This window comes from Papio anubis, chromosome 5 (assembly GCF_008728515.1).
Source record: "Papio anubis isolate 15944 chromosome 5, Panubis1.0, whole genome shotgun sequence".
Taxonomy (NCBI): Eukaryota; Metazoa; Chordata; class Mammalia; order Primates; family Cercopithecidae; genus Papio; species Papio anubis.
Genome location: NC_044980.1, coordinates 63,711,680 through 63,782,538, shown reverse-complemented (window position 1 = coordinate 63,782,538; position 70,859 = coordinate 63,711,680). Strand labels below are relative to the sequence as shown.

The 70,859-nt window shown below is 41.5% G+C and overlaps 1 long non-coding RNA gene and 2 pseudogenes across 3 annotated transcripts; all 3 read left to right on the top strand.

Moving 5' to 3' along the window:
* The first annotated feature begins 4,511 nt into the window (after nt 1–4,511).
* On the top strand, nt 4,512–5,249 carry LOC101007200 (annotated as a pseudogene).
* A 6,772-nt stretch (nt 5,250–12,021) lies between these two features.
* On the top strand, nt 12,022–12,566 carry LOC101006871 (annotated as a pseudogene).
* Nucleotides 12,567–30,389: 17,823 nt separating this feature from the next.
* Nucleotides 30,390–58,336, top strand: LOC103885156. 3 transcript variants are annotated; one of them, XR_002522581.2, is made up of 6 exons: nt 30,405–31,355; nt 35,711–35,768; nt 40,330–40,454; nt 44,002–44,380; nt 56,789–56,973; nt 58,018–58,336. It is a non-coding gene; the product is annotated as an uncharacterized LOC103885156 (long non-coding RNA). The 3 variants fall into 3 exon arrangements; XR_648076.4 differs by lacking the exons at nt 56,789–56,973; nt 58,018–58,336 and adding an exon at nt 37,949–38,070 and having other exon boundaries at nt 30,390–31,355; nt 44,002–44,843; XR_648075.4 differs by lacking the exons at nt 56,789–56,973; nt 58,018–58,336 and having other exon boundaries at nt 30,400–31,355; nt 44,002–44,843.
* The last annotated feature ends 12,523 nt before the right edge of the window (nt 58,337–70,859 follow it).

Genomic DNA, 70,859 nt, shown 5'->3' with positions numbered 1-70,859 from the left:
TTTTTTTTTTTTTTTTTTTTTTTTTTGAGACTGAGTCTGGCTCTGTCCCACAGGCTGGAGTGCGGTGGCCGGATCTCAGCTCACTGCAAGCTCCGCCTTCCGGGTTCACGCCATTCTCCTGCCTCAGCCTCCCGAGTAGCTGGGACCACAGGCGCCCGCCACTTCGCCCGGCTAGTTTTTTGTATTTTTTAGTAGAGACGGGGTTTCACCTTGTTAGCCAGGATGGTCTCGATCTCCTGACCTCGTGATCCGCCCGTCTCGGCCTCCCAAAGTGCTGGGATTACAGGCTTGAGCCACCGCGCCCGGCCTCTTATTTATCTTTATAAGTTCTCTTTGTGCCTGACTTATTTCTCATTACCGTCATGTTCTTATTTTATTCTGATCTTGAATTAAAGAGATGCCAGGGATTTACAAAATAGAGTTATAGGAAATATTTTTCAGCTATTAAAGTGCACATAATTAAAAACCTTAAGACAGTTTCAAGAATGCTGCAGAGAACTCCTGTGTTCCCTTCACCTGATTCCCTAATCGTTAGTAACTTACCATATCTGCCTTATTATTATTTTTCTCTCTGTGTAGATACAGATTCTTTTTCCAGAACTATCTGAGAATAAGTTACAGACATGCTGCCAATCACCCCTAAATACTTTAGTGTCTGTTTCATAAAAATAAGGGTACTCTTCTATGTAATCATAGAATGCCCATGAAAATCGGGAAATTAACATTGAATCCAAAGCATCTTATTTTTTTTTTTTTGAGATGGAGTTTCACTCTTGTTGCCCAGGCTGGAGTGCAATGGCACAATCTCGGCTCACTTCAACCTCCTTCTCCAGGGTTCAAGCAATTCTCCTGCCTCAGCCTCCTGAGTAGCTGGAATTACAGGCACCTGCCATCATGCCTGGCTAATTTTTTATATTTTTAGTAGAGACAGGTTTCACCATGTTGGCCGTTGGCCTGGCTGGTCTCAAACTCCTGACCTCAGGTGATCCACCTGCCTCGGCCTCCCAAAGTGCTGGGATTACAGGCGTGAGCCACCATGACCGGCCACCATAGCATCTTCTAATCCACAAACTTCATTCAGATTTTACTGATTTTTCCCAGTAAAGTTATTTATAGATCCAGGATACAATGCAGGATCATGTGTTGCATTTAATTGCCATGTCTCATTTGTTTGTTTTTTTTCTGGAACAATTCCTAGTCTCTTCTTTCTTTCATGACCTGGAATTTTGAAGAGGACAGGTCAATTATTTTGCAGAATGTCCGCCAGATTGTGTTTGATGTTTCCTCATGATTGGATTTAGGATAATCATTTTGGCAGAAATACTGCAGAAGTGATGCCGTGTTCTTTTTTTTTTTTTTTTTTTGAGACGGAGTCCCGCACTGTTGCCCAGGCTAGAGTGCAGTGGCGCGATCTCAGCTCACTGCAACCTCCGCCTCGTGGGTTCAAGCGATTCTCCTGTCTCAGTCTCCCCAATAGCTGGGATTACAGGCTTGTGCCACCATGTTCAGCTAATTTTTGTATTTTTGTTAGAGACGAGGTTTCACCATGTTGGCCAGGCTGGTCTCTAACTCCTGACCTCAAGTGATCCACCTGCCTCGGCCTCCCAAAGTGCTGGGATTACAGGCATGAGCCACCAAACCCAACCAGCTGTGTTCTTCTTAATGCATCACATCAGAAGGCATATGATGTTGATTTGTCTCATCACTGGTAAAATTAACTTTCATCATTTGGTATGATGATGTCTGCCAGATTTTGCAATGTAAAGTTAGTAAGTATTTTTGTCTTGAGATACTTTGAGACTGTGCAAAAATATTGTTACTGATAACGCATTTATTTTATTTATTTATTTTTATTTTTTTAGATGGAGTTTCACTCTTGTTGCCCAGGCGGGAGTGCAATGGCGAATCTTGGCTCACTGCAGCCTCCGCCTCCCAGATTCAAGCAATTCTCCTGCCTCAGCCTCCCGAGTAGCTGGGATTACAGGCATGTGCCACCATGCCCGGCTAATTTTGTATTTTTAGTAGAGACGGGGTTTCTCCATGTTTGTCAGGCTGGTCTTGAACTCCCGACCTCAGGTGATCTGCCTACCTCGGCCTCCCAGAGTGCTGGGATTACAGGTATGAGTCACCATGGCTGGCCTATTTATTTATTTTTTGAGACAGGGTCTTGCTGTGTCACCCAGGCTGGAATTCAGTGGTGAGATCATAGCTCACTATAGCTTCGAACTCCTGAGCTCAAGTGATTCTCTTGCCTTAGTCTCCCAAGTAGCTGGGACTACAGGTGCCAGCCACCACACCACACTCGGCTAATTATTTAAGTTAATTTTGTTTTAGAGATGGGGGTCTCAGTGTTGCCCAGACTTTACCTATTTATATAAGTACCATTTTATTTGCTTTTTCACCAAAACGATTATTACTGTGAAGGTTACAAAATGATAATCATTGGCTGGGTGCGGTAGCTCACACCTGTAATCCCAGCACTTTGGGAGGCTGAGGAGGGCCAATCACTTGAGCTCAGGAGTTTGAGACCAGCCTGGGTAATAAGGCAAAACCCCGTCTTTACAAAAAATACAAAAATTAGCCGGGTGCAGTGGCATATGCTTGTAGTCCCAGCTATGTGGAAAGCTGAGGTGGGAGGATTGCTTAAGCCCAGGAGTTGGAGGTTGCAGTGAGCTATGATCGTGCAGTCTGGGTGACAGAGTGAGACTCTGCCTCAAAAAAAAAAAAAAAAAATCATTCCTTCTATTATTTCTTCCACATTTATTAGTTGACCTTCATATTGTAAGGGAAAGCTTTCCCCTCCCTCTGCTCTCATTTATTTCTCTATTAATTTTTTGACTTTAATAAAAATTTTGTTTATTTTATTTTTTGAGATGGAGTCTCCCTCTGTCATCCAGGAAAAAAAAATTATTTTTTTGTTTGTAATTTCTATTTTATGTTGTCAATACTTATGAGGAATATTTATCTATTAATTGATATTAGTATGGGCTCATAGGTTCCTATTTAATGGGTTATAAGAAATTGCTATAATTATGTCATTATTTTGATGCTCTAGTTATCCCAGAGTTAGCCAGTGGGAGCCCCTTGGCTGGCTCCTGTGTCACTTTGACACATCCCCATGATCCTTTGAGAATTGCCATACTTTATGGTACAATATGTTCTAGGTGTATTGTATGCTTTCTCTGCTTTAGCCCCAAAGTCAGCCATTTCTTCAAGGAGTTCTGGTTCCTTTTGAGGAGAATAGTATTTAAAACCAAAGTCTCAGTGTCTGGTACGCTCATTGCCGCTGGTGTACTCATTGCATTTATGTGTGTGTGTGTGTGTACATGTGTGCATGCACATGTACATATACAGTCATCCTTTGGTACCTGTTGGCAGGGGGATTGATTCCAGGACCTCCCATTCATACCAAAATCCATGGATGCTTAAATCCCTGATATAAAGTGGTATAGTATTTGCATATAACCTATGCACACTCTCCCTTACACTTTAATTCATCTCTGGATGACTTACAATACCTAATACAATGTAAATGCTCTGTAAATAGTTATATTGTATTGTTTAGGGAATAATGACAAGAAAAAAAGTGTACATGTTCAGTACAGATGCAGTTTTTTTCCAAATATTTTTCATCCATGGTTCATTGAATTCACAGGTGTGGAACGCACAGACCCAGAGGGCTGACTATGTGTGTATACCTTAGAGATCAGGAATTCAACAAATAAATTTTGGGGGAACATAAACATTCAATGAACCACACCAACCATAAAACTGTTAGAAGAAAACATAGGTATAAATATCTGTGGCCTTAAATTAGGTAATGATTTCTTAGATATGACATCAAAAGTACAAGCAACAAGAGAAAAAATAGGTAAATTAGACTTCATCAAAATTTAAATCTTATGCTTCAAAGGATTCTACCAAGAAAATGAAAAGATGCAGACACAAAGAGGGGAACAACAGACACTGGTGCTTACTTAAGGGTGGAGGGTGGAAGGAGGGAGAGGATAAGAAAAAAAGTCTATTGGATATTAGACCTAGTACCTGGATGATGAAATAATCTGTACATCAAACTCCCGTGGTATGAATTTACCTATATAAAAACCTGCACATATACCCTGGAACCTAAAATAAAAATGAAAAAGACAAACAAAAATGTAACTAGAAAATATCCACTATTGAGACAAAATTATACAAAACCTAAATAAGGCGAGGCATGGTGGCTTACGCCTGTAATTCCATCACTTTGGGAGGCTGAGGCAGGCGGATTGCTTGAGGCCAGGAATTTGAGACTAGCCTGGGCAACATGATGAAAACCCATCTACGAAAAATACAAAAATTAGCTGTGCATAGTGGCATATACCTGTCGTCCCAACTCAAAAGGCTGAAGCAGAAGGATTGCTTGTGCCTGGGAGGTGGAGGTTGCAGTGAGTTGAGATCTTGCCACTGCACTGCAGCCTGGTGACAGAGCAAGACCCCATCTCAAAAACAAACTAACTAACAGAAAAAAAAAAAAAAAACCCCAAAAAACCCCCAAAAAACGAAACTTCAAAACCAACCCTAAATAAATGGAGGGATATACCATCTTCATGGATTAGAAAGCACAATTTTAAACATGACAAAGCCCCTGAATTGATATACGGATTCAACGAAAGCTAAAGTAAAATCCCAGCAGTCTGGTATGAGAATATGTGTTTGGTGAATGTTGATAAGCTGACTCTAAAATGCATATGGAGCCCTCATCCACCACTGCTGCTTCCCTCTTCTGCTGCTCCTGGGGCTGCTTGTGTGCTGGTTTGGTGTGGCCTTGGTGCCTTTTTTGTGAAGCAGCAGCTGAGGAGACTGGTGCTTGCATGGCCGATGAAAAGCCCAAGGAAGGGGTCAGGAATGAGAACAAAGAACATATTAATTCGAAGGTGTTGGGGCAGGATGGTTCTGTGGTGCAGTTTAAGACTAAGAGGCATACACCACTTAGTAAACTAATGAAAGCCTATTGTGAATGACAGGGATTGTCAATAAAGCAGAATAGATTCCGATTTGACGGGCAACCAATCAATAAAATAGACACACTTGCACAGTTGGAAATGGGGAATGACGATACAATTGATGCATTCCAACAGCAGACGGGAGGTGTCTACTGAAAAGGGAACCTGCTTCTTTACTCCAGAACTCTGTTCTTTATTTTATTTATTTATTTTTGAGACAGAGTCTAGCTCTGTTGCCCAGGTTGGAGTGCAATAGCGTGATCTCGGTTCACTGCAACCTCTGCCTCCCGGATTCAAGCAATTTTCCTGCCTCAGCCTCCCGAGTAGTTGGGATTACAGGTGCCCACCACCATGCCCAGCTAATTTTTGTATTTTTAGTAGAGACGAGTTTCACCATGTTGGTCAGTCTGGTCTCGAACTCCTGACCTCAGGTGATCCACCCACCTCGGCCCCCCAAAGTGCTGGGATCACAGGTGTGAGCCACCATGCCTGGCCAGAACTCTGTTCTTTAAAGATCAAGATTACATTCTGCATTAGAAAACTGCAATTCGGTTCCACCACATCCTGACTACTACAGTGTAGTTTTCTCTGTTCTTTCATTTCCCACTTCCCCATTCCTTTATTGTACATAAAGTAACTGGTATATATGCCCAAGCATATCGCAATTTTTAAAAACTAAACAGCCAATGGTATGTTTTGATTGATATCAAGTGGGGATGGGATGGGGAAAAATACTGATTCTGTGAAAATACCCCCTTTCTCCATTAGAGGCATGCTCATTCAGCTCTTATCTTTATATTCCAGTAAGTTATTTTCCTCTCAGTATTTTAACAAAAAAAAAAACCCATAAAAATCCTTTCGCCGGGCTCAGTGGCTCATGCCTGTAATCCCAGCACTTTGGGAGGCTGAGGCGGGCGGATCATGAGGTCAAGAGATCGAGACCATCCTGGCCAACATGGTGAAACCCCGTCTCTACTAAAAATACAAAAATTAGCTGGGCATGGTGGTGGGCACCTGTAATCCCAGCTAAACAGCCAATGGTATGTTTTGATTGACATCAAATTATATAAATGACTATTAGTGGAAAAAAATAAAATGCATATGGAAATGTAAAGGACTAAGCATAGCGAAAACAATCTTCAAGAACAGAGCTATAGGACTGACACTATCAGACACAATGCTTATTATAATGTTAGATTTACAAGTGTGGCATTATTACAAGAATATATGGAGGCCGGGTGTGGTGGCTCACGCCTGTAATCCCAGCACTTTGGGAGGCTGATGTGGGCAGATCACTTGAGGTCAGGAGTTCGAGACTAGCCTGGCCAACGTGGTAAAACCCGTTTCTACTAAAAATACAAAAAAAAAGAAAAAAAAATTAGCTGGGCATGGTGGTGTGTGCTTGTAATTCTAGATACTCAGGAGGCTGAGGCAGGAGAATTGTTTAAACCTGGGAGGCGGAGGTTGCAGTGAGCCGAGATCACGCCACTGCACTCCAGCCTGGGCGACAGAGTGAGACTTCATCCCCCCAAAAAAAAAAAATATATATATATATATACACACACACACACACACACACACACAGAGACACACACATTTGTGTATATACATATGTGTGTATATATATGTGTGTGTGTGTATATATATGTGTGTGTGTGTGTATATGAACAGACCAGAGGCATAGAATTGAGAGTCCAGAAATTGATCACATATGCATGATCACTTAACTTATGATAAAGTGGAAAACAAGCTTTTTAAAAATGTAAGCTGCTTTGAAGCAATTATAAATCTTTAAGAAAAAAAGAATCTTGATCCCTACCCTTACATCCTACCTTAAAAAAGAATTTTAATCATGTTGTACACGATAAAACACAGAATGGCCAGGGGTGGTGGCTCATGCCTGCAATCCTAGCACTTTGGGATTCTATGACTGGTGGATCAGTTGAGGCCAGGAGTTTGAGAACAGCCTGGCCAACATAGTGAAACTCTGTGTCTACTAAAAATACAAAAATTAGCCGGGTACGGTGGCATGTACCTGCAAACCCTCAGCTACTAGGGAGGCTGAGAGATGAGAATTGCTTGAACCCTGGAGGCAGAGGTTGCAGTGAGCCGAGATTGTGCCACTTTGGCCTGGGTGACAGAGCAAGATTCTGTCTCAAAAAAAAAAAAAAAAAAAAAAAAAAAAAACCTTAAAATGTTATATCAATTTAAAAAAAATTAAATTATGGCATAAAATTGGTGCTTCTATTTTGCTAAGATACTTTTAAGTAATAAACAATTTCCTTAAATTAGAAAAAAATTCTAGAGGATTGAGATCTAAATTGAAATGTAAAACAAAATAGGTTTTCAGAAGTTAAAAATAGGAGGCCGAGTGCGATGGCTCATGCCTGTAATCCCAGCACTTTGGGAGGCCGAGGCGGGCAGATCACAAGATCAGGAGTTCAAGACCAGCCTGGGCAATATAGTGAAACCTGTTCTGTACTAAAAATACAAAAAATTAGCCAGGTGTGGTGGCGGGTACCTGTAATCCCAGCTACTTGGGAGGCTGAGGCAGGAGAATTGCTTGAATCTGGGAGGCGGAGGTTGTGGTGAGCCAAGATCATGCCATTGCATTCCAGCCTGGGCAACACGAGCAAAACTCCATCTCAAAAAAAAAGAATAATAATAATAATGATGATGATGATGACAGATTGGGCTATAGTAGAAATAAAAACTTTTATTCATGTAAGGGCATGGCTAAAGGGTGAAAAGGCAATTCAAAGAGTAGGACAAAATATTTACAACACATAATCCCCCAAAAGGACTCATATTCAAAATGTATAAATAACCCCTGCCAATCAGTAAGAAAACAAACATATAATTCACTCACTCAATAGAAAAATAGAAAAATGGGCAAAAGAACAGGTACTTTACAGAGAAACTAGCCTAATGGCCAGCAAAAATATTAAAAAATGGTCAAGTTCATTAGACATTCAAGAAATGCTAACTAAAACTACAATGTGATATCACAACTACAAAAACAAGTAAAATTTTAAAGCCAGACAACACCAAGTGTTGTCTAAGATGTGGAACAACCTGGAGCTCCTGTGTATTGCTTATAGCACTGCAAGCTATTTGAAAGTATTGATGAAAGTTGAACATATACATACTCTATAATACAGAAAATTTTACTCCTATGATATCCAGCACAGATATATACATATATTCCTCAGGAGACATGTTTAAGAATGTAGCATCATACTAGCTTACATGAAGGAAAAATACTTGGGCCAGGCGCGGTGGCTCAAGCCTGTAATCCCAGCACTTTGGGAGGCCGAGACGGGCGGATCACGAGGTCAGGAGATCAAGACCATCCTGGCTAACACGGTGAAACCCCGTCTCTACCAAAAAATACAAAAAACTAGCCGGGCGAGGTGGCGGGCACCTGTAGTCCCAGCTACACGGGAGGCTGAGGCAGGAGAATGGCGTGAACCCGGGAGGCGGAGCTTGCAGTGAGCCGTGATCCGGCCACTGCACTCCAGCCCGGGTGACAGAGCTAGACTCCGTCTCAAAAAAAAAAAAAAAAAAAAAAAAAAAAACTTTTCCAGGCAAATGAAAGCTGAGGGATTTCATCAACAGCAGACCTGTTCCACAAGAGATTAATGCTAAAGAGAGTTCTTCAATTTGAAAGGAAAGGATGTTAATGAGCAATAAGAAATCATCTGAAGGGCCTGTAATCCCAGCACTTTGGGAGGCCGAGGCAGGTGGATCACCTGAGGTCAGGAGTTCAAGACCAGCTTGGGCAACATGGCAACATGGCAAAACCCTATCTCTACTAAAAATACAAAAATTAGCCAGGAGTGGTGGTGCGTGCCTGTAATCCCAGCTACTTGGGAGGCTGAGGTACGAGAATTGCTTGAACCTGGGAGGGGGAGGTTGCAGTGAGACCAAGATCCTGCCATTGCATTTCAGCCTGGGCAACAGAGCAAGACTCTGTTTCGAAAACAAACAAACAAATAAATAAATAAAAAAATAAAACAAATAATCAGAAGGTACAAAATTAACTGGTAATAGTAAGTATACAGAAAAACTCAGAATATTATAACACTGTAATTGTAGTGTATAAACTACTCGTATCTTAAGTAGAAAGATGAAAAGATGAACCAATCAAAAATAAAAATTACAGCAACTTTTCAAGACATAGACATTACAATAAGATATGAATAGAAGAGGGCCAGACGTGGTGACTCACGTCTATAATCTCAGCACTTTGGGAGGCTGAGGCAGGTGGATCATGGGGTCAGGAGTTTGAGACCAGCCTGGCCAACATGATGAAACCCAGTCTCTACTAAAGATACAAAAAATTAGTTAGGTGTGGTGGCAGCATGCCTGTAATCTTAGCTACTTGGCAGGCTGAGGCAGGAGAATTGCTTGAACCCAGGAGGCGGAGGTTGCAGTGAGCTGAGATTGTGCCATTACACTCCGGCCTGGGCAACAGAACAAGACTCTGTCTCAAAAAAAAAAAAAAAAAAAGAGAGATATGAAAAGAGGCTGGGTGCAGCAGCTCATGCCTGTAATTCTAGCACTTTGGGAGGCTGAGGCAGCTGAGCCCAGGAGTTTGAGACCAGTCTGGCCAATATGGCAAAACCTCGTCTATACTAAAAATGCAAAAATTAGTTGGGCATGGTGGTGTGCACCTGTAATCCCAGTTTCATGGAAGGCTAAGGCACGAGAATTGTTTGAACCTGGTAGGTGGAGGTTGCAGTTAGCTCAGATTGAGCCACTGCACTCTAGCCTGGGCAACAGAACAAGACTCTGTCTCAAAACAAAACAAAACAAAACAAAACAACAACAACAACAACAACAAAAGACAGAAAAAAGAAATGAATAAAAATAACAAAAAGTTAAAAAGTTGGGGGAAGAAGTTAAAAGTGTAGAGGGTTTTATTGGTTTTATTTTTGCTTGTTGGTTAGTTTATGCAATTAGTTTGTTTTTGTTTTTGTTTTTGTTTTTGAGACGGAGTTTTACTCTTGTTGCCCAGGCTGGAGTCCAATGGCGCGATCTTGGCTCATCGCAACCTCCGTCTCCCAGGTTCAAGTGATTCTCCTGCCTCAGCCTCCCGAGTAGCTGGGATTACAGGCATGTGCCACCACACCTGGCTAATTTTGTCTTTTTGGTAGAGATGGGGTTTCTCCATGTTGGTCAGGCTGGTCTGGAACTCCTGACCTCAGGTGATCCTCCTGCCTTGGCCTCCCAAAGTGCTGGTATTACTGGCGTGAGCCATTGTGCCTGGCCACAATTAGTGTTAAGTTGTCATTAGTTTAAAATAATGGGTTATAGGATATTACTTGCAAGCCTCATGGTAACCTTAAATGAAAAATACATACACACAATGCATACACAAAAAGTAAAAAGAAAAAATTAAGATACACCACCAGAAAAAACCACCTTCACTAAAAGGAGGACAGCAAGGAAAGAAAGAAGGGAGAGAAGACCACAAAACAACTAGAAAACAAATAATAAAATGGCAGGAATAAATCTTTACTCATCAAAAATAACATTGAATGTAAGTGGACTAAACTCTCCGATCAAAAGACAGAGAGTGGCTGAATGGATAAAAAAACAAGACTCAATGATTTGTGGTCTACAAGAAACATACTTCACCTAAAAAGACACACATAGACTGAAAATAAAGGGATAGAAAAAAGTATTCCATGCAAATGGAAACCAAAAAAGCAGGAGTAGCTCTATTTATATCAGACAAAATAGATTTCCAGACAAAAACTCTAAAGAGAGATGATGAAGGTCATTATATAATAACAAAGGGTCAATTAAGCAATAGCATATAACAATTACAAATATGTAAGCATCCAACACTGGAGCACCCAGATATAAAAAGCAAATATTATAAGAGCTAAAGAGTCAAATAGACCCCAATACAACAATAGTTGGAGACTTCAACACCTCACTTTCAGCATTGGAGAGATTATCCAGACAGAAAATCAACAAAGAAATATCAGACTTAATCTGCACTATAGAGCAAATGAATTTAATAGATATTCACCTAACATTTCATACAATGGCTACAGAATACATACTCTTCTCAGCAAATGGATTCTTCTCAAGGATAAACCATATGTTAGGCCACAAAACAAGTCTTAAAAAACAAAAAAATTGAAATCATACCAATTATCTTTTCTGACCACAGTGGAATAAAACTAGAAATCAATAACAGGAGGAACTTTGGAAACTATACAAACACATGAAAGAAAATTAAACAATAGGCTCCTGAATGACCAGTGAGTCAATGAAGAAATAAAAAATTTCCTGAAACAAATGAAAATGGAAACACAACATAGCAAACCATATGGGGTACAGTATTAAGAGAAAACTTTATAGCAATGAGCACCTACATAAAAAAGTAGCAAAGCTTCAAATAAACAACCTAATAATGCATCTTCAAGCAGGGGTCCCCAACCCCCTGGCCATGGACCAGTACTGGTCCGTGGCCTGTTAGAAACCAGGCTGCAGAGCAGGAAGTGAGTGGCGGGTGGGCAAGTGAACACTACCACCTGAGCTCTGCCTCCTGTCAGATCAGTGGTGGCATTAGATTCTCATAGGAGCACGAATCCCACTGTGAACTGTGCACGCAAGAGATCTAGGTTGCGTACTTTTTATGAGAATCTAATGCCTGATGTTCTGAAGTGGAATAGCTTCATCCTAAAACCATCCCCCATCACCCCCTGCTGTCTATGGAAAAATTGTCTTCCATGAAACTGGTCCCTGGTGCCAAAAAGGTTGGGAACCACTGTCTTAAAGAATTAGAAAAGCAAGAGCAAACCAGACCCAAAATTAGTAGAAGAAAATAAATAATAAAGATCAGAGCAGAAATAAATGAAATTGAAGTGAAAAAAATACAAAAGATCAATGAAACAAAAAGTTGGTTTTTTGAAAAGATCAAGAAAATCGACAAACCGTTAGCCAGACTAACTAAGAAAAAGAGAGGAGACTGGAACCCAAGATGGCTGTGCTCTTGCTGAAACATGTTGGTCGTGATTGCCTTTGAGTCTACTTTAGCCCTTAGCTCTGTATCAGAAATGCTGTTCCTTTGGGAACCACAGCCAAAGAAGAGATGGAGCGGTTCTGGAATACGAATATAGGTTCAAACCGTCCTGTATCTCCCCACGTCACTATCTACAGTTGGTCTCTTCCCATGGCGATGTCCATCTGCCACTGTGGCACTGGTATTGCTTTGAGTGCAGGGGTCTCTCTTTCTGGCATGTCGGCCCTGTTACTCCCGGGGAACTTTGAGTCTTATTTGGAACTCGTAAAGTCCCTGTGTCTGGGGCCAGCACTGATCCACACAGCTAAGTTTGCACTCGTCTTCCCTCTCATATATCATACCTGGAATGGGATCCAACACTTGATGTGGGGGACCTAGGAAAAGGCCTGAAGATTCCCCAGCTATACCAGTCTGGAGTGGTTGTCCTGGTTCTTACCGTGTTGTCCTCTATGGGACTGGCAGCCATGTGAAGAACAGAGGTTCCCAGCATCATCTTCCTACACCTTATTACATTCATCCATCTTTCTATTTTTCATTCTTATCTCCAGCCTGGGAAAAGTTCTCCTTATTTGTTTAGATCCTTTTGTACTTTCAGATCCCCTTAGAGCAGTAGAGTACCTTGCAGACCATAATAGTGGAAAAGGGTCTAGTTTTCCCCCTTGTTTCTAAAGATGGGGTGGCTGCAAAAACTCCCCTTTTTTGCCCACAACTTGCCAACTCTAGAAGCAGTTATTGTGTCTCCATATTGGGCTTTGATTTGTGCTGAGGGTCAGCTTTTGGCTCCTTCTTCCTGAGACAGTGGAAACAATGCCAGCTCTGTGGCTTCTGCCCTGGGGACTGGGGGTGAGGCTGGGGGTGCCACTGCCTGTGGGTTGCTGGCTTAAAGGACAATTCTGTTCATTGGTGAGAGCCCAGGCCATTAACACCTATGCAGTGTTATTGAAAGAAGAGAGGTGGGGGTGGAGGGGAATTAGTCTGTTCCAGTTAGAGGGAGATAAAGAAGGCTAGTTAGTTCTTGGAGCAGCTACTTTTGAGGAGAAAATATATAGCTTTTGACACAAGAAGAAGATCCAGAAAATTATTGAACATATTAGTGGTTATTTCTTTTTCTTGGATTTCCAGAAAAGCCTCTTAATTTTATGCTTTCTCATCGAAGTCATGTACCCTTTTTTTCTGAAACTGAATTAAAATACTCATTAAAAAAAAAAAAAAAAAGAAAAAGAGAAGACCCAAATAAAATCAGAGATGAAAAGGAGACATTAGAACCGGTTACTGCAGAAATTCAAAGGATCATTAGAGGCTCTTACGTGCAACTATATGCCAGTAAATTGGAAAACCTAGATGAAATGGATAAATTCCTAGATACATACAACCTACCAAGACTGAACTATGAAGAAATCTCAAACTTGACAAGACCAATAACAAGTAATGAGATTGAAGCCATAATAAAAAGTTTCCCAGCAAAGAAAAACCTGGGACCCAATGGCTTTACCGATGAGTTTTACCAAACATTTAAAGAAGGACTAATACCAATCTTACTCAAACTATTCTGAAAAATAGAGGAGGAAGAAATAAGTCCATACGCATCCTATGAGGCCGATATTACCCTGATACCAACATCAGACAAAGATGCATCAAAAAAAGAAAACCATAGTCCAATATCCTTGATGAACATTGATATAAAAATCCTCAACAAAATACCAGTAAATTAAATTCAACAACACATTTAAAAGATCATTTATCATGACCAAGTGGGATTTATTCTAGAGATGCAAGGATGATTAAACATATGCAAATCAATCGACATGATATATCATATCAACAGAATTAAAGATAAAAAACATATGATTATTTCCATTGATGCTGAAAAAGCATTTGATAAAATCCAACATCCCTAAAAAAAAAAAAAAACAAAAAAACTGGGAATAGAAGGAACATACCTTAACACAGTAAAAGGCATATATGACAGACCCATAGCTAGTATCATACTGAACAGGGGAAAACTGAAAGCCTTTCCTCTAAGATCTGGAATAAGACCAGGGTACCCACTTTCACTACTGTTATTTAACATAGTACTGGAAGTCCTACCTAGAGCAATCAGATAAGAGAAATAAAAGGTATCCAAATTGGAAAGGAAGAAGTCAAATTATCCTTGTTTGTTGAGATAATCTTATATTTGGAAAAACCTAAAGACTTCACCACAAAATTATTAGAACTAATAAATTTAGTAAAATTGTAGGATACAAAATCAACACAAAAATCAGTAGGATTTCTATATGTGAACAGTGAACAATCTGAAAAAGAAATCAAGAATTAATCATAGCTAAAAATAAAATAAGATGCCTACATGTAAACTTAATGAAAGCAGAGAAAGATGTCTACAATGAAAACTATAATGCATTGATGCAAGAAATTGAACATGACACAAAAAAATGGAATGATATTTCACGTTCATGAATTGGAAGAATGAATATCGTTAAAACATTCATACTACCCAAAGCAATCCTCAGATTTGATATAATCTCTTTTTTTTTTTTTGAGACGGAGTCTCGCTCTGTCGCCCAGGCTGGAGTGCAGTGGCGCGATCTCAGCTCACTGCAAGCTCCGCCTCCCGGGTTCCTGCCATTCTCCTGCCTCAGCCTCCCGAGTAGCTGGGACTACAGGCGCCCACAACCGCGCCCGGCTAATTTTTTGTATTTTTAGTAGAGACGGTGAAACCCCGTGGTCTCGATCTCCTGACCTTGTGATCCGCCCGCCTCGGCCTCCCAAAGTGCTGGGATTACAGGCGTGAGCCACCGCGCCCGGCTGATTTGATATAATCTCTAGCAAAATACCAATGACATTCTTCACAGAAATAGAAAAATTAGTTCTAAGATTTATGTGGAACCACAAAAGACCCAGAATAGCCAAAGTCATCCTGAGCAAAACTGGAAGACTCACATTATCTGACATCAAATTATACTACAGAGTTACAGTAATAAAAACAGCATGGTAGTGGCATAAAAACAGACACATGACCAATGGAACAGAATAAAGAACTCAGAAACGAATCCCCGCATCTACAGTGAACTCATTTTTGACAAAGGTGCCAAGACCACACGTTGGCGAAAGGACAGTCTTTTTAATAAATGATGCTGAGCAAACTGGATATCCATATGCAGAAGAATGAAACTAGACCCCTATCTCTTACCATATAAAAAATCAAATCAAAATGGATTAAAGACCTAAATCTAAGACTTCAAACGATGACACTAATAAAAGAAAACATCAGGGAAACTGCAGGACATTGGTGTGAGCAGAGATTTCTTGAGTAATATCCCAAAGCACAGGCAACCAAAGCCAAACTGGACAAATGGGATCACATCAGGTTAAAAAGCTTCTGCACAGCAAAGGAAACAATCAACAAAGTGAAGAGACAACCCACAGAATGGGAGAAAATATTTGCAAACTATCCATCTGACAAGGCATTAATAACCAGAATATATAAGGAGCTCAAACAACTCTACAGGAAAAAAATCTATTAATGTGATTAAAAAAGGGCAAAAGATCTGAATAGACATTTCTCAAAAGAAGACATACAAATGGCAAACAGGTATATGAGAAAGTGCTCAACATCACTGATCATCAGAGAAATGCAAATCAAAACTACGATGAGATATCATCTCACCCCAGTAAAAATTGCTTTTAAGCAATATACAGGCAATAATGAATGCTGGTGAGAATGTGGAAAAAAAGGAACTCTTGGTGGGAATGTAAATTAGTGCAGCTATTATGGAGAACAGTTTGGAGGTTCAACAAAAAACTAAAAATAGTGGTACCATATGATTCAAGAATCCCACTACTGGGTATTTATCCAAAGGAAATGAAATCAGCACATTGAGGAGGTATCTGCGCTCCATGTTTATTGCAGCACTCTTTACAATAGCCAAGATTTGGAAGCAACCTAAGTGTTCATCAATGGATGAATGGATAAAGAAAATGTGGTACATATACACGATGGAGTACTATTTTTATTTATTTATTTATTTATTTTTTGAGACGGAGTCTTCCTCTGTTACTGAGGCTGGAGTGCAGTGGCGTGACCTAGGCTTATTGCAACGTCCTCCTCCCGGTTCAAGCGATTCTCCTGTCTCAGCCTCCCAAGTAGCTGGGACTCCAGGTGCATGCTACCACGCCCAGCTAATTTTTGGATTTTTAGTAGAGATGGGGTTTCACCATGTTGGCCAGGATGATCTCCTTCTCTTGATCTGCCCGCCTTGGCCTGCCAAAGTGCTGGGATTACAGGCATGAGCCACTGCGTGGCCTTCTTTTTTTTTTTTTTTTTTTTTTTTTTGAGATGGAGTCTTGCTCTGTGGTGCTCTTGGCTCACTGCAACCTCCGCCTCCCGGGTTCAAGCAATTCTCTACCTCAGTCTCCTGAGTAGCTATGATTACAGGTGCCCACCACCACTCCCGGCTAATTTTTTGTATTTTTAGTAGAGACAGAGTTTCACCATCTTGGCCAGGCTGGTCTTGAACTCCTGACCTTGTGATCCACCTGTCTCAGCCTCCCAAAGTGCTGGGATTACAGGCGTGAGCTGCCGTGCCCGCCCACAATAGAGTACTATTTAGCCATAAAAAAGAATGAGATCTAGTCATTTGCAACCACATGGATGGAACTGGAGGACATTATGTTAAGTGAAATAAGCCAGGAACAGACAGACAAACTTTGCAAGTTCTCACTTAGTTGTGGGAGCTGAACATTAAAACAATTGAATTCATGGAGACAGAGTAGAAGGATGTTTATCAGAGGGTGGGAAGGATAGTTGGGAGTGGGCAGAAGTGGAGATGGTTAGCGGGCACAAAAATACGGTTACATAGAATGAATATAATATTTAGTATTTGATAGCACAACAGGGTGTCTATAGTCAGCAACAATTTATTGTACTTTTTTTGAGATGGAATTTCACTTTTTTTTTTTTTGAGACGGAATCTTGCTCTGTCACCCAGGCTGGAGTGCAGTGGTGCGATCTCCGCTCACTGCAAGCTCCGCCTCCCAGGTTCACGCCATTCTCCTGCGTCAGCCTCCCCAGTAGCTGGGACTACAGGCGCCCGCCACCAGCCCGGCTAATTTTTTGTATTTTTAGTAGAGATGGGGTTTCACCGTGTAAGCCAGGATGGTATCGATCTCCTGACCTCGTGATCCACCCGCCTAGGCCTCCCAAAGTGCTGGGATTATAGGCGTGAGCCACCGCGCCCAGCCAGCAATTTCACTCTTGTTGCCCAGGCTGGAGTGCAATGGTGCGATCTCAGCTCACTGCAACCTCCTTCTCCCGGGTTCAGGCGATTCTCCTGCCTCAACTTCCTGAGTAGCTGGGATTACAGGTGTGTACTACCATACTCGGCTAATTTTGTGTTTTTAATGGAGACGGGGTTTTGCCATGTTGGTCAGGCTGGTCTTGAACTCCTGACCACAGGTGATCCACCTGCCTCAGCCTCTCCAAGTGCTGGGATTACAGGCGTGAGCCACCGCGCGGGGCCTGTACATTTTAAAAAACTAAAAACTGGGCCAGATGCGGTGGCTCACGCCTGTAATCCCAGCACTTTGGGAGGCTGAGGCGGGTGGATCACCTGAGGTCAGGAGTTCGTGTCCAGCCTGACTAACATAGTGAAACCTTATCTCTACTAAAAATACACAAAAATTAGCTGGGAGTGGTGGCGCATGCCTATAACCCCAGTTACTCGGGAGGCTGAGGCAGAAGAATTGCTTGAACCTGGGAGGCAGAAGTTGCAATGAGCTGAGATCGAGCCATTGCACTCTAGCCTGGGCAAAAAGAGTGAAACTCCATTTCAAAAAAAACAGTACATAAAATAAAATTAAAATAAAATAACTAAAAAGCTGTAATTGAAATGTTTGTAACATACAGAAATGATACATGTTTAAGCTGATGGATACCCCATTTACTTTAATGTGATTATTACTCATTGTATACCTGTATCAAAATATCTTATATACCCCATAAATATATATACCTATTATGTACTTATAACAATATAACAATTAACAACTTTATTTTTTTTTTAGACGAGTCTTGCTCAGTCGCCTAGGCTGGAGTGCAATGGCGTAATCTTGGCTCACTGCAACCTCTGCCTCCTGGGTTCAAGTGATTCTCCTGCCTCAGTCTCCTGAGTAGCTGGGATTACAGGCACCCGCCATCATGCCCAACCAAGTTTTGTATTTTTGTAGAGATGGGGTTTCACCATATTGGCCAGGCTGGTCTCAAACTCCTGACCTCGGGTGATCTGCCTGCCTTGGCCTCCCAGACTGCTGGGATTACAGGCATGAGTCACTGCATCTGGCCTCCTTTGACTCTAATTCCAACTGTGGGGTTCTTGCCTGGACCATGTTCAGGTATAGCTTCTACACTGTGTTCTTTTTTTTCCTTTTTTCCTCCCTCCCTCCTTACTTTCTTCTTTCTTTTCTTTTCTTTCTTTCTTTCTTTTTTTTTTTTTTGAGACAGTCTTGCTCTATTGCCCAGGCTTGAGTGCAGTACTGAGATCTTGGTTCACTGCAACTTCTGCCTCCGGGTTCAAGCAATTCTCCTGCCTCAGCCTCCTGAGTAGCTGGGATTACAGGCACCTGCCACCACACCCAGCTAATTTTTGTATTTTTAGTAGAGACAGGGTTTTGCCATGTTGGCCAGGGTGGTCTGGAACTCCTGACTTCAGGTAATTGGCCTGCCTTGGTCTCCCAAAGTGCTGGGGTTACAGGTGTGGGCCGTCACACCTGGCCATGTTTTCTTTATTTTCTAATCTGTCACTTGTTGCTGCTTACCATAATCTTTAACCTTAACTTACTCACCGTGGTTGGGTGGTTGTCCAGTGAGAATTGGATATGGAAGAACTCTGAAAGGTCAAACTCTCAGAAAGTCAGAAAGGTCAAGTCTTGCTCAAGGAGAGTTGTCTGAGTGTCGTTTAAGGCTGGATTGTGGTGCTGACATCTTTGGCTAGAATCACTGTGATAGGCCAGAATTTCATCATGACACCCTCCTATTCAGGGACATTTGGTGACTGTCTTCTTGCCAGTACATAAAGTTCCAAGTTCTCTCCTCAATTGGGTTCTATTCTTCCCTCTCTGTTCAACCTCGTCACTATCTTTCCTGCCTAAACTGCACTGGGGCTTGAAGGCACTTCAAGGAATGGAATAATTCAACGGCCTCTTGTTGGGGAAGGGGTTGTACATTAGACTGAAAGTGTTTTAAAGCAGGATTCAATGTGCATTTTAATCTGTAAATATTTTAAAACTTCACTAATAGTGAAAGAAATGCAAATCAAAAAAGAAAATATGCCGTGGCGGACACAGAGATGTGTGTCATGGATCCCACTTTCAGGGGGAGCTTGTCTAGTTGTTAGCTCACAGCCTGCAACTGTCAGCTTCTTTAAGGCTTGCCTCAGCTTCCTGGGGTAGCCCACAACCAATGACTGATTGAAGCCGTGTTACAAGGCCTGGTTATTTTGTCGTAATGCACAGCAATTCTGTTCCATCATACATACTCCACAGCACATCCTGTGGTTGAGACTTCGCCAGGCCTGCATTGACATTCCACTTTTCCATCTGCCCTATCCTGCTTCCTTCTCTGTTCCTTCTATGGGTGTTGATTTTGAATAAATATATTGCATGCAGATCCCAAATCACTGTGCTCCTGGAGAACCCAACTTGTGTCAGATATTTTTTCTGAGAAATTTCAAACTAACACATTAAAAAACTGGCAAATCAGGCTGGGCACAGTGGCTCACACTTGTAATCCCAACACTTTGGGAGGCCAGGGCAGGACGATCACTGATGCCAGGAGTTCAAGATCAGCCTGGGCAACAGAGTGAGAGCCCTGTCTCTACAAAAAATAAAAAAAAATTAGCCAGGTATGGTGGCACCTAACTGTGGTCCAAGCTACTTGGAAAGCTGAGGTGGGAGGATCACCTGAGTCTAGGAGTTTGAGGCTACAGTGAACCATTATTGCACCACTGCACTCCAGCCTGGGTGACAGAATGAGACCCTCTCTCAAAAAGAAAAACAAAAATTAAAATGCATCAAAAAACATGTAGCAGTGTGAGTGGGGCTTCTGGGTTACAAATATGTATGACAGAACCATTAACGGGTAGATGAACAGATGTGACAAAACAAGTATAATATTATGTTAATAGAATCTAGGTGTGGGTATGTGGATAGATGTTCATTGTAATTCATTCTTTTTTTTTTTTTTTTTTCCAAGATGGAGTCTTGCTCTGTCTCCCAGGCTGGAGTGCAGTGGCGCGATCTTGGCTCACTGCAACCTCCACCTCCAGGATTCAAGCGATTCTCGTGCCTCAGCCTCCCAAGTAGCTGGGATTACAGGCACATGCCACCATGACTAGCTAATTTTTTTTTTTTTTTTTAATATTTTTAGTAGAGACAGGGTGTCACCATGTTGGCCAGGCTGGTCTCGAACTCCTGACCTCATGATCCACCCTCCTCGGCCTCCCAAAGTGCTGGGATTACAGGTGTGAGCCACTGCACCCAGCCCCATTGTAATTCATTCTAAAGTTCTTTTGACTTTGCTGTATGTTTGAAAATACATACAGTGGAGTGCAGTGGCGCAATCATGGCTCACTGCAAATCTAATCTAGAAGAAGATACACTGGAATGTTGACAATTATAATCTTTGGGTAGAGGGCTCATGGGTGATTAGTTTTTTTTGTTTAAACTTTTAAACATTTTCTTATTTTTCTGAATCTTAAGTCACTCAGTCAATATTATTATTTTTACAATTTGAAAAGTAACTCTCTAAAATTATTCATAATGGTTTTATTAATAACAAAGTAAAAACTACAAATCACCTTTATAAAAGCACCAAGTGCAGAGCTGGCAGGGGCTGTATATTTCTTTTAATCTTGGTACCTCAGTTAACACAGGAGAAGACTGAGGACAGGTGAGATAGAGAAACTGCCCAGCAAGGATCAGACAGAGCGTAACCAGCAGAGACTGAGATGAGGAGGACCGGAACCCCAAACAACTGGCCGCTATTCTAGGGCTTTTCCTCCTGCCTCTGCTATAGTGAATGTCCACTGTAGAGGCATAGCTAAGTTGATTTTGGCATAGTGATATTGGTGTACAACTATGCAGTCATTTAAAAGGATAAATATGAAGACAATGAATAAACATAGAACAGTGTAAAATAATGACAGATTTTTAAAAAGTAGAATATCACGGTAATAATGCTGACTACAACTGTATTTTTAAAAATATTTCTGTAGGCCGCATGTGGTGGCTCATGGCTGTAATCCCAGCACTTTGGGAGGCTGAGGCGGGTGGATTACCTGAGGTCAGGAGTTCGAGACTAGCCTGGCCAACATGGTGAAACACTGTCTCCACAAAAAATACAAAAACTAGCCGGGCATGGTGGCATGAACCTGTAATCCCACCTATTCGGGAGGCTGAGGTAGCAGACTTGCTTGAACCCAAGAGGCAGAGGTTGCAGTGAGCCGAGATTGTGCCACTGCACTCCAGCTGGGCCACAGAACAAGACTCCATCTCAATAAATAAATAAATATATAAAATAAAATAAAATAAATTTCTGTAGATACACTTATTTCAGTATTTATACCATTATGCTCCACTTTTAAGTCTATTGATTATATATATATTTTTCAACATTTTGATATAAAAATCTCCAAACATACAGCAAAGTTGAAAGAATTTTACAATGAATTACGATGAACATCCATCCACATACCCATGACATAGATTCTATTAATGTAATATTATGCTTGTTTGGTCATGTCTGTTCATCTACTTATTAATTGTTTCATCATATGTATTTTTAACCCATAAGCCCCACTCACACCCCTCCATTATATTTTTTGATGCATTTCAAATTGCAGATATCAATACACTTTCCTCAAACACTTCAGCATGTATACTACTAAGCGAAGTTTAATATTTGTAGATTTTTCTTTTTATATAAAATTTATGTAAAATGAAATACACAATCTTATGTATACATTTATCAAGTTTTGACAAATACATATATATTTCTAACCAAACTCCAATCAAGACATGAGACATTATCATCAACTCAAAAAGTTCCTTCATGTCCTGTCTCAGTCAATCTCCACGCCCACTGTCCTTGTGCATTCAGGCTGCTATAACAAAATATCACAAACTAGAGGTTTATAAACAACAGAAATTTGTGTCTTATGGTTCTGGAGGCTGGGAAGTCCAAGATCAAGGCTCTGGCAGATTCAGTGAGTGGTGAGGGCCTATTTCCTAGTTCATAGATGGCACTTCTTGTTACATCCTCACATGGTGGAAGGGGCAAGGCAGCTCTCTTGGGTTTCTCTTTTTTTTGAGGCAGGGCCTCACTTTTTCACCCAGGCTGGAGTGCATGACAAGATCTCAGCTCACTGCAGCCTTGACCTCCCAGGTTCAAGCTATCCTCCTGCCGTAGTCCCCCAAGTAGCTGGGACTACAGGAGCATACCATCACACCTGGCTAATTTTTGTAGTTTTTTGTAGAGATGGGGTTTCGTCATGGTGCCCAGGCTGGTCTCGAATTCCTGAGCTCAAGTGATCCATGTCTCCCAAAGTTGTAGGATTATGGGTGTGAGCCACAGTGCCAGGCTAGGTTTCTTTTCTAAGAGCCCAAATCCTACTGATGAGGGCTCCTCCTTCCTGTCCTAATCACCTTCCAAAGACCCCATCTCTTAATACTATTGTATTGGTGATTGGGTTTCAAGATATGAATTTTGAGGGAACATACACATTCAGGTGATAGCACTCACCCAAAAGAAGAAACAACTGTTTTCATTTTTTATTCTACCACAGAGTAGATTTGACTGTCCTAGAGCTTCATATAAACGGAATCTTACAACATGTTCTCTTTTGAGTAAGACTTATTTCACTCGACATAATGTTTTTGGGATGTATCAATGTTGCTGTTATATCAATAATTTACTATTTTTTGTTGATGTGTATTTTGTTACTTTTTCTTCACTGCATAAGTGCAGCACAGTTTATTAATTCCCTTATTGATGAATACAGTTTAGGGGAAAGATAGGCTTTTTTTTTTTTTTTTAAATAAACAAGGTCTCTTCCAAGGTTATTTATAATTCACAGAAGAAAAAAAAAAAAGAAAGAAATGAGGTCACTCTGTCATCCAGGCGGGAGTGCAGTAGCATAATCGTAGCTCAGTATGACCTTGAACTCCTGGGCTCAAGCAATCCTCCTGCCTCAGCCACTTGAGTAGCTAGGACTACAGGTGCACACCACTACATCCAGCTAATTAAACATTGTTTTCTTTTTTGTAGAGACAGAGTCTTGCTATGTTTTCCAGGCTGGTCTTAAACTCCTGGCCTCCAGGGATCCTCCTGCCTCAGGTTCCCAAGTAGCTGGGGTTACAGGCAGGAACCACCAAATTTGGCTAGATAGTATTTTTTTTTCCTTTGTTAAATATCTAGGAGTAGAATTGTGACATCACAGAGCAGGTGTCTGTTTAGCTTTATAAGAACATGTCAGACCTTTTCCCAAAATAGTTGTATCATTTCACAAGCCTACCAACAATGTCTGAGAGTTCTGGTTTTCTAGATTTGCATCACAGCTGGTGCTATCAATCTTTTTAATTATAAGCCATTCTGATAGATGGGTAGTGGTATCTCATTCACTTTGCATTTCCCTGATGACTAATAGAAATGATCAATAAGCACATGAAAACGTGCTCACCTTTTTATGTCTTCTTTTGACAAATGTCTGTTTGAGTATTTCATCTAACTTTTGTTTAGGTGGTTTGTCTTTTTATTACTAACTTGTAGGAAAACATTATATTCTGCCTATACCATTTCTTTATCACAAACGTTTTGCAAATTTCTTTCCAGCAAAGAAGATAAAACTTTTTTCTACCTCCAGTTTCAATACTAGGTACGTTATAAATTATTTTAATAAACTTTAAAAATAGCTGAGAATCATAAGATCTCAGTTCTGATATATTACTTATTAATCCTAAGCAACTTTCTCCCACTATATAATAATTTCCTTCATGTCAGAGTCAATATCTTAGCTATTGTTTTTTCTTTCCTCATGGTAACTGGTAAGGTATTTTAAAGTCAGTAAATACTGAGTGAATATTATTTCTGTGTTGGAATCTAGCAGCATTTTTGTTACTTGAAGAACAGGAATAGAGTCTTGAACTTAGTCACAGCTTCAGTGTAGACTATGACATCAGCTCTGTCATGATGACATCCTGTGGTTTGTTTGCTGTTGAGTCGTCTTCATTTAGGAAAGAGAGACGGGTGTCATATGTCCAGAGATAATTATTTCAGAGGCAACTTTCCCTTCTCTGAACTATTAAAACCACTCCTCTCTTGGGGCACCCTGAAACAGTGCTGGAGTGGAATCTGTGTTTACGCTGCTTTCTTCCTATGCTGTAAGCACTTCGAGGGCAAGGATGTATCCCATTTGCACCTCAATTGCTCCCCAAACTGACCATCAGGGTCCCTTGCACATAGTGGGAGCAATAAACACTTGTTGAACAAATACATAAAGTGGAAAAAAAAATACACAGACAAAAAACACCTCAAACCACAAAGCATAATATACCAAGCTGGCAACAACAACAACAAAAAAAGTTTAGGTCACATAATTTTTTTTTTTTTTTAGACGGAGTTTCATTCTTGTTGCCCAGGCTGGAGTGCAGTGGGGCGATCTCGGCTCACTGCAACCTCCACCTCCTAGGTCAAGCGATTCTCCTGCCTCGGCCTCCTGAGTAGCTGGGATTACAGGCACCCACCACCACGCCCGGCTAATTTTTGGTATTTTTTAGTAGAGATGCGGTTTCACTATGTTGGCCAGCCTGGTCTTGAACTCCTGACCTCAGATGATCTGCCTGCCTCGGCCTCCGAAAGTGCCTGAATTACACCTATTACTTGTAATAGGTGTGAGCCCCTGCACCCGGCTTCATTGTCCATTTTTAAGGACAATGAATGATGGCATAAGTAGCTCGAGCCTAAAATACTTGTATGCTCATTCTTCTAGTGAAGCTGACATAGTTTGTGTCACCCAGGCTCAGTCATGGAGTAGGATGTAGGACCTAAGTCATCCATCAGTCCATTTAACAGATATTCATTATCATTGAGTAGGATGTAGGACCTATGTCATCCATCAGTCCATTTAACAGACATGCATGACATATCAAGCATCTGTGTGGCCCTGTGATAGGCACTGCCTGTAGAGAAGGGAGAAAAGAAATTTTTGAAACCACTAGAGGACGACATAATACAACACAATCCACCCTGAATTTAGGCAGGCCAAATGCCAAAATTCAGAGACGGGAAGGGTGGGCAATGAAACCTGAATGACTTAGGGGATGGAAGCAGGTTTTTAGCCTTTACCAAAAAATCAGTATACATTTGGCTTATTTCCTGCCTCTAGCAGACCTGCTGAATACCCCTTCCTTTTCAGAAATGCTGGCTTTACTTCTTTGCATGAATCTGGATTTTGAGAGCACCGAGGCTAGTCTATTTTCAACATAATATATTGGTTTGCACTGTGTTAAACATCCTAAGTAGTTCATAACTAATTCTTTTAACTCTATTATTTTTTGAATGTGCTTTTCTTACTTAGGCACCCCTCACACTTCTGTTTTTATCACAACATGATTTGAGTGGAAATTTTGAGAATTTCTGTAGTTATCTTTTGATGTGTCTTTCTATTAAAAGGGAACCAAACATTTATCTTAATTTTTACAAGGCATTAAAATTTATCTAGCTAAGTCCTCAGTGACTACAAGTTAAAATGGCTGAGTTTTGTATCTCCAGTGCTTAGCACAATGAAAGCCTGGCATGTAGTAGGCACTCAGTGAAAGCCTGGTGGACCTCTCTTACTACAAGAATAGGGAAAATGTCAGACAACAGCTTGCCTGTTCACAGGCCATATTAAAATGTTTATGTCCAGAGCCTTTTGTTGAGGGAAATGGATGCTTCTACAGCCTCTTGCATTTGTGTACTGTAGCTCTGGAAAGCCCAGATCTACTTCGATTACCAATTCCTGCCTCTTGTCCTTTATTGATCACCAGTGCAAATTATTGAGAGAGAAAACCTGATTGAGTTAGCAAGTATCTATAGGCTTCCTCACAGGCCTCCAGCCCAGTGGTTTTCAAATGTGAGCATGGAATCACCTGGAAAGCTTATTATCCTTATCCATAGGTGGCTACATCCACAACCACATCACATATTCCCCAGCCTACAGCTGAGGACCATCCACCTACAGGCCAGAGCAGTGGTTTTAAAGTGTGATCTCAAGATCAGAAACATCAGCATCACCTGGAAATGTATAGCAATAAGGGTGATCGGACTCTGCTGGAGATCTGCTGAATTAGAACTTCTGAGGGTAGTGCATAGCAATCTGTGTGTTTTTCCTTTTTCTTTTCTTTTCTTTTTTTTTTTGTTGAGACAGGGAATCACTCTGTCATCCAGGCTGGAGTGCTGCCATGGTGCAATCTTGGCCCACTGCAACCTCTGCCTTCCAGGTTCAAGCGATTCTCCTGCATCAGCCTCCCGAGTAGCTGGGATTATAGGTGTGCACCACCATGCCTGGCTAATTTTCGTATTTTTAGTAAAGATGGGATTTCACCATCTTGGCCCAGGCTGATCTCGAACTCCTGACCTCAAGTGATCTGCCTGCCTTGGCCTACCAAAGTGCTGGAATTAAGGCGTGAGCCACCACTCTGGGCTGCAATCTGTGTTTTAAGAAGCCTTCCAGGTGATTCCATGCTCACATTAGGTTTTCTCTCTCAAGAATTTGTACTGGTGATGAATAAAGGACAAGAGGCAGTAGATCTAGGCTGCCCAGAGATGCAGTACACAAATGCAAGAGATTGTAAAAGCCATGGTCTAGTGGAAGTTATATTAGTTGTGAGGCAGAGAAAAGATACTCAACCACTGGGCTGGAGGCCTGTGAGGAAGCCTATAGTTACTTCCTAACTCAATCAGGTTTTCTCTCTCAAGAATTTGTACTGGTGATGAATAAAGGACAAGAGGCAGTAGATCTAGGCTGCCCAGAGATGCAGTACACAAATGCAAGAGATTGTAAAAGCCATGGTCTAGTGGAAGTTATATTAGTTGTGAGGCAGAGAAAAGATACTCAAAGTTGATATCAAAGAGGATGGTAGCAGTGGAGCTGGAGGAGCGGAGAAAGAAAGTTGCTGAGTCACCATGATGGTGTGGGTCAATGAACACAGCTGCAGAAGAGTCACCATGGTGACCTGGGTTTATTTGTTGCTATGGCAGCATTGCACCTTCCGGTTCTGGGAACTGCATCCAGAACTGTGAGAGAATAGATTTCCATCGTTTCTCTTCAGCCTGTGATATTTTGTTGTGCCAGCCTGAGCTAAGGCATACTTTAGGTGATATAATCTCACAGAAATCTAGTCAGGTTGTTTTTGCTTTTTTGAGACGAAGTTTTGCTCTTATTGCCCAGGCTGGAGTGCAATGGCACGATCTCGGTTCACTGCAACCTCTGCCTCCCAGGTTTAAGTGATTCTCCTGCTTCAGTCTCCTGAGTAGCTGGGATTACAGGCATGCACCACCATGCCAGGCTGATTTTTGTATTTTTAGTAGAGATGGGGTTTCACCATATTGGCCAGGCTGGTCTCAAACTCCTGACCTCATGATCCTGCCTTGGCCTCTGAAAGTTCTAGGATTACAGGTGTGAGCCACTGTGCCGGCCAAGTCAGTTTTTATCTTCATATAACTGGCCATAGTTTTACTAGAAACATCAGAAGAGGAATATCACAACTGTCACAATTTGGGGAAATTTTCCTAGGCTTCTTTGAGTAGATTATTGGAGAGACCTATGCTGGACTGCTTGGTTCCCTAATGAGAAATTAATTCTGTAGCATCTGTTATGCTGGGTTTTTTTTTTTTGTTTTGGTGGTTGTTATTTGTTTTAAATCTCGCTGAAAATTTTCTTGAAGCAGGTATAGGCTCAAGTTGATTATTACTATTTTTCTTTAGAAACCAAAAACGTGTATACTTTTTTTTGTTTTGTTTTAGATGGAGTTTCACTCTTGTTGCCCAGGCTGGAGTGCAGTGTGGCATGATCTTGGCTCACTGAAACCTCCATCTCTCGGGTCAGGCAACCTCTCTTTCCTGGGTTCAAGTAATTCTGCCTTGGGCCTCCCTGGGATTACAGGCATGCGCCGCTATGCCTGACTAATTTTGTATTTTTAGTAGAGACGGAGTTTTACCATGTTGGCCAGGCTGGTCTCGAACTCCTGACCTCAAGTGATTCGCTCACCTCAGCCTCCCAAAGTGCTGGCATTACAGGGGTGAGCCACTGCGCTTGGCCTTGTATGCTCTCTTAAGCAGCTCTTTCATCAGCTTTAGAAAGCTTCTCCTTTGTCCTGGCGGGAGGCAAACCACATCTATGTTTAAGATGCTTGAGTTACAGAGACACTGGTGTGCCTCATCCTTAGGGTTGAAACTGCCTTTGCAAAATTATGACAGACAGTGAAAGAGATCTAACTGGCTCTATCTTGGTTCTACCCTTTAAGCTGTCCTTTCTCCCTCCTGGGCATAGGCTGAACTAACTTTGGGAGGAACTTACAGTTTAAAACGAAGACAAGAATAGCCCTTTCCCAAAACAAACCTCTTTCTTGTGTGGGGACTAGCCTGCCTTTGTAGTACTAATAAATTAGCCACAAGATTAGAAATTATGGTTTAGGAGTCATGCAGCTGGAGGCTACAAGATTCCGATCCTCCCTAAACTGCTCCTAAGATCAGCGTTTGAGAGATTTTGCAGACCCTGCACTTGATGGATCAGCTGGCCCCACCGAGATCGATAAACTGGCTCATCTGATCTTGTGGCCCCCATCCAGGAACTGACTCAGCGCAAGATGACAGTTTCAATTCCCTATGATTTCATCTCCTACCTAACCAACCAGAACTCCTGGCTCACTGGCTAACCCCAACTCACCAGGTTGTCCTTAAAAACTCTGATACCCCAAAGCTCAGGGTGACTGATTTGAGTAATAAAAAAACTCTGGTGTCCTGCACAGCTGGCTCTGTGTGAATTACTTTTTCTCTGCTGCAATTCCTCTGTCTTGATAAATTTGCTCTGTCTAGGCAGCGGGCAAGGTGAACCCATTAGGCAGTTCCAGGGTCTCCCAGTGCACAGCTTCATCACAACATGAATGAATGCGGCTTGAGTAGGGGCTTGTATGTTGAATTTGAACCCACAAAGTTGAAATTCTTTCCTTTTCAATAGGCTCTGCAATTTGCCTGATAGCAGATTACAAGGACCACTAAGAGCACTGCTTCCAACCCAACCTTATAAGCACTTAACAGACTAAATATGTTATGAACATAATAAATTTAAAATAAACATATGAGAATCTGTATGACAAATGCATAATATTCCTTTGAAAGTTTTTTATTTTGTGATTTGGGGTGGGTGGGTGTTCACTTATACCAACGATGTTGGAAATGTGAGAACGTTCTGAAACTATAGAAATGATGTAGTTGGAGGACTAATTAGCCAGATGTAACTCTTCCTTCTGTGAGACAAACAACCCAGAGAGGTTTCCACAAGTGCATATTAACTGCTCTAAATAATTCTGTTCTTTCCAGAGAATGACAGAAAGATCAAGTCTAGAAAGTTGGTGTAGAACTGACGGAATATATGAGTTCAGATCAGGTTAGTACAGAGGACATTTTAGAAAACCAAACAAAACAACCAGAGTCAATCAGATATATAACTGAGCAAGGCTGCTAGGATGTGTACTTACAGAAGGCGCAAAGGTGCACTTACTATTGAAAATCTGGTCATGGAAAGAATGCTGGTTTTTTGTTGTTGTTGCTGTTGTTTGGGGTTTGTTACTGTTTTGTATTGTGAGTATGGGCCTTTTCCCCCCAACTCAACTCACTAACTTTTCTTGTCAGACTAGACTCAAGCATTTAAAAAAGGCAGCATTGGCCGGGTGCAATGACGCACGTCTGTAATGCACTTTGGGAAGCTGAGGCAGGCAGATCACTTGAGGTCAAGAGTTCGAGACCAGCCTGGCCAACATGCAACATGGTGAAACCCTGTCCTTACTAAAAATACAGAAATTAGCTATGAGTGGTGGCACGTGCCTGTAATCTCAGCTATTTGGGAGGCTGAGGCAGGAGAATTGCTTGAACCCGGGAGGCGGAGGTTGCAGTGAGCTGAGATCGTGCCACTGCACTCCAGCCTGGGTGATAAGAGTGAAACCTCCTTTTTTTTTTTTTTTTTTTTTTTTTTTTTTAAAAAGCCAGTCTTGCTTTTTGGGTGGACTAATGGCATTTAGCCAAAATGAAAAAAAAAAAAAAATCATTAAGTTGAAAAACCCTGCGGGACAGTTTATGCTGAGAGGGTAAATTGGACAGCTTTACAGATGCCTCATGTTAGGAAATGTTCGTGGATTTGAGTTTTGAATGTAGGAGCAGAGTTATCTGAATACGTGGAGTTGATAGAGACAGACATTCCTTGATGAGGAGCAGAAATTCCCCGGGGACCTTGTAAATCTGAAGCAGATAAAGAGAAATGAAGAAACCAAGTTTTACAGCTTTGATGAGTGGCAAAATTTGTCAAGAAGAGCTAGAATATTAAGTAATTAGCTTTTGGAAAGCAAAGTGTATTGGATTTGGCTGTGATGTGAAGGAATTCATTTAATAAATCAAAACGAAAACAAAAACAAAAACAAAGAAGCGAAGCATGAATCTCCTAATCAGCAGAAAAGGAAGTACAGCTGGAGACGATCGTATTCCTGATTGATACTGATCTAAACTGGTGCTGGAACATTGAGTTCTTTGTTTTGTCTTGTTTTTACTTGTTATTATTTTTTAAATCAAGGGAGATAATGCTGGTAGAGCCCCACATACCCAGAGCCCTGAGATAAAGGGTACACGCAATGAGGCAGGGCCTCCGGGATGTGAAGGGGGACTTGTTTTGCGTTTGACTGACTTTGCTGTCCGAGAACGACAAATCCAATGAAGTGGCACAGCTTAGATAGGAATAAGACGGAAGGACAGAGAAGGATGACAAACTAAATCACACAAAGGCTCATGCGCCACAAGAACTATGAAACCGAGGTGTTCTGAATCTCTGGGTTTAGATTTCCGATTTTTAAAAAATCAAACATTCTAGCTGTTACGTGTCACTAGACACTCGGAAGAGCACAGGAGAATCAAGTAAGGGCAGCCGTTTGCTGAGTCTCATCTTATACCACAGCGTCACCTATTGGACACTGATAAAAATACATCCGGAAGTACCTAAAACCTGTTGAAGTCCTGTCAACGCAATTTTGTAAGTAACTATAAATTGTAGAATCATAGGATTTCAGAGTGATGGGGTTTTAAAAGTAATTGGAGTCAAGTTTGTGCCCAACATTTGAATCACTTTTATAACATATTTGATTAATGTTTAATTCTGCTCAAACATCTTCAGTGAATGAAAACACACCCTCACTAAGCCCCTCATTCTATTAATATGAATACTTTCATACACTTTTACTTTTCACTCAGTGCTTCACCACTCCCTTCTGCAGCACCTGGACAGAACCTAGTCCTAGGTCTTTCCAGGGTTCTTGGGAGTGAATTGGCTTCACTTTCATTGGAATTCCTCTTTGCAGACTCATTGACGGTAGGTTCTGCTAAATTAGTTACTATACACTTTCTGTTTCTCAAATTATTGCTCACATCTCCTGTCTTCCATTTCTCCTCTCTCATTCTCTCTTTTTTTTTTTCTGAGTTTTACTTTTTGTCAACAATTAATCTATTATCATTTTGATAGGCTTTGGAGGACAGAAGAAATAAACCCCACCATGTTTAATTAGGGGCCTAGTCATGTTTTTCTGATTCTGTTCTCTTTTTTTTTGAGACGGAGTTTCCACTCTTGTTGCCCAGGCTGGAGTGCAGTGGTGTAATCTTGGCTCACTGCAACCTCTGCCTCCCGGGTTCAAGTGATTCTCCTGCCTCAGCCTCCCGAGTAGCTGGGGTTAAAGGCATGCACAACCATTCCCGGCTAATTTTTAAAATTTTTTATTTTTATTTTTAGTAGAGACGGGGTTTCTCCATATTGGTTAGGCTGATCTTGAACTCCCGACCTCAGGTGATCCGCCCACCTCGGCCTCTCAAAGTGCTGGGGTTACAGGCGTGAGCCACCGCGCCTAGACCTGATTCTGTTCTTATGCATGAAAGAAATGTAAGCATAGGGCTTTACATTTATTTCAGTTAAAATTTTTATTAAGCTTGGCTTGTCGTTAGAGCCTTTGGATCTTCACTCTGCCATATTAAATGTATTGGCTACCTTTCCCAGCAGTCAGAGAAGTGCATTAGCAAGCCAACTGTACACTCAGCTATTTACTCAATGAACAGGACAAGACTGCACACAGAATTCCTTGACACTAGAAACTCTGGGCTGACATTGATTCATAATTAGCACCTATCTTTGTGATCATCTGGGCCACATTCTTCCGTCTTGTTCACAAGGTAAAAGTCTCTGTAATATGCTGAGTTCAAAAGATGAAGCTGCATATTGACAGCTTCTTCTGATTAGTCAGTCTGGCAGAGTTTGGATAAAAACCAAAGTCCTGTTAATTCATTAAATCATGACTTTCCCTATCTGAATCTTATGCACAATTAAATGCTCCCCTTTCTTCTCTCCGTGTTCAAGGTGGTATTGGACAACCTGCCTGAGAATTGCACTATTGATTCCCACCCCAGTTTCTAGAATTCTTTTGTGATAATGAACAGCAGCTCATTTTATCACCAATCTCTTCTAGGTGTAGGCTAGGATGTAGTTTGTTTGGGCCAGGAGGTTTGCACCAATGTAGAGAACCCAGATGCTTTCTTATGATCTTTCCACCAGTTTGGATTTATAGATCTCTCATATGGATGCTTGTTGTATTATTTTCTGGCCGGTAATCTTTCTCCTTGGCAGAAATTAAAGACAGAAAATAGGAGATAAAGTGGTATCTGCCTCTATTATCTATCTTTCACTACTCTTGTATAATTCCAGAAAGGGCTTTTTTTTTTTTTTTTTTTTTTAAATTTCTTTTTGAGATGGAGTCTTGCTCTGTTGCCCATGCTGGAGTGCAGTGGCATGATCTTGGCTCACTGCAACCTCCGCCTCTTGAGTTCAAGCGATTCTCCTGCCTCAGCCTCCTAAGTAGCATGAACCCCAATGCTGGGATAATTTTTGTATTTTTAGTAGAGACGAGGTTTCACCATGTTGGCCAGGCTGGTCTCAAACTCCTGACCTCAGGTGATCCATATGCCTCAGCCTCCCAAAGTGCTGGGATTACAGGTGTGAGCCATCATGCCCAGAAAGTGCTTTAAGTCACTCTTTACATTTAAAAGTTTATTTGCCTTTTCTTTGGGTGGTATAGAATCTGAAGTTATTTGGCTAGGCAAGCTTGCTGGACTTCTTCAATTTGATCTTTTAGATTCATTTTCCACCTTCCATAATTTTCTGTTCTGGGAGGCTGTGGATCACAGCAAAGGCACCCATGCCTTCTGGCTTTCTGCAGGAAATGGGAGGGAGAGAGAGAGGAGCATGGGGCCAGGGCATATATTTCCTTGGTTCCTTCCTGTGAGGTTGACACAAGTTGCTGTGTCTCTCAACAGAATGTCACTGCTCTTATCTAGGTGGCCTGCTCTATGCCATTCTCTTTTTGGGTTCTGGCAAGTTCTCTTTTACCCTATTCCTATACAGTTCCACTGCCACTATCTCTTATGGCTCTGCTATCCCCACTCACCCCTTTGTAGTTAGTCCCTCTGTAAATAAAACCTCCTCCAATTTTCCTAATTCGTGTGTGCCATCTGTTTTTGTTCCTTGAGGTGGAGAGAACTGGACTGATACAGAAAGTTTAAAACAAGGGTGAGAGGAAGTTATTCTATTGTGTCAAGTTTTTTTGGACAGCGTGATAAACTATTATTGGACGGTCCAGTAACTGACCCTTTGTAAAATTTTTGGTGCATCAGAGTCAAAGAGAGAAACTATTTTATGAATTTTTTAGATTAGAAAACCAAGTGGTATTTTTTCTCATATTAATATCTATATAACTGAATGCTATATTCCAGAAATGATTGCTGATATTTTGGTTTCCAAACTGTTGGACAAAAAACAGGTATATGAAACACAGGAATAATTTCTAGAATATATAAGGAACTCCTACAAATCAATATGGAACAGACAAAAAATAAAGCAGAAAAATGGGCAAAGGGTATAAATAGACAAGTCACAGATGGAAAATGTATATGAAAAGATGCACAACCTCACTAGTAATCTGGAAAATGCAAACTAAAACAAGATAGCACTTCATATGTGTTATAAGGGCAAAAGTAAAAAAAGTCATTGAATAGTCTTTGGGGAGTGGGTACAAGTGTAAATTGATACATCCACTTTGTTTATTTATATATATTTTGTGTTTTTATATGTTTATTATTTTAAAAATTGAGTTGGGATCTTGCTATGTAGCCCAGGCAAGTCTCAAACTCCTGGCCTCAAGTGATCATCCCAGCTTGTCCTCCCAAAGCACTGGGATTACAGGTGTGAACCACTGTGCCTAGATGGTGCAACCACTTTGGAAAATAATTTGGCAATATTTTGTAAAGCTGAAAGTAAGCATGCCACAGGATCCAATAATTCTAACTCTAGATATTCATTGGTCTAGAACTTTTTGCACATATGCACTAGGAAACATGGAAAAGGATGTACGTTGTGGCACTGCTTGCAAAATATGAAAATTGGAAATAAGCTAATGTCCATCAAAAAGGAATGTATAAATAATCAAGGTATGTTTATATGATGAAATGATACAAAGTGGTTGAAATGAATGAACTCAATCAATATATGTTAGGAGGCAATGAGTTTTTTTTTTTTTTTTGAAAAAGCAAGTTGCAGAAAGATGTATACTAGATGCCACTATTTTTTTCAACTTGGGTAGAAATTAACACACAAAGAAGAGCATCTTTTGTTTGTGGATAGGTATATATGCAGCAAAACACAGGCTGAAAGACTAAGCCTAGGCCGGGCGTGGTGGCTCACGCCTGTAATCCCAGCACTTTGGGAGGCCAAGGCGGGTGGATCATGAGGTCAGGAGATCGAGACCATCCTGGCTAACACGGTGAAACCCCGTCTCTACTAAAAATGCAAAAAATCAGCTGGGCTCGGTAGCAGGTGCCTGTAGTCCCAGCTACTCTGGAGGCTAAGGCAGGAGAATGGTGTGAACCCAGGAAGTGGAGCTTGCAGTGAGCCGAGATCGTGCCGCCTCACAGCCTGGGCGACACAGCAAAACTCTGTCTCAAAAAAAAAAAAAAAAATACTAAGTCTAATTCATGGAAACAGTTCCTCACAGGGCATGGGTCTCCAGCCCCTGGGCCATGGATTGGTATGGTGGAAATAAGCTAATTTAGGAACCAGGCTGGACAGCAGGTTGTGAGTGTCTGGCAAGCAGGCAAAGCTTCATCTGTATGTACTTATAGCTGCTCCCCATTGCACACATTACCTCCAGAGCTCTGCCTCCTGTCAGATCAGTGGTGGCATTAGATTCTCATAGGAGCGCGAGCCCTATTGTGAACCATGCATGTGAGACATCTAGGTTGTGTGCTCCCCATGAGAATGCCTGATGATCTGTCACTGTCTTCCATCACACCCAGATGGGACCGTCTAGTCGCAGGAAAACAAGCTCAGGGCTCCCACTGATTCTACATTATGGTGAGTTGTGTAATTATTTCATTATATATTACAATGTAATACTAACAGAAATAAAGTGCACAATACATGCAATGTGCTTGAATCATCCCCAAACCACCCCCCTGCCCTCCATCTGTGCGAAAATTGTCTTCTGTGAAACCAGTCCCTGGTCCCAAAAAGGTTGGGGACTGCTGCCCTTGGGAGTCTGAGGGGACTGAGACTGTGAGGGAGCAAAAAGGCCATCCCACTGGGTCCCCTTCTCACACTCTCGACTGCTGGTCTTTCAAATGCTGTCTCTTAGGCCCCAGCCCCATCAAGGCTTGCCTGTTCTTCTCTAGCACAAAGTCCCCTTTCAGGAGATTCCTCCTCATGAAGCAGCCCAAAGAGTGGGCACATAGCGAATTTTTCTCATACTGAATTCACTCATTCATTTTCCTTTTTTTTTTTTTTTTTGAGACGGAGTCTCCGTTGCCCAGGCTGGAGTGCAGCCGCACCGTCTCGGCTCACTGCAACCTCTGCCTCCTGGGTTCAAGCGATTCTCTTGCCTCATTTCCAAGTAGCTGGGATTACAGGCACCTGCCACCATGCCCGACTAATTTTTTGTATTTTTAGTAGAGACAGGGTTTCACCGGTCTCAAACTCCTGACCATGATCCACCCTCCTTGGCCTCCCAAAGCTCTGGGATTACAGGCGTGAGCCACCACACCCGGCCTCGTTTTCCTTTTTTCTCTTCCCTTTTTCATCCTATTCCTTCTTGTTCCTATACTCCACCAAAATTGTTACCAAACCCTAAATAAACATTTATCTTCCACCTCTCAAAGAGAAAGTGTATTTTTAAATTCACATTTGAAATCCCACTCTCTTTTTCTGCTTGCTTAGGGTACCACATTCCCCGCCCTTGCCCCATCCCATCATTTGTGGGACTGTACACTTGCCATGCTCTCTGTATTGCCAGGGAGAGCCTATGATTTGTGAAATTCTCTTAGATTTTTTTTTAAATTTTGTTTTATTATTATTATACTTTAAGTCCTAGGGTACATGTGCACAACATGCAGGTTTGTTACATATGTATACTTGTGCCATGTTGGTGTGCTGCACCCATCAACTCGTCGGAACCCATCAACTCATCATTTACATCAGGTATAACTCCCAATGCCATCCCTCCCTACTCCCCCCTCCCCATTAGGCCCTGGTGTGTGATGTTCCCCTTCCCGAGTCCAAGTGATCTCATTGTTCAATTCCCACCTCTGAGTGAGAACATGCGGTGTTTGGTTTTCTGTTCTTGAGATAGTTTGCTGAGAATGATGGTTTCCAGCTGAATTCTCTTAGATTTGACTGGCTGCCCTAATTTTAAGGTTGAGAGGGCAAAACCGGTTTATTTGGGTGTAAAAAGTTCTTTAGAGTCAGGAACACAGTCTTTGCAACATTATTTTCAAAGGGTCTGGAGAGTTACACCCAAGCCCACAGAAGTGAGGAAGGAAAGGAAAGAGTTTTCCACCAGTTGACACGGTGCTGAGAGCTCTGCCCCTTGTCATATCAGCACATTCTCATTGAATTGGCTTTGTCTGAAAATGGATTTCACATTTCCCACCTTATAATTCAGCATGTATGCTATTTCCTGTCAGTTTAACTCACCCCAAACTTTTGTTTAACAGTAACCAGTTCCTGTTGTTAATTCTCAGAAATAAGAGGACACTTTGGGAGGCTGAGGCAGGTGGATCCCTTAAGCCCAGGAGTTCGAGACCAGCCTGGGCAAAGTGGTGAAACTCCATCTCTACAAAAAATACAAAATTAGCCAGGCAGGGTGTGATCCCAGCTACTCAGGAGGCTGAGGTGGGAAGATCACCTGAGCCAGGGGAGGTTGAACCTGCAGTGAGCTGTGATCTTGACACTGCACTCCAGCCTGGGCAACAGAGTGGGACCCTGTGTCCAAAAAAAAAAAAAAAAAAGAGAGAAGAGAATAGTGCAACATGGCTTTTTCCTTGTTACTGTCCTGTCATCTCCCTGGAGTCCCTGAAACAACACAAATGATGGCTCTTAGCAGAGACCAGAAGTCAGGTCAGGGCAGAGGACCCTCCCTGAATGGTCCCTCTCACCCATTCTTTTCATTCATTTGTCCCACTGGCCTTCATGAGTCGATTATTTAACTCTATTAATGTATCCTTCTTTATGAGTGACATTTCCTAAACTTCTTCCTACAGAGTGTGTTCTGTACCCAGTGGTAGCTCAAAAAATGTTGCCTGGTTGATAATCACTGGGTCAGCTGGGCCGAGGAAAGAAGAAGTGGTGTCCTTGGAGGAAGGCAGCTTTTCCTCACCTCCAGGTTGGACTTGATGTCTGAGTCCAAACATGTCTCCTATTTCCTTTTTGGTCTTGGAGATTACTTTCTTGAGATAAGTAAAAAGAGTCCTCACTTGCTTACCAAGTTTGATTTTGCTTGAGTTCTTATAAATAACAATTTTGTTTATTGACAGGGGAGTCAAAAGGCTCATTTTGTCCAACTTTCTGATTTTGCAGATCAAGAAATAGGTCCAGAGGCATTGAGATTTCCCCAAAAACAGCAATATTATTTTATATAACATAGCTCACAAGTACTACTGCCTCCATTTTACAGAGGAGGAAAGAGATGTTCAGAGAGATGAGGTGGCTGGCCCCAGGCAGTGCAGAGAGTGGGTAACAGCCTGGGCTTGAAGCCAGGTCTCCCGGTTCCCACTATGATGTTCTTTGATGGATTCCACATGGCCTCTGGGCATGAGAGAGGACTTTGGAAATAGATAGTCTGCTATCCAGAGCTCCAATTAATTTTTGTATCTATACTTGGTAATCTAAAAACACTACTGCAAGAACATACACATTTAAAACATTAAATTATATTTATTTGTCATTCATTGGTAAAGCACGTGATATAAAATTCAAAGGGCACAAAAGGGCATAGTGAAAAAAAAAACTTCATGCTCTGGTTCCCCAGCCATCCAATTCCCCTCCCCAATCTCTTTGTCCTTCAGATACATGCTATGCTTAGATGAGCAAATATGTACATACGCACATATAAATTTTCAATAAAAATGGAGGCATACTGTACCCTGTTCTGTACTTGCGTTTTTAAAAAATTTGATGTATTTTGAATACCAACCCTTATCAGTGCACATAGAGCTACCTCCTTCTTTTTAATGACTGCAAGTATTACATTGAATAGAGGTGCCATAATTTACTTGTCTAGTCCTCTCTTAATGGATATCAAGATGGTTGCTGCTCTTAGGCTATTGCTGTGATAAATATAATAATTATGTGTATACATGTTTTTGTTTATATGTGCTAGGATACCTAGCAGAGGTTGGCAAAGTATAGCCTGTGGGTAAAATTCAACCTGCCATTAAAAAAAATAAAGTTTTATTGGAACACAGCTATGCCCATTTGTTTGCCTGTTGTCTATGGCTCCTTTCATGCTACAATAGCAGGGTTGAGTAGTTGTAATAGTGATGGATGGCCTGGAAGCCTAAAACATTTACTATTTGGTCCTTTTGCAAAAGTTTGCTTGCCTCTGAGCTATAGGATAAATTCTTTTTTTTTTTTGAGACAGAGTCTCACTCTGTTGCCCAGGCTAGAGTACAGTGGCGTGATCTTGGTTCACTGCAACCTCTGCCTCCGGTGTTCAAGCAATTCTCCTGCTTCAGCCTCTCACATAGCTGGGATTACAGGTGCTTGCCACCACACATGGCTAATTTTTTTTTTTTTTTGTATTTTTAGTAGAGACAGTGTTTCACCATGTTGGCCAAGCCGGTCTTGAACTCTTGACCTCAGGTGATCCACCCGCCTTGGCCTCCAAAGTGCTGGGATTACAGGCGTAAGCCACTGCGCCCAGCTGATAAATTCCTATTGGTAGAATTGCTGGGTCAAGGACTTTGCATTTCCTACTTGATTGTTATGGCCAAATTCTATTCATAGAGGTTGTACTATTTTATTCTTCCACTAGCAGTATACTTTACCATGTTCTCACCATTGTAGCACATCAAATGTTTTCTTTTTATTGGCTTACGATTTAAATAATTTTAAAATAATTTATTATAATTGTTGTGGATATGTAGTAGGTGTATTTTATGGGGTACATGAGATGTTTTGATGCAGGCATGCAACGCATAATAACCACATCGTGGAAAATGGAGTATCCATCCCCTCAAGCATTTATCCCTTGTGTTATAAACAATCCAATTATACTCTTTTAGCTGTTTTAAAATGTACACTGAAATTATTATTACCTATAGTCACCCTATTGTGCTATCAAATACTAGGCCTTATTCATTCGAACTATTTTTTAATACCCATGAATCAACCATATCTCTCCCCCATTCACTACATCAAATGTTTCATCTTTGCCAATCTATTGGTAGAAAATGATATTTCTCTTGATTTCTTTTGCATTTCTCTGATTTTGATTGAAGTTGAGTATCTTTTTATGGCTGGAGGAGAGAGGAGCCTGTGAGGGAAAGAGAAATAAATGTGTAGGAAGATATCAGCCTGAGTTCTCTGATGCAAGTAAGAGAACTTATACCATCAAACTAATCCATGGACACCCTCCCTTCAGCCTAGGCTCCCTTGGTCACTCAGTTCCTTCTTGGCCAGAAAATGAATTCCAGCAGCACCTGCCTATTTGCATCCCTCTCTTCTTGACAGTCGTGCAAAGTGTGAGTCAGTTGCAAGACAGGGGAGGTGAGTGCTGATTTCGGTATTGGGGAAGTGGAATTTAAACTATGGGAAGTTCTTAAACATAAGAAGGCTTTTCAAAATGTGCAGGGCAGCCTGAAACAAATACCTTTGGCAAGTACTATACCGTGGGGTGAAACTGCTTGTCTTTTTTGTTTTTATGTTTTTTAATTTTAAATTTTAAATTAAAATTTTTTTTTTTTTTTTTTTTTTTTTGTATTTTCAGTAGAGGCGTGGTTTCACCATGTTGGCCAGGCTGGTCTCGAACTCCTGACCTCAACTGATCCGTCCACCTGGGCCTTCCAAAGTGCTGGGATTACAGGCGTGAGCCACTGCGTCCAGCCAAAACTGCTTTTCAGTGTGTGGGCAGATAGGAAACTGTTTCTCTTCCCTTTAGGGGTTTATACTGTGCTGTCCCTGGGATTAATGTTTGTCATTAGGAGGGCTGTGTGACAGAGCAAAAGATCTAGCAGTTTCCTAGCAGGATCAAGAGGCCCATCTACTCCTCTCGCCAGCAGGGACTCAAGTGATGAGGACCAGAGATTTGAGGGTCCAAGTTAAGCATTTACAGGTCCTTGTTTTTCTTCAGTTTAGAATGGAGATTGGTCCATTGGTCAATCCTTGATCTGATGCTCTGAGGCTGGGGGTGTGGGGATTAAGAGATGCAGGGGCTAACAGCCAGCTGAGTCTTCACAGTTTGTCAAATATAAAGATAAATTTTTTTGAGAATAAAGCTTTATCCTAAAAAGAAAGCAAATTACTAAAGCTTTGTAGTTCATGAGGTTAAAGAAAAGGTTCTTAGCAACTAGTTAGATACTTAAAATGTGACAAGGCGGTACAGGTAATTGCATTTAGATGTGTAAAAATTAGATTTCTAAGTTTCCAGAGAGGAACTATTGGAAATGGCTCTGTTGGAGATGGGCTAAATTAATTATGGTAAATCCATTTAATGGAATAGTACGTGGCTGTTAGAAGAATGCAATAGTTAAAAGAATACAATAGTATTGGGGCTGTTAAAAGAATGCAATAGTTAAAAGAATACAACAATTCCAAAGTACAGATATGGAATTCTTTCCAAGAAATTAATAAATGAAAAAAGTAAGGTAAGAAACAGTAAGTGTCTTAGGCTGAGATCTCTGGAAACAAAGACTGAGACAGAGATCCTTGTGTTTTTAGGAGAGGGTGCTCCCAGGAGATGGGGTGGGAACAGCATAGAACAGTGGATAAAAGGTAAGCAAGAGATGATCTCAGTGGATATCAGCGTTAGCCTGATCCTACAGGGAGCTCTGGAGCATGAATTGTACCGTAAAGCTGTCCAAACTTTTGTGCCCCTGTGCTGGCTACAATGTGTCGCAGGATGGAGAATTCTCTATAGAAGGGGGCAACTGTGAACCATTAGCTGCTAACACTCATAACGGCCAAGAGATGGGTGCGCTGGCTTCCACGGGGGATCTAGGCCGAGCTGCAGCAGCACCCCCTGCAGAAGGCATACTGCAGGAAGGATACCGTACTATATATGCTTGTACATTCATGGGAATCTAAGAGTAGATGCTCTTATCCTGGAGTCCATGGATCCTTAAGGGATTCACAGACAGAACCGTATTACAGGCAAACTGGTTTCTTTTGTAATCCTCTGCACTTTAGCTTACATATTTTCACACATTATTCTGAGAGGGGGATCCATAAGCTTCATCGGATACTGAAGGGATCTGTGGTACACACACAAAAATGAAGAGAACAAGAAAGTGGTAACATGTTTGCCCTGGGTGGGGGATGAATTCTAGGGGTCTGGAGTCAGGAGTGGGAAAGAGATTCCTATTCTTTGTATATCGTTTTGTGCTATTGGAATTTTTGCTATGTGCATGGATTACATTCTAAAAAGATTAGAACATAATAAAATGTATTTTTAAAAACTATCTCCTCACTTTTTTTTTTTTTTTTTTAAGAGACAGAATCTTGCTCTGTCGCCCAGGCTGGAGTGCAGTGGTGTGATCGTGGCTCACTGCAGCCTTGAACTCCTGGGCTCAAGCCATCCTCCTGCCTCAGCCTCCTGAGTAGCTAGGACCACAGGTGTGTGCACCACACCTGGCAAATTTTTAAATTTTTTGTAGAGATGGGGTTTCACTGAATTGCCCAGGCTGGTCTTGAACTCCTGGCCTCAAGCGATCCTCTTGCCTCCGTCTCCCAAAGCGTTGGGATTACGACTTTGAGCCACAGTACCCAGCCCTATATTTCCTGGATTTTCTCTTCACTCTTACTTCCCACGTTGCTTTTTCTGTTTTACACCATTTCTGCAATTGCTTGTCTTCCTCTTCCCAGTCTCTTCCTATCTCTAATGCTTGCGTTTGATTTTAAAGCTGTTCTGGCACACTCGGATGGAATCCTGCATAATAATCTTTCACTAGTTTTTTCCCTGACTCCTTATCAAATGCTCACTAAAGTGTATAGTTATTTCTTAGCATATACGCACAGACTTGCGAAATAGACCACTTTAATCTGCACAATTCTTTGAAATTCAGCATTTAAAACATGCCTTTAAATGAACAAAATATTTGTATAATGAGAATAAATTTTGAAGGTTGTTTCACATTCAAGATTCTTTGAGGTTTTTAATCAGAACAGGTCTGAGGACAACAACTGATGCCTCCTTTATTCACAACACATTTTTAAAAAGTCGAGATTTACTAAAATCTACCTTTCGGGATTTTAAAATGGATGCGCAATCTCCACCACTTTTGTTGCCAAGGGAGAACACATCTGCCCTGGAAAACCTTCCTGTGGAGCGATGTCAGCGGAGATAAATGAATGAGAGTACATGCAGTTCTGGAATAATAGTGTAATTTGGCTAAAGGGTGACATCATCTTTTCACTGCTGTATGTGCCATTCTAAGTAGCAATAAGTCCAGCTGAGCTAGAGAATGAATTATAAGGAAAGTACATTGGCAAGGTAGAATAAAATATAAAAAATAGGAAGTGAAATTGAAAAAGAAGGTAGCTTTGAATAGATCCAGTCCACAATATATTTTTTTCATATGGAAGCTCTTGATTTAATCACCACATCATAATTTGCCATTATTTTGGATTATGTGGAAAGATGTAAAGCTTCTTTCCTAATGGCTGGTTTGCTATATATACACATGTGTGCCACCAGAGTATAAATAGGGATGTTGGAATTGATTTTAGTCTTTAAAGGGTACATTTAAATGCTGGAAAATAAAATGCCTTTATCAGTTAAATCTCCTTACTGTGATCCTACATGCCTCATTGGTAACACTTGAAGAAGGGTTTGCTGGGTTTTATTTTGGTACCGAGAAAAGAATGCCATGGTTCTTCATGCTGATGAACCCTGAAAAATGATTTGCTTCGGGGAGGATCAGTCTGTGACTCTGCATGGGTTCTTGAGGGGTCGGCCAGTATTGACTCATTGCTTTTTTTCTCTTTAAGTAACAGCTTTATTGAGATCGGATTCACATACCAATATATTGCTTCTGTTCCCTAATTTTTTAGAGTGCAACTCAAACCCCTAATATCTCCCTGTCTTCTAATTCCTCAGGCAACAGATGACTTTCTGCAAAGGAACTGATACTAGCTATGAGTAATAAATATTGCAGATGGATTAAATCAAAGAATCAAATTTCAAAGCCAAATTAAAGAGTCATGAAAAGGAGAGAGAAGCAGAAATGAAGAAAAAAGAACACAGAAATAAAATGAGCAGCACTGAAAAGAATATCGTCTGCTGTTCGAATAAAGACCCGAGATCTTTCACTGCTGGGTCTTCAAAGGCAGTGCCCTTTTTGAGCAGCACGTCCCAAGATTAAGAAATCAGAAGGAATTAAGACTTTAACTAATTAGTAGTAATGAAAATTTACTAGACATCAACAACAAATTTACAAGGCAAATTTATTTCCAAAGTACATTCACATATATCACAGGTAAAATGAGGTTTTCACAAACACCATTTTAAACATAGGATTTATTTGCAGGAGCTATTTTTGTGGCTTAGGGAGCAAATGGTTCATTGAAATGGAACTTTGCTGGTCTGGTTTCAAAGAATTCTATTATACAAAAAATTCTGTAGAACAGATGGGATCAAAAGTCCCTGAACACAGAACAGGAATATCAGGTAATGAAAATGTTCTTTTGGTACAGTATTATGTTTTATGCTTTAAAAGTATTAGTATGCAAGAAACTCAGGCAAGAGCATAAAAGAGGAAGTAGGATAATATTTTATATTTGAATAGGCTTTAGATTTTCCAAAATACTCACATCCTACTGAAGCTTGGTAGCAAGTATTATTCTTGTTTTATCGATGAAAAACATGCTACCAAGAAAGATGCATTACAAGCGACAGAAAACTCAAAGTAGATTACACAATAAAAGGTATATGTCTCTCTCTGTCTGTCTCTGTCTCTGTGTATTGGCTCACAAAATTGAAAAGTTCAGGACTAGAACGAGCTTTCAGTGTGCCTTGAAAGAGATGTTCGATTGATACCATCAGGGCCCAGATTCCCTTGACATCTCTCAGTTCTGTTTTCCTAGTATGTGGTTAACTCTGATTAGCCAGGATGGAGACAATAACTGCTGAGCTAAATGCACGGAGCGGGGCAAGGATGGTCCTCCACAGGCAAAGGTGGGGGTGCATTTTAATATGAGTATGGGGGAATGGATCAGATCTGGGCTAGATCTGATACTGAAGAGGTGTAAACAGATAACCAACAAGATGTTAACAAGATGACACAATTAAAAAGATTTTAATCAAGGCTAGAACCCAACTCCTCTGAATCCTGGCAAGACATTGGTAGGAACAAAACTGGGAAACAAGACAAGGGATGTCCCAGGAGCTGATGTTTCCATAAGAGCATAGTTGAGAAGAGAGGGAAGAAAACAATAGTTAACAGAGGTAGGTGGATTTAGAAAGAAGGCTTTACTTTGAACAAGACTTGACCCTAGTTGGGACTTTGCTGAAGGAATCCCTAATAGACAGACCTGAGCCACCTCCTTCCTTTGTCATATATATGTATCTCATATGCACCTTACATATATGATGACTGCTCTTTAAATAACTGAGAAATCCTAATTTCTGGATCTTACCCTGGCCCAACTCCAAATTATCTTCTTTGGTTTTAGCTGGATCTTTAGGAAGACTGGTCTATCTAATGTTGTATCTCATTATGCCCTATTTGCCAGGCCACTGTGATAAGGAGATCCTCATATAATTCCTTTCTGTGTTGCTGCCCTGACTACTGTCTTCCATGTTTAGAGTTCAAGTTCTCCTTTTCTAGTAGCTGAAACACACGGAGATCAAAATAAGCTTCATTAAGGCAGCATTCTACAAAGACAGTGGTTCTCCAGTGGTGGTCCTCAGATTACCTGCATTTTTTTTTGATACTTTGTGAAAATTAAAAAAAAAACCCAAACATCACCTGTTTCTTAAAATTTTGGTGGAATTCATTGAATACAACTCTCTTAGGCCAGATGCCACTTTAGAAATTACATCATTGATCACATTTTCAAATTTTTTTTTTTTTACAATGCTTGATCTAGTCACATTTTTCACCTAATAGGTTTATTTAACTCAGGACTTTATGGAGTTGAGAAAAGCACTTTGTTACTAGAAGAATATATAGGTTATTTAACATAGTCACCTGTAGCAGTCAATATACAATAAACTATAATGATACACAGTAGTTCTAAGGTCGGTCTTGCTAGTCACAGTATTTTCCAGGGCCGCTTCACTGAGGAACTGGAGATAGCATTTAACTTGTGTGACTAGTTATGGCCTGGTCTGGCTTTCCTTCTGTAGATATTGTCTTGTTCTTGTCTCACCCTTTTCTTGCTTCCAAGGCCTTACTAGTAAATTCTAATCTTTGCTTATGCAGTCTTTAGGTATTGTGTTTTCCTCTATTGATTTCATGGAAGGCTTCCCTCTAATGTAGCATCCACTGGCCCTGGTTGTGCAAAGCTTCTTTTCTCTCCAACAAGCAGGAGTCTTGTGTCTTTACCTCTTTTTCTGCAAGAGCTGCACTCTCCTGTTCTCTTGAGGCCATGGCAGATGATTTCTTGTCACCTCCTCCCTCCCTGCCAACTTCCTTTCCTCCTTCCAATTTCTTTTATGACAGGAGTTCTTCTTCATTGAAGTTAACATTAAAACAGTTAGCTTTTTTTCTTTTTTTTTTTTTTTTTTGAGATGGAGTTTGACTCTTGTTGTCCAGGCTGGAGTACAATGGCGTGATCTCGGCTTACTGCAATCTGCACCTCCAGGTTTCAAGCGATTCACCTGCCTCAGCCTCCCGAGTAACTGGGAATTACAGGCATGTGCCACCACACCCAGCTAATTTTGTATTTTTAGTAGAGACAGGGTTTCTCCACGTTGGTCAGGCTGGTGTCGAACTCCTGACCTCAGGTGATCCACCTGCCTCGGCCTCCCAAAGCACTGAGATTATAGGCGTGAGCCACCGCACCTGGCCAACAGTTAATTTTTAACTGAAGCTGAAGTTAAAACAGTTTCTTCATAGGCAGACATATGAATGCTATAGTTCTCTTTTAATAACATCTAATGTACTCTCTCCTCCTATCACCAAGCAGTAATTTTGAGTCTTACTGTTTTGTCCTTTGTGCCAGGGTTCTCAAGGTGTCTTACGTGAAAAAACTCTGTGGCACATTACATTTGGGAGCTGCTGATTAAAGACTTATAAGCTCTTTTGCTGACCATTTTTCCAGAACCTTGACTGGAATGTTAATATCCATTGTAAATCTCTACATGGGTACCAGTGTTCTGAGAAGCACTCTGGGAAATGTTTCCCTTTTCTTGATCTTTTGAGCCAGTCTCAATGTATTATAACTTGAGTGAAACAGGGCTGTCCTTTATGCCAGTCTCAGCATACTGAGACATCCAAAGGAAATCCAAGTTTGGCTAAAAAAGTCACCCACCTTGAAAAACAATGTATGCTGGTCAAGACAGATGCCTCTTGGAGAGGGAGCAAAAGGATAACCGCACCACCCAGAATCATCTTTATAGATCTCTCTTCCCGAAGGCCGCCTTAACTCCTTAGCTGCTTCTCAATGTCTCTCTGTAGCCTCTTTTCTGTAAACTCTAGCCCTTTGATTTTTCCTCTCACCTCCGAGGTCTATTATATTCTTTCCAGATGAGCTCCATACTCTTTCTCATAAGTAAATTAATTTGACCTTTCTTTAGCTCTTCCAGCTTTTCGTTTTACCCAACACTGAGATCATTGCAATAGTTTCCGGAAGCTAGACAGAGCAAAGACAGATTCTTCCTCAGAAGGCACGGGGGGGCGGCTAGAAGGTCATTCTGGGGGCTTTGGAAGGAGCATATACAACACCCCTTTTTCCTGGGTAATAAAACAGGGAATAGATTGATGAAGAACAGCTTTGTTCCTAGTAGAGGTAACTGGGGAATGAAACTTACACTTACTCAAAGAGTCATGGGCAGATCTGGGCCAGTACTGCAAGGTGGCAGCTTACTGTGTGTGGAAGACAATGCCTACTTCTCAAGAAAGGGCCACTCTGAAAGAAAGATGCGGTCTCCAGAAGGGGCTCAGTCATACATGCTTCATTCTCTCTTCCCATTTCATTTCTTCCAGTGGGTGTCCTGGTCACAACCTCTGTGCCTAACACAACAACTTTCTCTAAAATATTTATTTGTGATACCTTAGGCCTGGCCACGTTTGTCTGGGACAAATAATAAATAAATTATAAATAAATATTTCACATTTGTGAAGTATCCAAATTGCACAGGGCCCGCCTTCTCCCACCCACTCCTCCCACTCTAGACTCATGAACACTGTAGAAATTGCTCCATGGCATTTGCACAATATGTCACCCATGGCTGAGTTGTACTTTGTCTTAGACCAATAGAAAGTCATGCTTGTTTTTCCTTCTCAGGGACTTGTTGGTTTTGTGGGAAAGCTCTGTAAACCCATGAGTCAATAAGACACCCTTGCTTTAGATCTTCCCCTACTTAACAATTTAGTCACTGATATGATGTGGTAACAGTCTATATCAGCCTGCTGACAGAGGGTTCATGTTGGGGGATGTGTTTTATATTTTAATTAGCATGTATTTCTTCTGACCTATGTCTGAGCAGCCTCTCAAACTGGCATGGAAGCATTATGTTTTGCCATCGAGTGCTGGGGGCTCCAACCAAAGTTGTGTGACCATCTTTGGGTGCCTCCTGCTTCAAACACAAGTCTTCTTCAGACTTCGCTTGGCTTCTCAGCCATCTGAAGTTCTCTACAGACTCTGATGATACCAGAAGATGAGAAATTAGGATTAGTCTCATTTTTTGGGAGCTCCCATTCAAATACAGCAGAGGTACAATGAGATGGAGACATACCTCAATATTACAGCTCTGTAGTTCTTGCCATACCAATTTAAAGAGCTGTAACCCGGGCGCGGTAGCTCACACCTGTAATCCCAGCACTTTGGGAGGCCGAGGTGGGCGGATCACGAGGTCAGGAGATCGAGACCATCCTGGCCAATGTGGTGAAACCCTCTCTCTACTAAAAATCCAAAACTTAGCTGGGCGTGGTGGCAGGAGGCACCTGTAGTCCCAGCTACTCGGGAGGCTGAGGCAGGAGAATGGCGTGAACCCGGGAGGCGGAGCTTGCAGTGAGCCCAGATCGCCCCACTGCACTCCAGCCTGGGCGACAGAGCGAGACTCTGTCTCAAAAAAACAAAAAACAAAAAACAAAAAACCCAAAACTGTAAAGAGAGTCCTTGGGCTGCCCTGCTCTGTGATTCTAGAGAACTATGTTGCTCAAAGCAGGAGATAGACCCTTCCATGTGGGGTGTTGTTATGGTGGCACTTACCTTCTTCCTCTTTGTATCTTTATCTTATCTGAGGTGCATGCAGATGATTGGAATTGAGGAAGGCAGTTTTTAAGACTCCTGGGTAAGCATGACTCTGGTGGTATTTGCTGACCAGTGTATTCATCTAGTTCCACATTGAGGATTTCTTCTCCATTGAAGGAAGCAAAGCTTGATTAGGCCTATTTAGCTCCTATGATGTCTGTTTCACTGCACCTCTTTCCCCAGTGTCCAACTTCAGCTTCCGCTCCTCCTTCAGTCTCCTCTCCTCTCCTTCATGAAGACTTCCTTGACCACCAAAGCCCATAGAAATTTTGTCATCTCAGTGATGTTCACTGACTTAGCTTTATCTAACACCCGTGTTGTGCCAGGTGCTGGGTGGAGAATGTGAATCAACAAAGATGAACAACAAGTTCCAACTCTTGAACGATATGCAGGAATAGTCATAGCCCTTTTTATCTTTGCTGTTGAATGTAGTCTGTTAAACAACTCTAGGGAGGCACCGTACATGTGGTTTTCTTTGTGAATGGTGCCCCCTAGAGTTGGACAACTCAAAGGGCAGGCTGAGGCTGAAACTTGAAGGGCGATTGAATGTCAGTCAACTTCAAGGGTTGACTGAATGTTAATCATATATTGCCATGCATTTTTTTTTGCAATCTAATTATAAACTTTTTTAGGGTAAGGGTTATATTTTGATAGTTTTTGTAACTTTATGCATAGGGTTTAGCATGCTGGTTTTTCCTTTAATCAAAATTCAGGAAATACTTAATTGAGTTATTGAAATAGCTTTCTTGGTGAGATTATCAAATTAACTTGTACACTGTTGTGGGAGCAGCTGGATACCAATTTCTTATCCATCATGGTGAGGGCGTGGAGGGGAGAATGGAGAATTAATTTTTATAAAGCTCTCCAGGTAATTCTCTTCAGACCATTTAGAAAATGTTGTCCCAAGATTTCAGCATATGAATATCAGGAAGCAGATTGACATAAAACTCTTCAATGTACCACAAACAGCCAAGAAAGTGATGTTAAATTTAGGATCCATTAGAAATCTCCATAGAATGGAATAAAACTATAAAAATTAAAAAAGAACATAATTAACAAGAATTAAGGGAAAGAGAAAGACTTTGGTGAAATCATGATGCTTCAGTTACCAACTGCTGCATAACAAACCATAAAAAACCAAAACTGACCAGATGCAGTGGCTTACACCTGTAATCCCAGCATTCTGGAAGGCTGAGGTGGGCGGATCACCTGAGGCTGGGAGTTTGAGACCAACCTGACCAACATGGAGAAACCTCATCTCTACTAAAAATAAAAAATTAGCCAGGTGTGTTGGCGCATGCCCATAATCCCAGCTACTCGGGAGGCTGAGGCAGGAGAATCACCTGAACCCAGGAGGCAGAGGTTGCAGTGAGCCAAGATCACACCATTGCACTCCAGCCTGGGCAACAAGAGCAAAACTCCATCACAAACAAACAAACACAACCAAAATGGAGTGGCTCAAAGCAACTCTCATGCATTATTTCTCATGATTATGTGAGTTGACTGGGCTAAGCTCGGTGGTGTCTCTGCTCCATGTGGTGGAGCTGTGGTCATTCATGCAGCTATATTCAACTGGGAGCTTGGCTGGAGCTGGAACATCCAAGATGGCCTCATATTGTCCAGAGCTTTTTCCCTGTGATATCTTATCCAGTAGTCTAGCCTCAACAACTTCAACTACTTCCTCTCCTTCTCCTTCTCCTCCTCCTGCTCCTCCTCCTCCCCTCCTCCTTCTCTCCTCCTCCTCCTCTCCTCCTCCTCCTCTCCTCCTCCTCCTCTCCTCCTCCTCCCCTCCTCCTCTCCTCTTCCTCCTCTCCTCCTCCTCCTCCTCTTCCCCCTCCTTCCTCTTGTTCTTCTTCCTCCTCCTCCTCCTCCTCCTCTTCTTCTTCTTTTCAAAAGAGAAGATATTTACTGATGAGACAGACATGAAGGGATTATTTGTTACTTTTGGGCAGCTGGACTGAGGGAGACCAGCCAGCACTGGCTCACAGTGGTAACCAAACAGTGGGGCCAAGATGGGTGACATTTTTTGATGCTCCCACTTGCACTCCTGACATCATCCAGGAATTCATCTATGGCATCTCCAGACAAAGAAACACTGTTCTCATGGATGCCATAAGCTTTGAGAATTGGCAAAAACCTTAGATGTCATCCAAAAATCTATATGTGTCCTTGAGGCCTCTTTCCTTCATGCTTCACTTCTGATCCACCAGCAGGTCCTGCTGATCTGTCTCCAAAATAATTTCCAAATCTGTGCATTTCCAAGGTCACTGTCACCACGCTGGTTATGGTCACCAACATTGTATACCTCCAGTTGGCTTCCCTGTTTTATTTGATCAGCTCTTCTTGAGACCACACACATGCATTTTCCATGTGCAAATCAAATGATGCCACACCCCTGCTTGGAGCTCCAGGCATTTCTTTTGCACCCTGAGTAAAATCCCAGCTCCTGAACAAGGATATTAATTTCTAGGGCTGTCTTAACAAAACACCACAAACTGGATGGCTTAAAATGACAGACATTGATTCTTTCACAGTTCTGGTGGCCAGAAGTCTGAAATCAAGGTGTCAACAGAGCCATGCTCCCTCCAAAGGCTCTGGGGGAGAATTGGTTTATGCCTCTCTCCCAGCTTTTGGTGGTGGCCAGCAATCCTTGGCATTCCTTGGTTTGCAGCTGCATCACTCTCATCTCTGCCTCTGTCACTATGTGACATTTTTGCCGTGCATCTCTGTTTTCACATGACTTTCCTTTTCTCATAAGGATGCCAGTCAAACTGGATTAGGTCCCACCCTAGTAAGCTCATCTTAACTTGATTCCATCTGCAAAGAGCCCATTTCCAAATAAGCTCACATTTATAGGTACCAGAGGTTAGGACTTCAACGTACCTTTTTGGGTAGCCCCAGCTTCATTACAGCATGACAGCTGGCTTCTAAGAGGAGGAAGCAGAATTTGCAGTTCTCTTAAGGTCTGGGTTTAGAAGTCCCAGAATTCCATTCCATTCCCTCCCTTCTCCTCCCCTCCCCTTTGCTTCCCTTGACAGAGTCTGGCTCTGTCGCCCAGGCTGGAGTGCAGTGGTGCAATCTTGGCTCACTGAAACCTCTGCCTCCTGGGCTCAAGCCATCCTCCCACCTCAACCTCCCAAGGAACTGGGACCACAGGCACATGCCACCACACCCAGCTAATTTCTTTAAATTTTTTGTGGAGATGAGATTTTGTCATGTTGCCCAGGCTGGTCTCAAACTCCTGAGCTCAAGCTATCCGCCTGCCTCAGCCTCCCAAAGTACTAGAATTACAGACACGAGCCACCATGCCCCACCAGCTGGTGCTACATCTTTTTGGACAACACAAGTGATAGGGCCAGCCCAGATTCTAGGGGAAGAGAAACAGACTCCACCTCTTAATCTGCATACAGAGAGGGGAAGAATTGTTGGAGGCCATAACTGATTAGTATCTACCACACATTTTCATAGCCACATCTGACGCACAGTAAGAAGTGGCTATACTTTTGGGCCATCTAATTTTAAGCCAAACCCAAACCAACCAACCAAACAAACAAACAACAAAAAAAAACTGCTACAGGATCCATGAAATGGAATGCTATTCAGTAACAAAAAGGGACAAAATACTTATACATGCGATTACATGGATGCTCAACCTCAAAAACATCATGCTGAGGGAAAGAAGCCAGACAGAAAACCCACTTATTGTAGGATTCCATTTGTGTAAAATGTCCAAAAAAGCAAATCTAAAGAGAGAAAAAGTTGAATAGTGGTTGCTTGGGGTTGGAGGGAGGAATGAGGATTAATTGTAAGTGGGCATTGAGAGATCTTACTGGTGTAATAAAAATAAAAACTAGAAAAAAAAAGTAAAAAAGTAAAACTAGACGATGTAGATGGTTACGCAGTTAAGTAAATTTATTAAAAAATCATTGAATTATTCATGTAGAAGGAGTGAATCTTATGGCATATAAATTATGTTTCACTAAAGTTATTAAGAAAATATGGGATGGTGGTCTTTAATTCAAAAGACATGCTCCTAAAGACCTTGCCTAATTTGAACCTTGCACAATTTCAAGTTAATTTTCCCATAGAAATAGAGGTAAAGTAGAAGGGATGTGTCTTCAAAGTGCAAAATGCCACACCTCTTGTGGTCTATTTTTGCTTTAACTGCCTTTGTTTTCTCAGCCTTACATCATTTACACAGTGCTCCCTCTTAATTTAACAATAGAGCATATCAAGGCTGATATCTGGCCTTCCTCATAATTTTTTATCACATTTAACTTCCAGTTCACAGCTATTGATTTTCTAGCGTGTTTTTCAGCAGTAGGGCCATCACTTATATGAGCTGTTGGATGACACTGTTATAGACTATTCAAAAGACTTTAATTCTTAACCACTGTGAAATTTAAAATAAGACCCCAATGGCCACTAATACCACTGGCAGAGGTGTGGTTGTGCATGCACAACAGTGCCTGTTGATTAACGATGGCAGGTATTTCTGTAACCCGTTAAAGTGACATTTTCCAATGCAGTAACAAAAACACAGCTTACAAACTTCTCAGCCTGCCCACCTTGAAATTTTGCAAATTTTGACAAATTTCCGCATCTAAGGAGATTCATATGTTTTAAATTTTGGTCACAAAGTGAAACTTTATTATTATTACTTTGTGTATTGCAGTATTTGAAATAATGCAAATTCACAGGAGCAGCAAATGTACTATGTTGCACAGTCGGTGATGGGGAGATCTTGCCAGCCTAGTTCTCCCTGCCTCCCCCATATTATTGAGATGGAGAAACCTCCACATTCAGCATGTGCAGTCCAGATGGCTCAGAAGCCCTTTGTATCTGCATCTATTCAATTTGTAAGGAGTTTGTGTTCCATGAATTTGCATTAAGTTTCAGGTTAGACTCAATAATCCTAAATACCAAGTGAAATTGTGCCTGATCCATTCAGCCTCTGGAGCTTGTCAGAAACTCCAAAATTGGCTTGAATTTTCTTCAAGGATTTATGAATCTGGGATGAATTTGAGGTTCATAAAGTGATCCAGCCAGAGTTGCTTAGTCTGGGATTTCAGAAGATGTGTTTCGCACATTTCTCTCTTCACGTCAAGCAAGTTGTCATCGTCTGCTGGATTTGTGTCCTGGTCTCCCTAAATGACCTCACTACCCATTTTAGATCCTCGTGTCTTCATTGATGTTATGGGTTCAGTTGTGTCCCTCCCAGATTCATATACTGAAGTCCTAACCCCCAGTGCCTTAGAATATGACCTTATTTGGAGATAGGATCTTTACAGAGGTAATCAAGTTAAAACGAGGTCATTAAAGTGGGCCCTAATCCAATACGACTGGTGTCCTTATAATCAAGGGAAATTTGGACATAGATAGGCACACAGGGAGAACATCAGGTAAACATTAAGGCAGAGATCAGCGTGATGTGTCTACTAGCCAGAGAATGCCAAAAATGGTCGCAAACCACTAGAAGAAGAGAAGGCAGGAAACAGAATCTTCCTCACAGCCTTCAGAAGGTACCAATCTTGTTAACCTTGATCTTGAACTTATAAACTTCAGAACTGTGAGGCAACTAATTTCTGTGTGTAAGCATTCAGTTTGTGGTACTTTGTTAGGCAGCCCTAGCAAACTAATATAGTTGATAAAATAAGAAGAAAGACAAATAACATGTGTTTTGGATTTTGACCAAATCTTTTCTTATACATTTGTATCAGTTGTTTTTCATAAGAACTCAAAAAAGAAGGCATAAGCTTCATTTTACACAAGAGGAAATGGAGGCCAAGAGACTTGATCAAGGTCACACAGCTCCTTTCCTTACTTGACACAGGACGAAGATCTCCTGATTCCTACTTGTCCCATCCTCTTGTGCCTGTTGGTGGCAGGGTTTGGGAATTAAAGGCAGAATTAACAGAGATAACCTCAATCTACATTATTAGAAGTTGAATTAGAGAATAACACAACCTAACATTTATTAATCTCCATGTGTCATGACCCCCTGCATCCCCTAACTTTTTTTTGAGACAAGGTCTTGCTATGTTGCCTAGGCTGGTCTTGAACTCTTGGACTCAAGCAATCTTCCTGCCTCAGTCTCCAGAGGAGCAAGGATTACAGGTGTGCACCACCACACCCAGCAAGCACTGTTTAAGGCTTTACCAAATTAACTCACTTCTCACAACAACCGTATGAAATCAGTGCTATTATTATTATCATCATTTTATGGGAAAAGAAAGTGAGGCAGAGAGGCGCCAGGTAATGAAGAAAGTTGTTTCCAGTCATGTGAATGAGTTTCCAGGAGGAACGTGAAACTTTGTCCAATTGCTTTCTCTGATGATTTTATTTTAACATATTTACCATCTATAATACAGAAGTTATATGTCTATTGTGAGAAAAAAATTTATAAGATTTTACTATAATAACAGATCAATTATCTTAATGCTTCCATATTGGCTTCTAGACTTTTCTTCTATGTGCATGCATAACATTTACCCAGAGTAATCATAACATGAAGGAAAATTGGCATTCTCCTTTCTTTCTACTTAATATCATACCAGAAACCTTTTTCTTACTTTAATGTAGTATCCACCATGATCATTTTAATGAATATTTCAGAAACTCTCCATTAAGCTTTAGAGGCTCTTCTTTTTGGAAGAACCTAAGGGTAACTTGGCCAAAGTTGAGGAAAAAGTGAACACGACTCTCTAGGCTATCTGCAATTTTATGTTTTTATTCTTTGGTGCTTAACTAGTAAACACCAATGATGTTTGTTGAATGCTCTTCCAGATACTATTGCTGTGTAACATACCACCAAAATTTGTTGTAAAATGGCAACTATTTTATCATGCTTATGGATACTGTAGGTCAGAAATTCAGAAGGGTTGAGTCAGCACAGTGGGTACAGCTCATCTCTGCTCCACGATGAATGGGGCCTCAGTTGGAAAGACTTGCAGATTGGGGGACAACTTGTTTACTGGGATCTAAAGCCATCCAAAGGCTCTTTCATTCATATGTCTACAGGTTGATGCTCACTATTGGCTGAGACCTCAGCTAGGGATGTCAGCTGGAACATCTGAAGCTGGCTTCTTGATAGTTGAGCTTCCCCATAGTATGGTAGCTAGGTTCCAAGAGCAGCATCCCAAGAGAACGTGGTAGAAACTGTGAACCTTTTATGACCTAGTCTTAGAAGTACCTAGTGTCACTTGCATTAGAGTCATAAGCTCTCCTAGATACAAGGAAGGGAAACTAGACCACCATATCTTGATGTGAGCACAGTTAAAATTACACTAAGGGCATGTCAGATAGGAAGTATGGATGTGGTTCATTTTAAAAAACAAAATCTACTCCAAGGTCTTTGATATGAAGCTCTCTATTTATTTGTGATTGCTCTCAGTTTGTTGAGAGCATTGCTCTTGTGGATAATATACTTAAAAAATATAACTGCATTTCTCTTTTCTTTAATCTAGATTTTTTTTAAAGTGGCTATTTGATACATTATACCCCTAATGTATAGTTGCTAAAGGAATGAACTAATCCTGGTTTCACCACTAACTTCATGACCTTGGACAAGTGCTTCTCTTATCTTTAGTTCCCTCATCTCTAATAACGGGAACTACTTTGTCTGAATGCTGTGAAGGTTAAGTATAATAGTGTAAGTAAAGCAATTAGCATGATGCCTGGTTCATAATAAGCGCTCCATAAACAATAACCACTGTATTTGTCATCATTGTGGTCAAGGCAGGAATGGCTTACACAATGTTTTTCCAAATCAGATACAAGTGATGCTTTGACCTAGCACTTTGATTAAAAAATTCTCAATAGTTGATAGCTTCAAATAATCTTAAAGGAAGATGTGGGATAATAAAAAGCTGATTAAAAAGGATGGCAGAATGAATTTAACTGGAATTTGAAGAACAGTGTGTTGAATTGGTGTCATGAAGTTCTTTCAAAACCCAAATGGAAAGGAAGTCCATTGAATATAAAATTGAGAAAATGGGACTTTTGAGGGATTGATTTTATATTGAAATCCTGGTGGTGTCACCTGGGACTTGCATTGTCATCCCTCCACTGCCTGTCTCCTGAAGAGTCAAGCAGACTCAAGCCCACATGCTGCCAGCACCCTTACAGCAAATCTCTGCAGATCCTTGCTCTTATACAACTGGGATCCCTGGTTTCCACTCTCATGTATTTCCAGGGCTGTCTATATTTTGTCCTCTCAGAGTAATACATTGCCTTTTCTACCTTTTACAAGAAATGGAATTCCACAGAGGGCATTTATCATGACTTTTTTTTTTTTTTTTTTTTTGAGACCGAGTTTTGCTCTTGTTGCCCAGGCTGGATCTCAGCTCACCGCAACATCTGTCTCCCAGGTTCAAGTGATTCTCCTGCCTCAGCCTCCTGAGTAGCTGGGATTACTGACATGCACCGCCATGTACGGCTAATTTTGTATTTTTAATAGAGATGGGAGTTCTCCATGTTGGTCAGGCTGGACTTGAGCTCCCCACATCAGGTGATCTGCTTGCCTCAGCCTCCCAAAGTGCTGAGATTACAGGCGTGAGCCACTGTGCCTGGCCTATCATGATTTTTATAGGACTATTAAAGACTGGGGCTGTGGGGGTGAAGGTTCACACTGTCGAGCATTTAACAGTTTGCTCTCTCTCATCTCCTTATCACCCTTACTCTTTACTTCTTGCAGGTCTCAACTCTGCATACCTGGCCCTCCCATGGTTGATCAGCCTCCTAGGAAGTATGGTCCAATTTACTAACTATTGAGAAGAATTGCAAAAAATTTAAACAGAGAATTTGGGAGAATCAAAATAAAATGTCACACATGTGAAATGTAATGCTGTTTTTAATCGTGGAAATGCAGTTTGACTAGAGTATGCTGAAATGTGATCACATATCATCCCCAGAAGAGCACTCTGAAGTGGGTATTACTATTTTATCCCTATTTTACAGATGAGAGGACTGAGGCACACACAAATAAAGTGGCCAAAGTTATTTGAAGCCCTGATATCTAACTACAAGACCTATGCCCTTAATTCTTTTTTTTTTTTTTTTTGAGACAGAGTCTCTCTCTGTCACCCAGGCTGGAGTGCAGTGGCGTGATCTTGGCTCACTGCAGTCTCAGCCTCCTGGGTTCAAGCGATTCTCCTGCCTCAGCCTCCCAAGTAGCTGGGATTATAGGCACCCGCCACCACGCCCAGCTAATTTTTGTAATTTTAGTAGAGATGGGGTTTCACCATGTTGGCCAAGCTGATCTTGAACTCCTGACCTCGTGATCTGCCCGCCTTGGCCTCCCAAAGTGCTGGGATTACAGGCGTGAGCCACCACGCCTGGCATACGCCCTTAATTCTTATTCTGTTTAACATTATCTGATAATTCTGTGTGGCCTTTTTCCATATTGGGCTACAGATTTTCCAGACTCAAATAGTTTTAAGGAAGAGTTATTTGATCTTCAGGAGTTGTTTTCACCTTTTATATGGAGGTGCCTATGATCCCCTCCATCGATAAATTGACATGCTCCCAATTTTGCCTTTTTGAAATGCTACTTATATATGTATTTAAAAATGTTTTAATAGTGAAATCACCAATGTGCAAAAGTTACAAATGAATCAATATACTGTAAAAGATGTTCATTGGGAAGAGAAGACCTCCCCAGTTTTTTGGCAATCATCTTACGGTATTTCTGATTAATGACTTCATTTGGGCCATTTCAATGTTCAGTGGTCTCCATTTGTTAGTGTTGATTATAGGATGCCATGCCTCACTGGAGAATGACTCGTTTTGACCAACAAATGTGAATTAAAATCAATAGAAATGTCATTAGCATCCCAATATCATGAAAGATAATATAACCATTCCTTATGCATTCCGTTTATTAAAATTTGCTAAAGTGTGAAATATGTAGGACAAGTAATGATGTTTTAATCTTTCACCAAGGTAACAATTGAAAGCTGATTGATTCCATTCAGCAATTATAAAATCAGAATGATGGAAGATTGTAATCAAGTAGGATTCATTCTCCTACTTTGTCACTCCTCCATGCAAGATAAAATTCTCATTTGCATCATCTCTTTTATCTGAAAAGAAATCAAACTTCTATTTGCTTCACTAAATCCATGAGGCAGATAATAGCCTTTCCTGACTCTGGAAGGGATGGAGAGGCGGCTGCTGCCTACTAATAACTGAGAAGAGAAGGACAGTCCTTCTTTAAGTCTGGGTTGTCTCTGTGAGAACGGCCAACTCTACTGGGATCTAAATATTCGAAGTACAACATCCCTCCAGTGTTTGTATAACATACCCAATAAGGTAGGGGCTTGTACATTATGATGATGCTTTTCCTTACTTACGTAAGGCAAGCCTGGCTGGATGTAGCTGACCAAATGTTATAGGACGTAGTCAATTCACTTGGCTTGTAGAGAGCTGTGGTCAACTTTCTTTTTCCAAAAAGCCTGGCAAGAACCCTAATATTCTTGTCTTTGAGGTATGGAACAGTTGCCATTAGCTCATGGCTATGCAGTTGTTAGGCTGGGTGTTAAGAGTGAGGAAGAGGAGAACAGTGGGGGCAGGAAAAGGGAGGGGTGTGGATCCATGTCATTAAGACTAAAACCTAGAAACTCAAGCCTTGGAAGAGGAGAAGGCCAGAAAATTCAGGAGGTATGGACAACTTGAATGGCTCATATTCATTATCTTATGGGCCTGGTTGATGGCTTTGAAGATAGAGGTGGGGCCGGGTGCAGTGGCTTACGCCTGTAATCACAGCACTTTGGAAGACCCAGGCGGGAGGATCACTCGAAGCCAGGAGTTCAAGACCAGACTGGGCAACGTGGTGAAACCTCGTCTCTACTAAACATACAAAAATTAGCTGGGTGTGGTGGTGCACGCCTGTAATCCCATTTACTCTGGAGGCTGAGATGGGAGAATTGCCTGAATCCGGGAGGCAGAGGTTGCAGTGAGCTGAGATTGTGCTACTGTACTCCAGCCTGGGTGACAGAGTGAGACTCTGTCAAAAAAAAAAAAAAAAAAAAAAAAAAAGAAGAAAGTAGAGGTAGCACAGTAGATCATGTCTGGCCATCATTGTTATGTAACCCAGAATGTATCATCAGCTAACTTGGGAACAGTTAACTCTTATTGAGAAAATAAAAATTCCTTAGGGAAGGCTTTCTTCCCTATATGTGACTGCTCCCTGCCCTCCCTTTAGATCAAGTGCTCCGCTATATGCCTTCAAAAAATACTGTGCTTTTCCTTCCTAGCACTTTTCACATAATCATGTTTGTGAGATTATTTGGTTAATACCCCACCATTAGACTGAAAGCTTGGGGAGGGCAGGGACTGAGCGTATCTGGCTTTGAATGTGGCTGAATAAATATTCCTGACATATGCTCAAAATCTCCTTTCCTTCTCAGGGAGTCTGGCCTGCATAGGAATTGGCATTGCTTGGTGATAATTTTCTTTCCTACTTGACTGCAAAATATGTCCATCTGTCTCTTGGACCTTCCGGTTCCCACTCAACTGGTCATAATGATTCAATGTCTATAGGACCTGATTACACAACAATTTGGAAGTGACTTTATAACACACCCCACAAATTAACCAGGAAGTATTTCCATTCTCAGAGGACTTGGATGCTTTACAAACTTTTCTTTGACATGATTGAGGATGTGAAGGCTGGGATTTTAAAATGCCTTTCTTTGGCTCAGGGTAGGAAAGAACACTGGGGTGATGCTTGTTATTTGCTATACAAATATTTACTTTTATTGTTGTGTTACTGACCTTCCAACAGATTTTCTGTGGGCAGCAGAGCATTGTGAAAAGATTGTTGTTTTTGGAGCCAGGCAGATTGGAATTTAAATCCCAGTTCTAATGGTTACTAGCCATGAGGCATCTCATTGAAAACTTGGGAAAATGGTGCTTGTTTTGTAGGGTTATTCCATCTCTAGATACTAGAGCTTAGAGTGCCTAATATGGTACCTGATACATTGTAAGGGCCAAATATGTGGTTGGAAGGTTACAGTTAGGATTATCATTGCCAAATTTCAAAAAGTGGAAATTGATGGCCATGGAAGTCAGATAATTTACTTTAAAAATTCACTGTGAGATAGTGCTCAGAAGAAATGGATATAACTTTTTTTTTTTTTTTCCTTTTTTTGAGACAGTTTCACTCCATCGCCCAGGCTGGAGTGCAGTGGTGTGGTCTTGGCTCACTGCAACCTCCACCTCCCAGGTTCAAGTGGTTCTCCTGCCTCAGCCTCCCAAGTATCTGGGATTACAGGCACGCACCACCACGCCCGGCTAATTTTTGTATGTTTAGTAGAGACAGGGTTTCACCATGTTGGCCAGGCTGATCTCGAATTCCTGACCTCAGGTGATCCGCCCACCTTGGCCTCCCAAAGTGCTGGGGTTACAGGCATAAGCCACTGTACCTGGTGGGATATAGCTCTTTTAAACTTCATAGAGAGGCAGACTTTTAGGAATGCTGGAGACAGATTAATATTCAGGAACATATGGGCATTGACTCTAGTTTCTCTACTACCCTAAGATGTAGCTTTGTCGATGAATATGTTATAGAACCAGAAGAGCTTGGCATTGAAATACATTCCCTTACGTGGCGGTACATAGATTATTAGTGTAAGTTCTGATGTGGCGATGTCAACTTTAAGTTTAAAATGGCGCTGGTTTAGCAAGAATTCGGTAGCTTTCTAGGACTCTTGCTTGCTTGGGGAAGGTTCTATGAGGGATAGAGAAGACAGACCAAAGTACACTGCGTCTACTGCTATTGTGGGTGGAATTTCCCTTCTGCTAAGAGTGATTAGTTTTTAACAATGGGAATGTAAAGCAGATGTGTCTGAGGCTCTGCCTGCTACTTGGAACCCCCTGGAAACACTGCAATCCCTCTGCCCCGTGGTTCTCACACTAGCCTCGTATTAGAATCACCTGGGAAGTGGTTAAAAAAGGCTGATGCATGGATCCCCCATTAGACCAATTAAATAAGGAAGGGGACTAGACATCTGCATAAAACACACACACACACACACACCCCTCTCTAGCCGAGTTGAATGTCTCAGGGTTGAAAATCACTGCTGGCCCCAATTTCTCAATACTCAATACTTTATAAAATTTCAGGAGCTTACATACAGGGACACAGCAAATAGAAGAGAGAATAAATTGTAAAAGAGCTTGTATCTCTGCTTTGTTGTATTTGGTTGAGGGCATTGGTCTGGGAATTAGGCCCTGTTGCTACCATCACCTGGAATAGGCAGCTCACTGTTTTTCAAACTGTTAAAACCCCAGGGGAGGCGAGGTGATGGGTTCCGGGAATGGGATGTCAAGATTTGTCATTTTCAATGCGGCGTTTTTAGGAAATACTCCGCTTAGAGTGCTTCCCTTGGGCCTGCTGGTTTGGCAGCTTTACGTCCAGCACTTAGATCTCCCTCTGATCTCAGAGAGCAGAAGACAGCTCTGTCGGCAAAGACAGCGTGAAAGCCAGCCCCTGCAACGGGCTGCTCGATCGTCATCCCCACACAGGTGGTGCCCCTCCCGGTTAGGCACTCGCCATGTGAGTGTTAACTGAGTGGGTGGCTCCCACCTCTTCCATAGCCCTTGTGGAGGACTCAAGATCACGTGTCTTGGAATGGGAGGGGCTCAGGAGATGTGTTGGGTCACTCCACCCGGTGGGGGAAGACTGAGGCCCAGAGAGGCCACCCAGACAGGTGCACAGGTTTGGGGTGGAGCGGTTGGCCACCGTGCAGGTCCTTAAGCCTAGGTTAGGGCTTTTCCCATCTTTTTTTATTCCCTCCACTTTTAAAAATTTTATTTTAAATGGTTCTGAGTCATATCCACTTTTTTTTTATTCCTTGGTTTCTCTGGCTTTCTCTTTTCCTAGCTTCCTTCTGACTCCATCCTCTCCCATTTTCCCCTATTTTTCTTATCGATTTTGTCATCTTAGCTCTTATGTTCTTTGTTTTGCTTTGATTGAAGTGTTCTGACAGGAAACGATGGTTAATTTTTCTTAGATTCAAGCAATCTGTTCCAGTGAATAAGGTGACTGTTTAAAGTTTGTGATCTGTAGTTCAAAAATGTAAAAAATTGGGTCAAAAGCAGAAAAAAAAAAAACATAGGAAAACGGATGGAAAGAAAACTCAAAGTTCACCGTTTCCGAACTCCTTCACAGAGGCAGATGCTGTCAGGTGGAGACGGGAATGAGGCCATTGTTTCCCAAACTCTTCACAGATGGCAAGAGATGATGTTGGACAACTAGATTGCAGTGTGAAAGCTCATTTGAAGAAAACTTCTTGTGGCATCTCAGCAGGAGAGCGTTTTTATGAACAGGATGGTTATTGCTCGCCTGGCTGGAAATTTTTGTTTTCTGCGTCATTCTATTTGATATCACGGGGATTTGACCAGAGGATATTTCCCTCCGTGTGTATGACATTTTGTATTTGGGATAATAAGTACCTTCTCTCCAAACATTTTAGGATGTAAAAATGTACTAAAGTGACATGTACTTTCTCCCTCAGATATTACCAGATTAATCTCTATAAAAGCAGAAAAAGGAGAAAACGTAGATCTGAATGTAATTTTTGTTCAATATCTTTTTTGCTTCCCGTAACTTCCTGGAAGGAAGAGATTATTATGAAATTCTCTGGAAGGACGAAATCTGTGTTCCAGTCTTGGGGAGAACATGACCCCTCTTAAAGTGTTTTCTAACAGGCTGCAGTAGTGGATGCTAATTTAGTTTTGGTGTTCAGTATCCATCCATCCACCCTTTATGGAATCCTCTCTTCTCCAGGCTCAGGTCATTGACTAAAATAAAGCTGGTCTTATGCCCAGCTCTATCTAGGGAGCATATAACCCGAGCTTAAGTCACGTGCATGCGGTCTTCTCCTGCCTGTAGTGACTGGTTGGAGGTTGGCGTGTGATCCTGGGGAGCCAATGAGACTACTGAGGGAGAAACATGTCCTGTTGTTCCACTTGAACCTGAAAGGATATGTGCTGTAGTTGTAGCCAGTTATAAAGAGAAAGCCCATTTGAGAGTGAACTGACACAGAAGATGAAACCTGATTGATAGAAAACAGATAATGTTTGAATATACTCAGAGGAGACTTAGACAATTGGGCAGAGTGGGGGATAAATTAGTGAAGATCAATGTGGGCTGAATTGTGTTCTCCTGCCACCTCCAACGAAAGATATGTTCAAGTCCTAACTCTGGGTACCTGGGAACGTGACTTATTGGAAATAAGGTCTTTGTAGACGTAATTACGAAGTCAGTTAAAAATGATGTCATGCAAGAGTAGAGTAGGCCTTTAATCCAAATGACTGGTGTCTTTATAACGAGAGAAGAGACACAGAGACAGAGACACGTAGAGCAGAGATGCCATGTGAAGACAGACACACACATGGAAAAAGGCCACATAGGCCAGGTGCAGTGGCTCACAACTGTAAACCCAGCACTTTGGGAGGCTGAAGAGGGAGGATTGCTTGAGGCCAGGAGTTTGAGACCAGCCCGGGCAACATAGTGAGACCCTGTCTCTCCAAAAAAAAAAAAAAAAAATTGGCTGAAAGTGGCGGCATGTACCTGTACTCCTAGCTACTTGGGAGGCTGAGGTGGGAGGAGGATGGCTTGAGCCCAGGAAGTTGAGGCTGCAGTTAGCCATGATCACGCCACTGCACTCCAGCCTGGGCAACAGAGCAAGACTCTGTCTCAAAACAAACAAACAAACAACAAAAAAAAAGTAGCATGTGAAGAAAAGACTGTTTTTTTTTTTTTTTTTTTTTAATTCCCGGGAAAATATAAACTTGTTCAGAAAAGGAAAGGTGAACAGGATATACTGCATGGTTTTGTGGTCAATAATTTAATAGTTATAGTTCCATAAATATTGATTATTGCTCTTACCAAAATTATAGTATACTGGGAAGTATATATGTGTGGTGGGGTTGCGCATGTGTGTGGGGGTACTTATGAAGTCATCTTCCATAGTGCAAAGTCAATATATGAAGCTTAAATTAAAACATCAAGAGGCAGCAACATGAACATGCCATTTAGAGATACAGAGGTAAAAAGTAAATGGTTCAGTTAAAAGAGCTGGAAGTATCTGCCTTCTGGTGCAGGAAACAGGAGGCAGGGACTGCTTGGACTGCTGTAGAACAGTTTGACTCTTTATACTATGTGCATGAATTACTTTGATATAAAGAAAAACTGCTTTAAAGAGGAGAAGAAAATTTGAACCTGTGAAACAAACTACTTGTGGAACTATGGAATGTAATGACTTTGGATAAAAGTATGACACTAGATCCATTTATTTTGGGGCTAGTTGCTAGTACCTCTGTTTTCTGGGCAGTGGGGGGTGGGGGTGGAAGGGAGGGGGTCAAAATTCCTCCGTGAAGCCTTTATATCTCCCCTTCTCCTATATTCAAGTCCAACTCTTATAAAAGAATAGAACCTCCATTACTCCAAGTTTGTAATTACTTTTTAAAAACATAAAGTTCATTTTTACAGGGATCTTTCCTTAAGATCTGAAGGAGGTTCTAAAGATGAAATTTCCTTCTATGTATGTTTCCCTGGGGTGGGACTCACAGACGTTTTCTTATCCCACTGGAATTCTGAGTTGCATAAGTTTGTTTCTGAATAGTAACTAAAAGCTCAGTGTCTTTGGCCTCTCACACTGACCTTTAAGGCAAATGCCTTTGAACTGTCCACTCCAGTCTGTCAATCCTCCTTGAAGAATGGTCCAGCCTGCACTGCTGCTTTTTACCATCAGGGGGCAGTGGGGCCATGAGTGCCCAGGGAGACAGGGAAGGATGCTTAGCACCTGGCAAGTGGGAGGAAGTGTCTCTCAGTGTTTGCACTTAAAGCATCTCAGTAGCTAGATACTTCATTGGTACAAATGGTGTATTTTCTTCTAAATTTTGTGCAATACAAAAAGGCAGGAAGTTTGATCTTAATGCATTTGCCATGGCCATCTATTTCACTATGAGCCAAGAATTTATTAGGAAAACGAAAAGAATTGCAAGAATAACTCTAGATTGACAATTCCCCATTTTCCTACTTGTCGAATAGGTTTGGTACATGTTCTGAAAGAACACAGTGCCAGTGGAAACGGTGCTCTGCTTTCTTCCCTATTATTCCAAAATAGATGTGCTTCTCACACACATGGATAGACCATTTACTCCTGATTTGTATCTCAGGGACAAATCTGACTTATTAGCACCGTTATTTGTAAACTGCTAACCTGGTTCCCTGTGCTGTTGTAACGCTATCTTGATGGGTTGCTGTGAAAATGTGAAGATGTCTGTCAGGCAGGAAAAATTATGTAAAAATGATGTGGGTATAGAAAATGGGATCGACAAAATGTAATAAACTCCTCCTGGGCTGAAGAGCAGAGCTGCATATGTAATGAAGTACTTTAGGATTACGTCACCTTTTATATAACATCTGGCAGTGACTTTTATTTCAGAGCTAATTTGAAGAAGCCAGGCGCTTTTCTCTTCCCCTCCCCAAGACTGCCTTTATCTGAAAGAAGAAAGAAGGAACTGTTACATTTTGCATGCAAAGAAAGCCAGAGTGGCTAGATTACTCCCTTAGGGTAATGGAGAAAGGAAAAAGAAATTGAAAAAGGTCAGGTGAACAAAGCAGAAGGAATGAAGAGGTTTGTGTGATTCTTAGTGAAATTGGACCAGTCTAAGCAACCAGACAGGTAATCTGGGTGACTCTACCCCTCCTTCTTCCCTCCTGTGCCCCTCCCTTGGCTGTGGCTGTATAGATATGACCCAAGAATCCTATGGAAATAGCATTTCCTTAAATATTTTGTCTGAAGTGAAGGGTTGAAAAAATCATTGAGATAATTTGGGAAAATCCTAAAATTTGAAAAAGCTCAAAGCTCAAACACCTTTCTCCCCCAGTAATATCCAGACATTGATCTATCACAATAGATTATTCAGATGGTCAACTTGCTGCTTTAATTTGTCTATATAGGCAATGGTGAAAAGTCTTTTATGAAATTGAATGGGAATTCACTCCTTTGAAGCCAGGGACACAGGAGGGATGAAGACCCTCTTTGTACTTCCCCTTTTCCTTCCCTCATAGCTTCTGGGTCTATGCTTGCCTTGGCGCAACCTGGACCTTGCTGGACCATGTTTGCTGACCTCCTTGTTCTCTTTCATCATGTGTTTTTTGAATCTTCCATTATTGTGTCAACCCTGGAAATGCTCTTGTCTGAATTTCAAGGCCATGTCTACAGTTCAGAAGAGGTAGTGTCTTACTTACGTATCTAATGGGTTCCCAAAAATGTGTTTGAAAGTTAGTTGGATATTTGAAAGTCGAACAATAGATTTGCATGTTGTAAGGAAGAATTTGTTCTCAATTCTAGCTAAAGTATATGATGAAATCCCTAATTATGGTTTCTGCCAGTGCCACCTCCCTCAGGCCTTGGCAACCCTGTGGGTGGGTGAGAACAGGCACATGGCTGGAGTGGGTGGCAACTGCCAGTCGTTGTGGGCTGAGGAAGTTAATCCAGGAATCTCTCCTTCCAAGACTTAGCCCTCCTTCTCTCAGCCCAGCCTGAAAGGGCAAGGGCTGGAGTAGAGGGTCTGGTTCTTTTTTTTTTTTTTTTTTTTTTTGAGATAGAGTTTTGCTCTGTAACCCAGGCTAGAGTGCAGTGGCTCGATCTCGGCTCATTGCAACCTCTACCTCCTGGGTTCAAGCTATTCTCTTGCCTCAACCTCCCAAGTACTGAGATTACAGGTGCAGGCCACCATGCCTGGCTAATTTTTTGTATTTTTAGTAGAGATGGGGTTTCACCATGTTGGCCAGGCTGACTTCAAACTCCTGACCTCAAGTGATCTGCCTGCCTCGGCCTCCCAAAGTCCTGGGATTACAGGCATGAGCTACCTCCCCTGGCTGAGGGTCTGGTTCTTAACCTACCTCCAGGAATAATCACATGTGACACCTATGAGGTGGTGGACATGGTGTTGGTGGACGTGGGCAGAGTACTGGAGTGGTTGGGGCTGGTCAAACGACACCCTGAGAAATGTTGGTCCTGTGTGAGCTGAGAAACTCCAGGCTCCCTGGCCATGATCTCTGGAGTTCTGTCTAGCAGTTCTGGCCAATGGAGACTTATCTCTGGCTGGAAAGGGGGTGCTAGAAAATTCTTCTGTTGTCTTAACTTAAAACCGGCCCCTTCTCTGAGTAGCTGTGGCTGCCTGGCATGAGATTGTTCTATCAATAATCTAAGGTAATTCAGGAAAGATTGAATTTTGAGTAAAAAAGGTTGTGCAGATGCTAGTGTTTAATTTTTTTTTTTTTTTTTTTTTTTGAGACGGAGTCTCGCTCTATCGCCCAGGCTGGAGTGCAGTGGCCGGATCTCGGCTCACTGCAAGCTCCGCCTCCCGGGTTTACGCCATTCTCCTGCCTCAGCCTCCCGAGTAGCTGGGACTACAGACGCCCGCCACCTCGCCCGGCTTGTTTTTTGTATTTTTTAGTAGAGACGGGGTTTCACCGTGTTAGCCAGGATGGTCTCGATTTCCTGACCTCGTGATCCGCCCGTCTCGGCCTCCCAAAGTGCTGGGATTACAGGCTTGAGGCACCGCGCCCGGCCGCTAGTGTTTAAGTTTTGATAGTGTGGTGTCTTGGTTATGTACTGCAGCATAGCATACTACCCGAAAACTTAGTGTCTTAAAACCACATTTTAATTATCTCACAAGTTCCTTGGTCAGGAATTTGGTCAGTGCTTGGCTGGGTGATTCTTCTGCTTCACATGGCATTGACTGGAGTCACTTAACGGTCTGGTGTGAGCTGAAGCATCCAAGATGGCTTCCCTCACATGCCTACTGTCTTGACAGAAATGGCTGACAGGTTTTGGGCCCTTCTCCCTCTTGATGTAGTCTTAGAGTATCTCTATATGTTCTCTTTAGAAGGCCAGTTGGACTCTCACATAGCGGTTCACTCAGAACTCTGCTGGTTATTTTAGAGACTAGGGTTGGAATTGGCATAGCACCAATTCTGTGATACACCATTGGTCAAAGTAGTCACAGGACAGCCCAGAATCAAGACTAATGGAATCAGATCCCTTCTCCATAGGACAGTAGTGTCAAAGAATTTGTAGCCATCTTTGATCCACCACATGGGGGTTGCATAACTATAGAATGTGTGGAATTGAAGCAACAAGGAAAATATGTGGGAGAAACACATTTCCTGTCTTTCCTAGCTAGGAATCAGAAGGACTAAGCTTCCTTTTCTGCTGTCACCCGAGGCAAATGTTTTGCAAAACTAGGGCAATATTGAGGTTTGTGTCCCCCTTCATGCTTTTGGTTCAAGATACAGCTCTTGTTAAAGTGCTTAGGAACTCTGCTGGTAGGTGCACTGTAAAAACGTAAGTGGATAACGTCTGAAGGATACTTTGGAGATGATATTGGCAAATTTCCAAAGGAAGAATTGGGAACGTTTCTCGTTTTCTCCATTGTATTACGCAGCTGTGCCAATGACTAAACAAGCAATGGATTATTCAGGTTTTGAAAACTTTTCAGGTTTTTCCTTTTGTCTATAGCAGAGCAGGGAGGGGGAGAGACTTGGTTTTTAAAGTCTAATTTAACTACGTTTAATTTCCTTTGTCTCTAAGTTTGATATGCACGATTTCAACAAAAGCTTTAGCAAAAATGATAGCAATAGTGTGTTGCTTATTATTGTAGATATGATACAATACTGGCAGCATCATGGGGTCCTCTTTCAGGCACTAATTTAACTAGTTTTTGAAGAGATAATTTGTGCACATAGTACAAATTTTAAAGGAACAATAGGACACCAAATACAAATCCGTCCCCCACCCAATTCCCATTCCTGAGTCCCTCATGTCCCTTCCTCAGAGACAGTTGCTCTTTATTGTATATCCTTCTGGACAAATTCTCTTTTTTTTCTTTTTTTGAGACGGAGTCTCACTCTGTTGCCCAGGCTGGAGTGTAGTGGCACAATGTTGGTTCACTGTAACCTCTGCCTCCCAGGTTCAAGTGATTCTCCTGCCTCAGTCTCCCAAGTAGCTGGGACTACAGGCACATGCCACCATGCCTGGCTAATTTTTGTATTTTTAGTAGAGATGGGATTTTGCCATGTTGGCCAGGCTGATCTTGAACTCCCGACCTCAGGGGATCTGCTCACCTTGGCCTCCCAAAGCGCTGGGATTACAGGTGTGAGCCACCATCTCCCGTCCTTCCAGACAAATTCTATGCATATACAAATATCCACTCTCTCTGTGTGTATGTATAATTGTAGGATATTTGGTTATATATCCCTTTCCTTCACAAAGAGAAGCATACTGTATATGGTTTGCATTTTGCTTTTTCATGAAATGATGTATTGGAAATTGTTCTGTATCAGTAAATCTAGATTAACTTCTTTTTTCTCAAGAGCTACATAGTATTTTATTGCATCATCCTCTTTTTTTAAACAAAACAAAACAAACAAACAAAAATGGCCAGGTGCGGTGGCTCATGCCTGCAATCCCAGTACTTTGGGAGGCCAAGGCGGCAGATCATGAGGTCAAGAGA